Consider the following 72,089-nt stretch of genomic DNA (forward strand, 5'->3'; position numbering starts at 1 on the left):
AATCCTTACAGAGTACCAGTCACGCAGTAGTTGCCCCATAAATGGAGATGCTGTTATTACACATTTCAATATTCACAGTGGCTAGGCCTAGTTTAGGCACTCATTGAATGTTTGTTAAATGGATTTGGCAGTAAAATATTATTCTCTTTCATGTATTTATCTTTTGTGTTATTCAGAACTGAGATCAGCTGGAAAAGGGATAACTGCATCTTTGAACTCTTGAAGTTAACTGTAGACTCAGTATTTTTCCTATCCATCAAGCTGTCCTTTTTGTTGTGTTAGGCTTAGTAATGTCAATGATGATTAAGAATAAGAGAAGCTACCATTCGTTGATTTCTTACTATGTGCTGTGTATGTGCTACATGCTTTACACATCCCTAGTTTTGTTCCTTCTCATGCTACATTCTCTTCCTGAGTAATCTCATCTATTATCTTGGCTTCAGATAAAATCTATGTGCTGATGACCCCCAAATTCCTGTCTTTACTCCAGACCTCATTTGAGCTTTAAACCCATATATTTAACTACAAACTTGACATTTGCATTTGGATATCACAGGGGCAACTGAAACCAAACATTTTCAGAACTGAACTCTATCTCCTATAGTTTTTCCCACTTGAGTCCCATTTCTGCTTTTCCTTTTGTACATCCCATCACTGTGAATGGCACCACCCCAACTATTTAGTTATACCCCACACTGAGAAGTTTAGCAAGTTCTCATAGATTTTCCTCCAAAATATATATTAAATCTGTCTATTTCTTTCCTTCTTCAATACCACCACCATAGTCAAAGCTACCATCATAGTCTCTGGGGATTATAATAGCCTACTAATTGGTCTCATCTCTTGTTTTTTTTTTTTTTTTTTTGAGACAGAGTTAAATTAAATCGCTCTTGTTGCCAAGGCTGGAGTGCAATGGCGCATACTCGGCTCACCGCAACCTTTGCCTCCTGGGTTCAAGCGATTCTCCTGCCTTAGCCTCCCGAGTAGCTGGGATTACAGGCATGCGCCACCATGCCTGGCTAATTTTGTATTTTTAGTAGAGACAGGGTTTCTCCATGTTGTTTAGGCTGGTCTCGAACTCCCAACCTCAGGTGATCCACCCAGCCTGGTCTCATCTCTTATATACTTGTCTCCTTCCAATCTATTGCATATACTATGGCCAGACTTTTTTTTTTTTACTTTTCAATTGCAGTGTGTCATGCATACAACAATATGTACAAAGTGTGCTAATCTCAAACGTATAGCCTGATAAATTTTTCCATATATATATACTTATGTAACCATTTCCAAGATCAAGGTTTAGAACACTTCCAGCACCTCAAAGGCTTCTTTGAGCCCCCTCTGAGAGGTAACTGCTATTTTTCTGTCAGATTTTTAAAATTGATCATTTGAGGGAAAGAATAAAACATAAATATTGAACTGAAGTTAATGATATGCATGTTGAAGTATTTCGGTCAAAGTGTATTAAGGAAATCAACCTACTTTCAATTTACTTTGAAATGCAAAAGAAAATAAGATAGAATAGATGAATACAAAGGTAGATGCATAGTGATAAAACAAGTCTGATAAATGTAAATTACAGAATCTTGGTGGTGCATATGTGAGGTGTTCACTGTAAAATTCTTTCACATCTTTAAATTTGAAAATTTTCATTATAAAATGTTGCAAAAAAGGATCTTTTGAAAACACAAAATAATCTTGTATTACCTAAAGCTCTTCAATGGCTTTCAAATATACTTGATATAAAATATATAGTCTTTAATATATCCTAAAAGGCCCAATGTTGCCCCTACCAGACTCTCTAATCTCTTTTCCCTCATTCTTCATCTTCTTCACTGTGTTCAAGCCCCATTTGTCTTTTTCCATTTCCATCAATATACAATGCTGAATGAGGGAATAAAAACAGCGATATGCTTATAGGCAAGCTGTTCACAACAATGGGACAATCTGGGGAGAGGACACTTTTTCAGAAATACAGTTTCAGGCAGATAAGGTTGTTTGGGTTAAAAACAGAAAAGAGCCCTAGTCTCTAGTTGCTAAAACACACTCAGTCACCTATTGCTGCAACTGTGCTGTATGCATGAGGTCTATTTGTAGCACAGAGGGGACACTGTTGTCTTCATCTTATAAGTTCTATTAAGTCAGGAACAATGTGTAGCTTTTTATTTGATGTGTCTGTAGCACCTAGCGTAGTCTCAGCTAGCCATAAAGTAGACACTCCATAAACATTTGCTGAATAAATTAGTGAACTCATTAAATCCTTATAACATCTCTATAGGCTAGTTATCAGTTGACTTCCATTTTCAGATGAGGAAACTGAAGCCCATAAAGGTAAAATATCTAGCTTAAGGCCATACAGTTTTAGTAAAAGAGCTAGGATTCATTCCCAGGTTGGTTTGACTCCAAATCCCAGGCTGTTATGTGCTCTTCTGCCTTCCCTAATGCAAATATTTCACCCTTTGTGGAAGTCACCCCTGAGAGTTAAAAGGGCAGAGCATGAGAGGGCATAGGAGAGGAAAGGGTGACTCTTTGGATATAACAGAAGCGCTGGGTGTTTCTACACCAGGGTGATTTCCTCTCCCCCATAAACTCCTTTCTAGTGGTGCTGGAGGCTGCAACTTGGAGCACACACATGGAAGTGAACAGGGATATCCCTGCTGAGCCAACACTCCTCCCCAAATTGGTGATTCATTTTGGCTAATCACCTCAGTTATGCACATTAGTTTCCTTTTCATTAGGTCACATGTAATAACTGCCATTTTAGATGGGCATGGGATTGGGGTGGAATAAAGCACTAGAATGAAAAAATTGCTGGCATCAATGAAAAATAAAAATTCTCTAACAAAACCAGCTTGAGGCACACTTATAAAGTGAAGGGATTCATAGGCAGCCTGATTTTCACTGGACATTGGACCAAAGTACTCTCTGGCCCCATGCCTAGGTGAAGTCAGCAGCTATCTATGTACTGCAAAGTGAGGGAGGTTAAAAATCCTTGATTACTATCAAGTCTGCCCACTCAGATTTGCCACAATAGTTGAAACCTTCACTGAAATCATTGCTTCAGGGTAAGAAACCTAGGCCTGCTATTAAAATGTGTATCTACCACTAGGGACCACTTCATTAAGTCACTATGAGCCATAACCATCTTAACTTGTTAACTCTTGCTCTGTTTCCTTTGTTGTCCTTCCTCCTCAGCTCTTTCCAGATGAACCCACAGATAACTAAAAATACAGATTTAGTCATGCCTCTTGAGCCTGTCCTGAATGAGGTCAGAAAGAATACACATAATTGTTAACATTTAATGAGTGCTTACTATGTTCTGGGTACAATATTAAACATTTTGTATATCCCATATCAACTTAATCTTTTTAACAACCCAATGAGATATTTTTTATCATGCCTATTTTGTAGAAGGGAAAATAGAGGTGCAGAGAGGTCAAACAATTTGCCTGAGATTACAGCATACGGCTGAGTTAGGATTTGAGCCCAGGTGATTTGACTCCAGAGCCCATAATCTTAATTGTCATACAGTACTGCATTTGTTAGCCTCATTCTGACTGTTTGGAATTGTTGTTATAGTGTATCTCCAGGACCTGATGTACTTGCTATGAGTTCTGGATCCCTACATGATATTTAAGTCAGAGCAAGAGAACAAGGGCTGTGGAAGACAAGTGGGCTTCAGATTTGGCCTCATGGAAGACAAATGTAACCAAGCTGTTGTGCTACAGTTTTCTAAGTAATTATTATAATAATTAAACTTACTGAGGACTTTTTCTATGCCAAGCACTGTGCTATGTTTGTTATTTGTATTAACTCATCTGGAGACAGTAGTTTTGGAGATCCAGCCTAGATCCTCATTTTGCCCTATCCTAGATCCCAGGGCTATCTAGGATAGGGTTTTTATCAGGAATATTGACTCAATTAACTAGGTTTCTGATACACAAAACATTCTTGCCCGTACATTCTCGGGTGTAAGATACTATTCCCTGTTTGTTTGGCTGATGTTTTGGGGACCTGTTGTATATTAAAGGATCAATTAGAATCTGAACACTGACATTCTGTCTTGGATTTCTCACTGACTTATTTACTGACCTGATTGAATACTAGACCAATACTGAATGCTTTCAGGTTTAGGATGGAAACCATCATACTCTTTGGGAGACTGAGCTGCCCTCTCCTTAGCTAGCCTTTGAATCCAGCTTCCCATTCTGTATATAGACTAGTTCCATCATCTTCCCAATTTGAAAACCAGCTGTTAAATTTTGAAGTTACCTTGGCTGAGTACTCTTTTTCATTTTAAAATTTATCTCCAAAGTATAGTAACCACACCTTTTCCCCTTTGATTCTCAGTAGGATACTCTAACACACTTACCTAAAGGTTACAAAAGGTGGCTGGCACATAGAACCATTATGTTGGAATTGTCTCAGGTAAAATATATGGTCTCACTTTATAAAAAAGAAGGTAGTGCTCCTAAACTGTTCTTACTAAAACATATGTTCTACATTTTTTACATTATTTCATGTGTAGCTGGTATTTCTTTTTTTTTTTTTGATTTTAAATTGCTCTTAAATCCTGATTCATTTGAAAATCAATCCAAATATCTTCCCACCAGCTCTTCTCCCTTCTGGTAAATTTTATTAAGCAATAAATTCACATCAAACATTAAAAAAATAAAAAATAAAAAAAAATAAAGGGATTTATTGCAAGACACATCTTTAGTAACTCTTGATAACTCTCTTTTACTTATAACATGGTGTTTCCAGATGCGTTGAAAGATAAACAAATTTACTTGTTGCGTGTGTGTGTGTGTGCATGTGTGTGTGTGTGCATGTGTATGTGTGTGTCCCTCAAGTGGAGTTAGTCTGGTAAGTTCAACGGAAGAACATGACTGTTAGTCTCTACCTGGTGAGCAAAGAAGACTGTCAGCCTCTGTGTGTCTAAAGGCAGTGTAATGAGATAGGGGAAACCCAGGTTTAAGTGTCAAATTCCAGCTCAACCATTCTATGGCTGCATGGCCTTAATGTAGGTTCCTAATATTTCTAAAACTCAGGTTTCTATCTCAACATTAAAATAATGATACTCATTTAATGAAATTTAAAAACATGGTAGTTATTTTGAGAAAGTTTCTGATTCAAAACACACTCAATGCATGCAAGTCAGTGAGTGAAATATAATACATGGGAAATAGTTTTTACTCAAAAAAACTGACCATTCAAGAGCAAGCACACAGTTTCAGGCATTTCTGACTTTAGTAGAGACTAATCCAGTCCAAATAAACAGAGTGGAGGAGGTTTCTTAGGTGTCATGTGGGAACCGTACTAATCAAGAAAGCTGCTTTGTCATTTAATTCAACTTCTTCTTTAGGATGGGACATTTACTCCCAATAGTATTGAGAATTGACTAACATCTGCTTTAAAATAAAATTAAGCTGTATGAGTATGTCCACATAAATTGTACAATCTAGATACCTAATATATTGTGATAGACCAATCATATTTCCAAATCCAGGCAATAAACCAGATTATATCAGCATTTACTATGTCATTAGTCATTTGGGTAAGCAGCATGTATAGTCGTATATATGCCTATACTGAAAGTAAATTATGGTATTATAGAGTCTTAGTGTTAGAAAAGTCTTTGTAGTTTATCTAGTCCTGCTGTATATTTTGGTAAGAGACAAATCCTAACCACAGAGATAAAGTACTGTGCCCGAAGTAACAAAGTCAGGAAACAGAGATAAACACTATTCTCGAGTTTTGTCTAATTGCTCATTTAACTTATAGCTAATGTTGAAATCCCTGCACATTCCTTTCTATGTGATCAGACAGTTCAACAAAAACACTTTCTCTATTGGAATTCGGCAATATTCTGTAAAGAAAATGTGGCACATATACACCATGGAACACTATGCAGCCACAAAAAACGATGAGTTCACATCCTTTGCAGGGACATGGACGAAACTGGAAACCATCATTCCCAGCAAACCATCGCAAGGACAAAAAACCAAACACTGCATGCTCTCACCCGTAGGTGGGAACTGAACAATGAGAACACATGGACACAGGAAGGGGAACATCACACACCAGGGACTGCTGTGGGTTGGGGGCAGGGGGGAGGGATAGCTCTAGGAGATACATCCAATGCTAAATGACGAGCCAATGCGTGCAGCACACCAACATGGCACATGCACACACATGCAACAAACCTGCACGTTGTGCACATGTTCCCTAAAACTTAAAGTGTAACAACAATAAAATTAAAAAAAAAATCTAATCTCTCCTAAGGTCTGAAGTTAGTTAAGACCTTTGCAGACCTCATAACCTTTTAAATTCTGCTTTTTCTTTGGCAACTTTAGGTTTTCTTGATTTAAAAATGTGATTAATTAAGATAAAAAAATATTAAAAGGCACTCTCAAGCACCAGTTCCTAAGGACAAATGTGTAAGTTAAGGCACAGGTAGCACAGACTATAGGAAGAGAGGGTGTGAAACAGAGAGTCCGAGGAGAATATCATAAGTTTTCTTCTGTGCATAACTTTGGTGTGTTACTCTTGGGAGGAGGCATATTTATTGTTTGCCTAAATTACAGTAAAATATTATTTTAAAGGAAACAAATTTCAACAGTAACAACATTTTATGTACTTTAAGTTGGGATGGTGGCATTTGTCAGAATGAACGTGTCTTGGTTGATGGGAAAAGAATGCTAGCAAAATAGTACTAAATCCTGTACACAAACAAGGTTCTCCCAAGATTTTGTGGTGTCTCCTTCTTGCATAGAACTAGCCACACCACTTAGTTGTATGTGCTCAATGGTGAGCCAAGGGAATGGCAGAGAACAGGTATCTAGATTATATGTAGCTTAAACTTAGAACTTTGGTGCCGTGAGTGTTATGACTTAATGTAATGAGTTGGCCATCAGGTTTATACACTTGCTTTTATATGCAAATATACTCCTTTCAACTTGTTCTTCCATCTCCAACTTACAAATGCATTTTGGTCATGTATAGGAAACTTTATTTTTACAGGTGCCAAAAGCTCTGAGGCCAAACATTATGGAGTGCAATCTTAAATCATAAGGTGTCATAACATTTAAAAAAATTATGAGTACATAGTAGGTATATATATTTATGAGGCACATGAGATATTTTGATACAGTCATACAATGCATAGTAATCATATCACAGTAAATGGAGTATCCATCACCTCAAGTATTTATCGTTTGTATTATAAACATTCCAATTATACTCTTATAGTTATTATAAAATGAATAGTAAATTATTGTTGACCATAGTCACCCTGTAGTCACCCTGGAGTGCTATCAAATACTAGACCTTAATCATTCTATCTAACTGTATTTTTGTTTTTGAGACAGAGTTTTGCTCTTATTGCCCATGCTGGAGTGCGATAGCGTGATTTTGGCTCACTGCAACCTCCACCTCCTGGGTTCAAGCGATTCTCCTGTCTCAGCCTCCCGAATGGCTGAGATTATAGGCACATACTACCACGCCCAGCTAATTTTTGTGTTTTTAGTAGAGATAGGTTTTCATCATATTGGTCAGGCTGGTCTCGAACTCCTGATCTCAGGGATCTGTCCGACTCAGCCTCCCAAAGTGCTGAGATTACAGGCATGAGCCACCGTGCCCGCCCGGCCCTGTCTAACTGTATTTTTGTACCCATTAACTGTGTCCGCTTCCCCCAACATACCCTTCCCAGCCTCTGGTAACAACCATTCTGTTCTTTATCTCCATGAGTTAAATTGTTAAAATTTTTAGGTCCACAAATGAGTGAGAACATGTTAATTTTGTGTTGATGTGCCTGGCTTATTTTAGTTAATAGAATGATCTCCAGTTCCATCCATGTTGTTGCAAATGATTGGATCTTATTATTTTTATAGCTGTATAGTACTCCATTGTGTATAGGTACCACATTTTCTTTATCTGGTCATCTGCTGATGGTCACTTAAGTTGCTTCCAAATCTTGGCAATTGTAAATAATGTTGCAATAAACATGGGAGTGCAGATATCTCTTTGATATACTGATTTCTTTTCTTTATATGCCAAAGAGTGGGATTGCTGGATCTTATGGTAGGTCTATTTTTAGATGTCCTCCAAATTGTACTCCTTAGTGGTTGTACTAATTTACATTCCTATCAAAAGTGCACGAGGGTTCCCTTTTCTCCACATCCTCACCAGCATTTATTATTGCCTATTGGAAAAAAGCCATTTTAGCTGGGGTGAGATGATATCTCATTGTAGTTTTGATTTTAATTTCTTTGATGATCAGTGGTGTTGAACACCTTTTTATATACCTACTTAAAATTTCTATGTTTTCTTTTGAGAAATGTCTGTTCAGATCTTTTGCCTATTTTTTCAACTTTTTTTTTAAGTTCAGGGGTACATGTGCAGATTTGTTATATAAGTAAACTTGTGTCATGGGGGTTTGTTGTGCAGATTATTTCATTGCCAAAGTATTAAGACTAGTACCAAATTAGTTATTTTTCCTGATTCTCTCCCTTCACCCACCCTCCAGTAGGCCTCAGTGTCTGTTGCTTCCCTCTATGTGTCCATGTGTTCTAATTATTTGGCTCCCACTTACAAGTGAGAACATGTAGGATTTGGTTTTCTGTTTCTGTGTTGGTTTGCTAAGGATAATGGTCTTCAGATCCATCCATGTTCCTGCTAAAAACATGATCTCATTCTTTTTTATAGCTGCATAGTATTCCATGGTGTATATGTACCACATTTATTTATCCAGTTAACCATTGATGGGCATTTAGGTTGATTCCATGTTTTTGCTATTGTGAATAGTGCTGCAGTGAGCATAAGCATGCATGTGTCTTTATGATAGAATTATTTATGTTCCTTTGCGTATATACTTAGTAATGGGATTGCTGAGTCGAATGGTAGTTCTGTTTTTAGCTCTTTAAGGAATCACTATACTGTTTTCCACAATGGTTGAGCTAATTTACACTCCCACTAACAGTGTATAAGCGTGCCTTTTTTCTCCACAGGAATGCCAGCAGCTGTTATTTTTTAATTTTTTAATAATAGCCATTCTGACTGGTGTGAGATGGTATCTCATTGTGGTTTTGATTTGCATTTCTCTCATGATCAGTGATGTTGATCTTTTTTTCATATGCTTGTTGGCCGCATGTATGTCTTCTTCTGGAAAGTGTCTGTTCATGTCCCTTGCCTACTCTAATGAGGTTGTTGGTTTGTTTCTTGTAAATTTGTTTAAGTTTCTTGTAGATGGTAGATATTATCTTTGACAGATGCATAGTATGCAAAAATTTTCCCCCATTTTGCAGGTTGTTTGTTTATTCCATTAATAGTTTCTTTTGCTGTTAAGAAGCTCTTTAGTTTAATTAGATGTCATTTGTCATTTTTTGCTTTTCTTGGAATTGCTTTTGATGTCTTTGTCATGAAATCTTTGGCCATTACTATGTTCAGAATGGTATTGCCTAGGTAGTCTTCCAGGGTTTTAATAGTTTTTTATTTTACATTTATGTCTTTAATCCATCTTGAGTTCATTTCGTATATGGTTTAAAGAAGGGTTCCAGTTTCAGTCTTCTGCATACGGCTAGCCAGTTATCAGAGCACAGAGGACAACAATGGGTTGTCCTTTCCTCATTGCTTGTTTTTGTCAACTTTTTGAAGATCAGATAGTTATAAGTGTATGGCCTTATTTCTGTGCTCTCTTTTCTGTTCCATTGGACTGTGTCTGTTTTTATAACAGTACTATGCTGTTTTGGTTACAGGAGCCCTGTGGTATAGTTTGAAGTCAGGTAGTGTGATGCTTCAAGATTTGTTATTTTTGCTTAGGATTATCTTAGCTATTTGGGCTCTTTTTGGTTCTATATGAATTTTTAAATAGTTTTTCCTGGTTCTGAAAAGCATGTTATTGATAGTTTGATAGGTATATCATTGAATCTATGAATTGCTTTGGGCAGTATAGCCATTTTAACAATATTGATTCTTCCTGTGCATGAGCATGGAATGTTTTTCCATTTGTTTGTGTTATCTCTGATTTCTTTGAGCAGTGTTTTGTAGTTCTTGCAGTCACCTGTCACCTTCCTAGTTAGCTGTATTCCTAGGTATTTTATTCTTTTTTGTGGCAAATGTCAGTGAGTTTGTGCTCCTGATTTGGCTCTAAGCTTGAGTGTTGTTGGTGTTTAAAATTCTAGTGATTTTTGTATATTGATTCTGTATCTTGAGACTTACTGAAGTTGTTGATCAGCTTAAGGAGCTTTTGGGCTGAGATCATGGCGTTTTCTAGATACAGGATCATGTCATCTGCAAACAGGAATAGTTTGACTTCCTTTCTTCCTATTTGGATCCCCTTTATTTCTTTCTCTTGCTTGATTAGTCTGGCCAGGACTTCCAATACTATGTTGAATAAGAGTGATGAGAGAGGGCATCCTTTTCTTGTGCTGGTTTTCAAGAGAAATTCTTCTAGGTTTTGCCCACTAAATATGATGTTGGCTTTGGGTTTTGGTTTTTTTTTTTTTTTTTGATGGAGTCTCACTCTGTCTCCCAGGCTGGAGTGCTATGGGGTAATCTCAGCTCACTGCAACCTCTGCCTCCCGGGTTCAAGTGATTCTTCTGCCTCAGCCTCCCGAGTAGCTGGGACTACAGGCACGCACCACCATGCCCGGCTAATTTTTTGTATTTTTAGTAGAGACAGGGTTTCACTGTGTCAGCCAGGATAGTCTTGATCTCCTGACGTCATGATCCATCCGCCTTGGCCTCCCAAAGTACTAGGATTACAGACATGAGCCACCGCACCCGGCCCTTTGGGTTTGTTGTAAATGGCTCTTATTATTTTGAGGTATGTTTGTTCAATACCTAGTTTATTGAGAGTTTTTAACATGGAAGAGTGTTGAATTTTATTGAAAGCTTTTTCTGCATCTATTAAGATAATCATGTAGTTTTTCTTTTTCTTTACATCTGTTTATATGATGAATACATTTATTGATTCGTGTATGTGGAACAGCCAGCCCTTGCATGTCAGGGATAAAGCCTACTAGATCATGGTGGATAAGCTTTTTGATGTGCTACTGTATTTGGTTTGGCACTATTTTGTTGAGGATTTTTGCATTGATGTTCAAGAATATTGGCCTGAAGTGTTTTTGTTGTTGTTGTGTCTCTGCCAGGTTTTGGTATTAGTAATGAGGGAAAAGAAAAGGAAAAATCAGTTGGGTAGACAACTAAGACTAGCCGTTGGAGAAGCAGCCTGCCTGAAAAATCACAGCTGCCGGCAAAAATAGAGCAGCCTGGAGAAAACTCAGACTGCACCTGCACAGAGATAAGTAGGCAAGGCAGGCAAGGTCCAGCACAGAAGCCTTTTGTTCTTTGTGTGATTAGTGAGCTCCGAGGAAAAAGTTTCCTACCCTTTTCAGACATATACGTGGTGGGCTCCATGGGAACTTGCACAGGGCGAAGGAGGGCTTACCTAAAACAAACCCATAGTTACACAGACAAGAGACACACCGCTTTGTGCTTGCCTAGAGACATGCCCACAACTACATAGTTAATGGGGAGTTGTGCAGACAGCTTTTCAGATAAAAGAAGTTCCTCAAACAGCTACAGAGATGAGAGGAGTTTCTTATAAAAGTTTTTGGATTCGATTGTATAAACGGCAACCCACTCAGGCTCCCCTTTCTGCTGTGGAGAGCTTTCTTCTTTTGCTTATTAAACTTTTACTCCAACCTCACCTTTTGTGTCCACACTCCTTAATTCTCTTGGTCATGAGAGGAAGAGCTCAGATAACACTTTAAACAATGAAACCAGTGACCCTGACCTATTTCATTAGGATGATGCTGGCTTTATAGAATGAGTTAAGGAGGAGTCCCTGTCCTCAGTTTTTTGGAATAGATTCAGTAGGAATGGTACTTGCTCTTCTATGTGCATCTGGCAGAATTTGGCTGTGAATTAACTTAGTCCTGGGCTTTTTTTGTTGGTAGACTATCTACTATTGGTTCAATATTGGAGCTCATAATTAGTCTATTCAGGGACTCAATTTCTTCCTGGCTCAGTATTGGGAGGGTGTATGTGTTCAGGAATTTATCAGTTTCTTCTAAATTTTCTAGTTTATTTGCATAGAGTTGTTCATAATATTCTCTGATGGTTATTTTTATTTCTGTGGGGTCAGTGGTAATATCTTCTTTGTTGTTTCTTTTTTTTTTTTTTTTTTCGAGATGGAGTCTTCCTCTGTCGCCCAGGCCGGAGTGCAGTGGCATGATCTTGGCTCACTGCAACCTCCACCTCCCGGGTTCAAGCGTCTCTCTTGCTTCAACCTCCCGAGTAGCTGGGATTACAAACACATGCCACCACACCTGGGGGTTTCACCATCTTGGCCAGGCTGATCTTGAACTTCTGACCTTGTGATCCACCCACCTCGGCCTCCCAGAGTGCTGGGATTACAGGCTTGAGCCGCCGTGCCCAGCTTCTTTGTCATTTCTAATTGTGTTTATTTTAATTTTCTTTCTTTTCTTTTGTATTAATCTAGCTATTGGTGCATCTATCTTATTAACTTTTTCAAAACACTTAACTACTGGATTTGTTGATCTTTTGAATTTTTTTTTTGTGTCTCAATCTCCTTCACTTCAGCTCAGATTTTGGTTATTGCTTATCTTCTGCTAGATTTTGGTTTAATTTGCTCCTGTTTCTCTAGTTCTTTTAGTTGTAATATTAGGTTGCTAAATTGAGATCATCCTAACTTTTTGATATAGGTATTTAGTGCTATAAATTTCCCTTTTAACACTGCCTTAGCTGTGTCCCAGAGATTCTGGTATGTTGTATCTTTGTTCTCATTAGTTTCAACAAACTTCTGACTTAATTTTATTATTTGCCCAGAAGTCATTCAGGAGCAGATTACACAATTTCCATGTTATTGTATGGTTTTGAGCAAATTTCTTAGTATTGATTTTTAATTTGGTAGCTCTGTGGTCCGAAAGAGTGTTTTTTTTTTTATGAGTTCAGTTCTTTTGCATTTTTCAAGGAGTGTTTTGTGTCTCATTGTGTGATTAATTTTAGAGTATGTGCCATGTTGCAGTTAGAAGAATGTATATTCTCTTGTTTTTGGTTGGAGGGTTCTGTAGATGTCTATCAGGTCCATTTGATCCAGTGCTGAGTTCAGGTCCTGAATATCTTTGTTAATTTTCTGCCTTGCTGATCAGTCTAATACTGCCAGTGGGGTGTTGAAGTCTCCCACTATTATTGTGTGGGAGTCTATGTCTCTATGAAGGTCTTTAAGAACTTGCTTTGTGAATCTGGGTGCTCCTGTGTTGGGTGCATATATATTTAGGGTAGTTAGGTCTTCTTGTTGAATTGAACCCTTTATCATTATGTAATGCCTTTCTTTGTCTTTTTTGACCTTTGTTGGTTTAGTGCCCATTTTGTGTGAAGTTAGAATTGCAACCCTTTCTTTTATCTGTTTTCAATTTTCTTCATAGATTTTTCTCCATCCCTTTATTTTGAGCCTATAGGTGTAATCGTATGTGAGATGGGTCTGTTGAAGACAGCACACCAGTGGATGTTGGTTCTTCCTCCAGCTTTCCACTCTTGCCTTTTATTTGGAGCATTTATCCCATTACATTCAAAGTTAATATAAATAAGTGTGGATTTGATCTTGTCATCATGATATTAGGTGGTTATTATGCAGACTGGTTTGTGTGGTTGCTTTATAGTGTCACTGCTCTGTGCACTGAAGTATGTTTTCATGGTGGCTGGTAATGGTATTTGCTTTCCATATTTAGTACTTCCTTCAGGAGCTCTTGTAAGGCAGGTCTGGTGTAAAGAACTCTCTTAACATTTGCTTGTCTGGAAAGGATCTTATTCCTCCTACACTTATGAAGCTTAGTTTGACTGGATATGAAATCCTGTGTTCCCATTCACAATTGCTTCAAAGAGAATAAAATACCTAGGAATCCAACTTACAAGGGATGTGAAAGACCTCTTCAAGGAGAACTACAAACCACTGCTCAAGGAAATAAAAGAGGATACAAACAAATGGAAGAACATTCCATGCTCATGGGTAGGAAGAATCAATATCATGAAAATGGCCATCCTTCCCAAGGTAATTTACAGATTCAATGCCATCCCCATCAAGCTACCAATGACTTTCTTCACAGAATTGGAAAAAACTACTTTAAAGTTCATATGGAACCAAAAAAGAGCCCGCATCGCCAAGTCAATCCTAAGCCAAAAGAACAAAGCTGGAGGCATCACACTACCTGACTTCAAACTATACTACAAGGCTACAGTAACCAAAACAGCATGGTACTGGTACCAAAACAGAGATATAGATCAATGGAACAGAACAGAGCCGTCAGAAATAATGCCACATATCTACAACTATCTGATCTTTGACAAACCTGACAAAAACAAGAAATGGGGAAAGGATTCCCTATTTAATAAATGGTGCTGGGAAAACTGGCTAGCCATATGTAGGAAGCTGAAACTGGATCCCTTCCTTACACCGTATACAAAAATCAATTCAAGATGGATTAAAGACTTAAATGTTAGACCTAAAACCATAAAAACCCTAGAAGAAAACCTAGGCATTACCATTCAGGACATAGGCATGGGCAAGGACTTCATGTCTAAAACACCAAAAGCAATGGCAACAAAAGCCAAAATTGACAAATGGGATCTAATTAAACTCAAGAGCTTCTGCACAGCAAAAGAAACTACCATCAGAGTGAACAGGCAACCTACAAAATGGGAGAAAATTTTCACAACCTACTCATCTGGCAAAGGGCTAATATCCAGAATCTACAATGAACTCCAACAAATTTACAAGAAAAAAACAAACAACCCCATCAAAAAGTGGGCAAAGGACATGAACAGACACTTCTCAAAAGAAGACATTTATGCAGCCAAAAGACACATGAAAAAATGCTCACCATCACTGGCCATCAGAGAAATGCAAATCAAAACCACAATGAGATACCATCTCACACCAGTTAGAATGGCAATCATTAAAAAGTCAGGAAACAACAGGTGCTGGAGAGGATGTGGAGAAATAGGAACACTTTTACACTGTTGGTGGGACTGTAAACTAGTTCAACCCTTGTGGAAGTCAGTGTGGCGATTCCTCAGGGATCTAGAACTAGAAATTCCATTCGACCCAGCCATCCCATTACTGGGTATATACCCAAAGGACTATAAATCATGCTGCTATAAAGACACATGCACACGTATGTTTATTGCGGCATTATTCACAATAGCAAAGACTTAGAACCAACCCAAATGTCCAACAATGATAGACTGGATTAAGAAAATGTGGCACATATACACCATGGAATACTATGCAGCCATAAAAAATGATGAGTTCATGTCCTTTGTAGGGACATGGATGCAATTGGAAATCATCATTCTCAGTAAACTATCGCAAGAACAAAAAACCAAACACCGCATATTCTCACTCATAGGTGGGAATTGAACAATGAGAACACATGGACACAGGAAGGGGAACATCACACTTCGGGGACTGTTGTGGGGTGGGGGGAGGGGGGAGGGATAGCATTGGGAGATATACCTAATGCTAGATGACGAGTTGGTGGGTGCAGCGCACCAGCATGGCACATGTATACATATGTAAGTTACCTGCACATTGCGCACATGTACCATAAAACCTAAAGTATAATAATAATAATAATAATAATAATAATAATAAAAGAAAAAAAAAGAAAAAAAAATCCTTTGTTAGAATTTTTTTCTTTAGGAATGTTGAATATTGGCCCCCAGACTTTCTGGCTTGTAGAGTTTCTGCTGAGAGGTCCACTGTTAGTCTGATGGGCTTCCCTTGTAGGTGAACTGACCTTTCTCTACAGCTGCCTTTGATATTTTTTTCTTTAATTTTGACCTTAGAGAATCTGATGATTATGCATTTTGGGGATGATCTTCTTTGAAGTTTCTTATTGTGGTTCTCTGCATTTCTTGAATTTTAATATTGGCCTCTCTAGCTAAGTTGCGGAAGTTCTCATGGATGATATCTTGAAATATGATTTTCAAGTTGCTTACAGTCTCCTCATCTTTTTCAGGGACACCAATGATTCATAGATTTGATCTCTTTAAATAATCCCATATTTCTTGGAGATTTTGTTCGTTCCTTTTCATTCTTTTTAAAAAAATTCTTGTCTGATTGTCTTTTTTCAGAAAGCCCATCTTCTAGATCTGAGATTGTTTCCTCGGCTTGGTCTATTCTGGTATTAATACTTGTGATGACATTATGACATTTTCATAGTGTGTTTTCAGCTCTACCAGGTTGGTTACTTTCTTTTCTATACTAGGTATTTTGTCTGTCAGCTTTTGTATCCTTTTATTGTGATTCTTAACTTCCCTGGATTGGGTTTCAACATACTCTGGCATGATCTATGTTCCTGTCCATAATCTGAATTCTATTTCTGTCATTTCAGTCATGTCAGCCCAGTTCAGAACCCTTGCTGGAGAGGTGCTGTAGTCGTTTGGAGAAAAAAAACCCGACTTTTTGAGTTGTCAGGGTTCTTGCATTGTTTCTGTCTCATCTTTGTGGGCTGATGTTTCTTCAGTCTTTGAAGTTCCTTACCTTTGGATGAGATTTTTTTTCTTTTATCCTATTTGATAACCTTGAGGTTTTGATTGTGGTATAAGGTGGATTTAGCCAACTAGCTTGTTTCTGGAAGATTTTAGAGGGGGGCAATGCTCAGTTTCTGACTCTGGATTGTATGCTTTAACTCTGGGGACTTGTACTGGGCCCTGACTTTGTTCTCTGGCTCCTTGAAATTGGGAACCCACTGGGCTAGTGGGGTCAAGGTGCTCCCAGACTGCTGGTCACTACGCATTGATGGGTGGTGTCAGCCAAAGCGTTTCATAGTGTGGTTGCAGTGGGATCTATTCGCATTTGCATGTGCCAGCAGCAGCGGCAGCGGCATGCCTGTCAGCTACAGCACGGTGCTAGCAGATGCCTGCCTCTGTGTGGGTGTTTACCACAGGGCTGGAGGCAGCACAGCTTGCGGGGAGTAGCCCCTGCTTATGACCGTGCCTGTGGTCACACTGGTGGTGGTGTTAGCATGAGGACTGGGCACTGGTGGACACAGGTCTGTGCATATTCTCTGTGTGCTACAGGCAGGGGAGGTCTCTCAGGGTTTGGGGGGGTTTGCTGTTCTCTGTGCCTATTTTCACTCCCAAGGCAGTGTTGGTGCAAGGATTGGGTGCTGGTGTAGGTGAGGCTGTCTGGCTCTGTGCTTGGCTAACCTCCAACTGCAATGGCAATCTGGCGGGGTCACAAGGGTGGAGTGCACTCCCACCACAGCAGTGGTAGAGCAGGGTGCATGTGCACAGGCTTGCAGGTGGGGCAAAGAAGGCAAAACACACACACACACACACACACACACACACACACAAGCAAAGCAATGTTGAGGGGTTGCTGTGGGCCTGGGGGAAGCTGCAGTGTGAGGAGGGAGTGGGTGGGCTTGTGCATGGCTGCAGGGGCCACCCTGCTGGAGTTTTCTACCAGTCAGGCATGGTCTGCCAGTGCAAGAGCTAGACATGGGCAGTTCTTTCTGCCAACTCTAGTGTCCCTGGTGGTTGAGGAGTCACCTCCTGCTGGGACTCCAGAGGCCCATGGCAAGAGCAAGTTGCTCCTTTCCAGTTCAACTCACCCCCTTCACAGGAGCCACTGGGGTCAGGAACAAGTCCTGGTGCAGGGTAGCCCTGTGCAGGGTTGCCAGCTTCCTTTCCCTTCAGCCCAGCTGCTGTGTCTTTCCTCCTTCCATCCTTGGTGTCTTCCCTCTGAAGATCGGTTAGGAGTATTCCAGTCATCTCAGCCCCTCAGTGGCAGCTCTTCCACCTGGCTGCGTCTAGTTCGCCATGTTGCACTCTCTCCTTTTGTCTATTTTTAAAAATTGAATTATTAGATATTTTTTCCTACAGAGTTATTAGAGCTCCTTATATATTCTGGTTATTAATCCCTTGTCAGATGGATGGTTTGTAAATATTTTTTTCTATTCTATTGCATGTCTCTTCACTTTGTTGATTGTTTCCTTTGTTGTGCAGAAAATTTTGAATTTAATGTGATTTCATTTGTTCATTTTTGCTTTGGTTGCCTGTTCTTGTGGGGTATTGCTCAAGAACTCTTTGCAAAAACCAGTGACTTGGAGTGTTTCTCTAGTGTTTTCTTGCAGTAGTTTCATGGTTTGAGGTCTTAGAATTAAGTTTTCAATTCACTTTAATTTGATTTTTGTATGTAGTGAGAGATAGGGTCTAGTTTTATTCTTCTGAATATGGATATCCAGTTTGCCAGTACCATTTATTGAAGAGATTATCTCTTTCCCAATGTAAGCTCTTGGCAGCTTTGTGGAGAATGAGTTCCCTCTAGATGTCTACATTTATTTCTGTGTTCTCTATTCTCTTCCATTGGTCTCTGTGTTTGTTTTTATGCCACTACCATGGCATTATGGTTATTATTGCTCTGTAGTATAATTTGAAATCAAGTAATTTGATTCCTCCAGTTTTGTTCTTTTTGTTCAGGATGGCTACGGCTATTCTGGGTGTTTTGTGTTTCCTTATAATGTTATGATATTTTTATTTCTGTGAAGAATATTATTGTTATTTAGATAAGGATTGCATTGAATCTGTAGAGTGCTTTGGGGAGTATGGACATTTTAGCAATATTGATTCTTCCAGTCAATGAACATGGAATATATTTCAATTTTAATGTGTCTTCTTTAGTTTCATTCCTCAGTGTTTTATAGTTTTTATTATAGAGACCTGTCACTTCTCGGTTAAGTTTATTGCTAGGTATCTTTTTTTTAATTTTATTTTAGGTATCGTAAGCGGAATTATTTCCTTGATTGTTTTTTAAGATGGTTTACTGTTGGCATATAGAAATGATTGTTGTTTTTATGTGTTGATTTTGTATACTGCAACTTTACTAAATTTGTTTATCTGTTCTAGTAGTTGTTTTTGGTGGTCTTTAGGCTTTTCTAAATATAAGATCATTGTATTAGTCCGTTCTCACACTGTTAAAAAGAATACTAAGACTGCATAATTATAAAGGAAGGAAGTTTGATTGACTCACAGTTCTGCAGGCTTAATGGGAAGCATGGCTAGGAGGCCTCAGAAAACTTACTATTATGGCGGAAGGTGAAGGGGAAACAGACATCCTTTTCACAAGGCGGCAGGAGAGAGTGTGTGTGAGAACGAGAAAATGCCACACTTCAAAACCATCAGCTATTGTGAGAACTCACTATCGTGAGAACTCACTATCGTGAGAACTCACTATCATGAGAACAGCATGGGGGAACCACCCCCCTGATCCAGTCACCTCCTACCTGGTCCCTCCCCTGACTTGAATTACAATTCGAGATGAGACTTCGGTGGGCACACAGAGCCAAACCATATCAAGCATATCATCTTCAAACAAGGATAACTTGATTTCTTCTTTTCCAGTTTGGATGTCCTTTATTTATTGCTCTTGTCTGATTGCTCTAGCTAGAACTTCCAGCACTATATTGAATAACAGTGTTGAAAGTGGGCAAACTTGTCGTGTTCCAGATATTACATAAAAAACTTTCCGTTTTTCTCTGTTCAGTATGATACTAGCTGTAGGTGTGACGTATATGGCTTTTATTGTGTTGAGATATGTTCCTTCTATACCTACTTATTTGAGGTTTTTTATTATGACAGAATGTTGAATTTTATCAATGTTTCTTCAGCATCAATTGAAATGATTATATGGTTTTTGTTCTTTATTCTGTTGATATGGTATATCACATTGATTTGCAAATATGGAATCATCCTTGCACCCCTGGGCTTAATCCCACTTGGTCATGATTAATGATATTTTCAATGCATGATTGAATTCAGTTAGACAGTATTTTGTTGAGGATTTTTGCATCAATATTCATCAGGTATGTTGGGCTATAATTTTTTTGTTTTGGTGTGTTTTGTGTGGCCTTAGTATTGGGTAATACTGGTCTCATAGAATGAGTTTGAAAACATTCTCTTCTTCTCTATTTTTCAGAATAATTTGATTAAGATTATTATTATTCTTTCTTTAAATGTTTATAGTATTCAGCAGTACAGCCATCGGGTCCTGGCCTTTTCTTTACAGGGAGGCTTTTTGTTACAGCTTTAATCTTGTTACTTGTTATTGGTCTGTTCAGGTTTTGGATTTCTTCATGGTTCAATCTTGGTAGGTTGTATGTGTCTTAGAATTTATGCATTTTTTTCTGAAATTTCTGATTTATTGGAATATACTTTCTTATAATAGCCTTTAATGATCCTTTGAATGTCTTTAGTATCTGTTGTAATGTCTTCTTTTCCATCTCTGATTTTATTTATCTCAGTATTCTCTCCCTCTCTGTTTTTTTTTTCAATCTGACTAAAAGTTAGTCAGTTTTGTTTACCTTTTTTAAAAAAACTTTTCATTTCATTGATATTCGTATCTTTTTTTGTTTCAATTTCATTTATTTTTGCTCTGATCTTTATTTTTTTTTCTACTAATTTTGGGTTTGATTTGCTCTTTTCTAGTTCTTCAAGATACATTATTAAGTTATTCATTTGAAGTTTTTTTTTTGATGTAGGCACTTATAGCTGTAAACTTCGCTCTTAGTGTTGCTTTTGCTGTATCTCATAGGTTTTGGTGTGTTGTGTTTTCATTATCACTTGTTTCAATAAATTTATCAATTTCATTCTTAATTTCTTCATTGAGCCACTGGTTATTCAACAGCATATTGTTTAATTTCCTTATGCTTTATAGTTTCCAGAATTCCTCTGGTTATTGATGTCGAGTTTTATTCCATTGTGGTCAGAGACAATCCTTGATATTATTTTCATTATTATTATTTTTTTCAGACTTGCTTTGTGACCTAATATATGGTGTATCCTTGAGCATGATTCATGAGCTGAAGAGAAGAATGTGTATTCTGTAGCCATTGGATGAAATGTTCTGTAGATATCTATTGGATTTATTTGCTCTACAGTGCAGATGAAGTCTGAAGTTTCTTTGTTGATTTTCTGCTAGATGATCTTTCCGGTGCTGAAAGCAGCGTGTAGAATTATGCAGCTATTATTGTATTGGGGCCAATCTTTCTCGTTAGCTCTAATAATGTTTGCTTTATATATGTTGGTATTCTTTTGTTTGGTGCATATATATTTATAATTGTTATATCCTCTTACTGAAATGACTCCTTTATCATTATATAATGAGCTTTCTTGTCTCTTATAGTTTTTGTCTTGAAATCTATTTTGTCTGGTATAAGTATACCTACCCTTGCTCTCTTTTGGTTTCCACTGGCATGACATAGCTATCTTTTTCTATCCCTTTATTTTCAGGCTATGTGTGTCTTTATAGGTAAAGTGTGTTTTTGTAGCAAACAGATCATTGGGTCTTGTTTATTTATCCATTCTGCCACTGTTTGTCTTGATTGGAGTGTATAGTGCATTTACATTTATTGTTATTATTAATAAGTAAGTACTTTGTCATGCTATTTTGTTATTTGTTTTCTGGTTGTTTTGCGATTTTCTCTTCCTTCCTTCCTGTCTTTCTTTTTGTGAATATGATTTTCTCCAGTGGTGTGTTTTTATTTCTTGTTTTCTATTTTTTTGTGTATCTGTTGTATGGTTTTTGATTTGAGGTTGCTATGAGCCTTCAAATAACATCTTTTAACCCATTATTTTGAATTAATGACAACACCAATTGCAATAAAAAACAAGTAAAGAGAAAACTACTAAAAACTGTGCATTTCAACTTCATCTTCCCATGTTTTAGCAATTTGTTTTCTTTATTTATATCTTATTATACTGTCTATGATTTGAACAGTTGTTGTTATTATTTTTGGTAGGTTCATCTTTTAGTCTTTCTACTCATTTTATGAGTGGTTTATACACCACAATTACAGTGTCATAATATTCTTTTTTTGTGTGTGTACCTACTAGTACCAGTGAGTGAGTTGTGTGCCTTCAGATGACTTTATTTTTATTTTTATTTTTTATTTATTTTTTTTGGACAGAGTCTCGCTCTGTCACCCAGGCTGGAGTACAGTGGTGCTATCTCGGCTCACGGCAAGCTCCGCCTCCCGGGTTCACACCATTCTCCTACCTCAGCCTCCCGTGTAGCTGGGATTACAGGCGCCTGCCACCCCGCCCAGCCAATTTTTTGTATTTTTAGTAGAGACAGGGTTTCACTGTGTTAGCCAGGATGGTCTCCATCTCCTGACCTCGTGATCCGCCCTCCTTGGCCTCCCAAAGTGCTGGGATTACAGGCATGAGCCACCGCGCCTGGCCTTTTTTTTTTTTTTTGAGATGGAATCTCACTCTGTCACCCAGGCTGGAGCGCAGTGGCGTGATCTCCGCTCACTGCAAGCTCCACCTCCTGGGTTCATGCCATTCTCCTGCCTCAGCCTCCTGAGTAGCTGGGACTACAGGTGCCCACCACCATGTCTGGCTAATTTTTTGTATTTTTAGTAGAGACAGGGTTTCACTGTGTTAGCCAGGATGGTCTCGATCTTCTGACCTTGGGATCTGCCCACCTCGGCCTCCCAAAGTGCTGGGATTACAGGCGTGAGCCACCGCACCCGGCCTAGATGACTTCTTATTACTTGTTACCATCTTTTTCTTTCAGAAATAACTCCCTTTAGCATTTCTTGTAGGACAATTCTGGTGTTGAAATCCTTCAGCTTTTGTTTGTCTTGGGATATCTTTATTTATATTTTTATGTTTGAAATATACTTTTGCTAGATATACTATTCTAGGATAAAAGTTTTTTTTTTTCCTTCAGCACTTTAAACATGCCGTGCCACTCTCTCCTGGCCTGTAAGGTTTCCACTATGATGTCTGTTGGCAGACATATCCTTCCTTGATATGATGTTAAAAGCAGGTACTGTGACCACTCACCTGATTTTTTGTTCTTATGGAAGTGCTTTCTTGTGCAGATAGTTGTTAAATTTTTTGTCCCTATGGGAGAGACAATGACTGGAGGTTTCTGTTTATCCATCTTGCTCTTTCTATACTCTTTGTCCTAACATTTTGATATAAGGATGTTTAAGTATTGTTCCATGAAAGGGCCATATATATGTAAAGCAACCACCAAATGAAGAAGAATCTGATAAATTAAAGGAGGAGACAGACAAGTCAAACTTAGTATTATAGGGTGGTTTTATTGGGAAACTTATGGACAGAAGTGTGGTCTTGGGTGGCCACAAAACAGGTAGATTTCCACACCATCACTCCCCAGACTCATAGAGACTATATACCATAGGGGAGGGTAATATATGCTTTAGATAGAATTGGTAGGAATTTGTCCTAAAGTAGAGTTTACAGTAAGTATAAGTTTATCAAGTTTGATTTGCTCTAATGGCAGGATTTACCATAAGTACCATGGTCTTACACAAGGAACAATAAATGAACTGGAAGTCTCAGAGGCATTCCTCGAACCTGGTTTAATTAGAAGTCAACATGGTAGATTAGCTTCCAAGATGGAGCTACTTTGGCTTCCACAGGTACACAAAATAAATATCTTCTGTCTTGTGATTTGCAAGACAAAGTAATAGTGCATATTATGTACTTAGAAAATTTGGCTTTTATGAAGTTAGAAAGACATATAAAGGAAGAACTAGTTTTTTTTTAGACAGAATTTGTCCAGCGTGCCATTACTCAGCAATACCAAGGGATCAGGATTGTATCTCAGTGTATTGATGGGCCACGTTTTTTTAGATTAGCCCCAACTGTCATCCTAGACCATCAACAGGATTTCTCTGTGCATTTCTACAAATTAACTCGTTGTATCTGACACATTAAGGCTGTTTCCAGATCCTGTTTTCTAGTGTTCTTCAAAGTATGATCTGTAAACCACCAGTATAAGAATAGCATGGGGTATTTGTTGAGTATGTAGATTTCTGGGTCTTACCCCAAACTTATTGGGCCAAAAATATCTGGGGGTAGGGTCCAGAAATATGCATGTTTTAACACATGCTTCTATTCCAGTAACCACTGCTCAGCACTTTATGTAGCATTGCCTCTTTTTAGAATATTGTTTTTCTTATCCTTGCCTATGGAACTCCTGTCTTTTCCTCACGGCCCAGTTTAAAGGGTATCTCCTCAATGAAGCCACCCTAATACACTTCCCTCATGCCCAACAGATAAAGCCCGTTTTGGGGGCTATGGAAGGGGGAACACGAAGGCCTCACTACTGGGGTGCAGGAAGAGTTGAGGCAACTGAAATGGAATAGTGTGGACTGAGTTAGAGAGAGGACTCTGAGTTTTACAGGAAAATTTTGCCCCTAGGTTTTGCATTTGACTTTTATGCAAAGAAGAGAAACTAGATAAACCAACAACAAAGTAACAATAGATCTGATTGATCAGAACAGTGAATTCCAGCCCCATATCAACCATGTTTGAGAAGGAGGCTTAGTGGCCATATCAGGACAGGGAAGTAGGAGGAAAAAAGATACAAAATATTCACTTGGCAACAGCCTCAAGGGTAAAGTAAGGAGGGATAACATTATTTTAAAGTGTTCCCAAAACACAGGAAACTGATTAAATACGCTACTTTTATATTTATATAGAATTTTCAAATTTACATATCCTGGGAATCGCTTACTATTTGTCACTGTGTTTTCTCAGTTATCAGGTAGAGAAGAAAAGCAGTTGTCATGTGAAGATCTGAGAAAATGTGTGGTGAGGAGAAGTTCTCACATTTTCTGAAAACAGCCGGAAACTATTAAACTAGCTATGAGATACCATAATGCAAAAGCAGTTTGAAATAGTCCGTAGAAGAGGCAGTTTGAAGTCAATCATTGCTGGTTAGGTAGCAGTTGATAGCTGAAGTTGTCTTTAGGTGAAAGGTGGTTACCAGCAGCACTAGGTTCAGCCATAATAAGAGTAAGAGAAACCAGTTTTCCCCTCCAAGATCACTGCTCTGGAAACATTTCTCTTCTGTTTGTTCTTGCCTTCCCACACACCTCATTATTCCGGCACCCAGTAGTGGCCCCTGGCACCACAGGTGGGACACTGTGATCTCTGTTGTTACCATGGGACATGACTCTACCAGAGAAATTTGATTAACAGATAAGTAATTTTAATTTGAGGTTTTGCTCCTTTCCTACCAATTTTCTGTCATGCTAAATGAGATGCTTGATGTCCCTAAACAGTAGACTCATCTCCCAATGGTTATAAGAATATAGAAAATAAATGACAAAAGATCACACGTCGGTAAATATAATGTTGGGTGTCAAAGGGCACATTACTTTGAATACCAGAGGCTTTATATATTTTTTTAATTTTTTTGTTTTTATTTTTTAGACGGAGTCTTGCTCTGTCACCAGGCTGGAGTGCAGTGGCGTGATCTCAGCTCACTGCATCCTCTGCCTCCCAGGTTCAAGTGATTCTCCTGCCTCAGCCTCCCAAGTAACCGGGATTACAAGCACGCGCCACCACGCCCAACTAATTTTTGTATTTTCAGTAGAGACGGGGTTTCACCTTGTTGGCCAGGATGGTCTCGATCTCCTGACCTTGTGATCTGCCCACCTTGGCCTCCCAAAGTGCTGGTATTACAGGCATGAGCCACTGCGCCTGGCCTGCCTCATTTTAAGAAGCAAAAACATCTAATTAGGACTTGTCAGAGCTATTCATCTACAGATAAACTGCTTTGTGACATGGATTGATCTGGTTGCCTTGAGTTTTCATTAATCTGTGTTATTCAAACTCACTGTATATGGATACAATAAATAGTGTTAGTTAGGGGGAAGCACAGAGCTGCATAATTCCTGAAGCTCGTACTCACCACCAGAGTTCTCATGCAATCATGCATTGACAGAGCTTATTATTTTCCAAAGCTATCATTTTATATTTGGAGATACTGAGGCCCAGAAAGGCATCAGATCACAAAATGTCAATGTTAGAAAGCTGTCTAGTCAAGGAATGAGGTCAAGATCACTTCGCTAGTTAGCAGATAAAGCAGAACCAGATTCCTGAGAGAATGTATCATCATGGTTACTTTGATAATATGGTACTTACTATGTTCCAAACACCGTTAGCAGCTCTTTACAAATATTAAATCATTTAATATTTATAACACTCTTATGAGGCAGGTATTATTCTTTTCAGCCCAATTTTACAGATAAGAAAACTGAGTCACAGAGAATAAGTAATTTTCCCATTGACACATAACTACTAAATGGGGTTTTAACTTAGGTCATAGTTTCTTAGAAATTTTTGGAAGGAATAAAATTATTCATGTGAAGTTCTTAGCACAGGCTTCAGATAAGTGTAAGATATAATTGTGGTTACTTTGACTACATGTTGTAGTGGAAAGAAAATAGATTTTGAAGTCAGACACCTGAGTTCCAATTCAGGCTCTGCCACTAATTGGTTATAGTCTCTCAGAGTCTCAGTTTCCTCATTTGCGAAATGACTATGATAATATTTTATAGAGCATTGTGGAGATGAAATGAGATAATCTGTGTAAAGTATCTAATGTGTAAAGTGTCTAATGCAATGTCTTGTACACAGCAGATGCTGTGTTAGTTTCCTATTGCAGTTATAACAAATTACCACAAAGTTAGTGGCCAAAACAATACAAATTAATTATTTTATAGTTCTGGAAGTCAGAAGTCCGAAGCGAGTCTTACGGGGCCAAAAACAGAGTGTCAGCATGCCTGGTTCCTTCTGGAAGCTGAAGAAAAGAAACCATTCCTTGTCTCTTCCAACTTCTTGTGGCTGTTTATATTCCTTTCCTTGTCTCCTTATCATTCCAATCAATGCTTCCATCATCATATTGCTTCCTTCTCGTCTTTCTAGTAATACCTTCTTTTGCCTCCTTCTAATAGGGATATTTGTGATTGCATTTGGGTTCAATTGAATAATCCAGCCCAATTTTTACATTTCAAGATCTTTAACTTAATTACATCTGCAAAGTCCCTTTTGCCATATAAGGCAACATATTCCCAGGTTTCACAGGACTTGGAGATGATTGGGAGACCATTATTCAGCCTACCACAGATGCTGATTTGGTTTGGCTCTGTGTCCTCGCCCAAGTCTCATCTTGAATTGTATTCTCATAATTCCCATGTGTTCTGGGAGGGACCCAATGGGAAATAATTGAATCATGCAGGTGGTTTCCACTATACAGTTCTAGTGGTAGTCAATAAGTCTCTTGAGATCTGATGGTTTTATAAGGGATTTCCACTTTCACTTTAGCCTCATTCTCTCTTACACCACCATGTAAGAAGTGACTTTCACCTTCTGCCACGACTGTGAGGCCTTCTCAGGCACATGCAACTGTGAGTCCATTAAACCTATTTTTCTTCCCAGTCTTGAGAATGTCTTTATCAGCAACATGAAAACGGACCAATACAGTAAATTGGTACCAAAAAAGTGGGGTGCTGCTGAAAAGATGTCCAAAAATGTGGGAGCAACTTTGGAACTGGGTAACAGGCAGAAGTTGGAACAGTTTGGAGGGCACAGAAGAAGTCAGGAAAATGTTGGAAAGTTTGGAACTCCCTAGAGATTTGTTGAATGGCTTTGACCAAAATGCTGATAATGACATGGACAATGAAATCCAGGCTGAGCTGGTCTCAGATGGAGAAGAGGAACTTGTTGGGAACTGGAGCAAAAGTGACTCTTGTTACTTTTTAGCAGAGAAACTGGTGGCATTTTGCCCCTGCCATAGAGATTTGTGGAACTTCAAACTTGAGAGAGATGATTTAGGGTATTTTGGCGGAAAAAATTTCTAAGCAGCAAAGCATTCAAGATGTGGCTTGGGTTCTGTTAAAGGCATTCAGTTTCATAAGGGAAGCAGAGCATAAAAATTTGGAAAATTTGCAGCTTGACAATGCAATAGAAAAGAAAATCCCATTTTCTGAGGAGAAATTCAAGCCAGCTGGAGAAATTTGCGTAAGTAACGAGGTGCCGAATATTAATCACCAAGACAATGGGGAAAATGTCTCCAGGGCATGTCAGAAAGCTTTGTGGTATCGCCTCCCATCATAGGTCTGGAGGCGTAGGAGAAAAAATGGTTTCATGGGCTGGGCCCAGGGTCCCTCTGCTGTTTGCCGTCTAGGGACTTGGTACCCTCCATCCCAGCCACTCCAGGCATGACTAAAAGGGGCCAAGGTACAGCTTGGGTGATTGTTTCAGAGGGTGCAAACCCCAAGGCTTGGCAGCTTCCATGTGGTGTTGAGCCTGCATAGAAGTCAAGAATTGAGGTTTGGGAACCTCTGCCTAGATTTCAGATAATGTATGGAAACACCTGGATGTCTAGTCAGAAGTTTGCTATAGGGGTGGGGTGCTCATGGAGAGCCTCTGCTAAGGCAGTATGGAAGGGAAATGTGGGGTCGATGCCCCCACAAAGAGTCTTCACTGTGGTGCTGCCTAGTGGAGGGAGCTATGAGAAGAGGGCCACTGTCCTCCAGACCCCAGAATGGTAGATCCACTGACAGCTTGCACCATGCGTGTGGAAAAGCTGCAATCACTCAATGCCAGCTTGTGAAAGCAGCCAGGAGGGAGGCTGTACCCTGCAAAACCACAGGGGTGAAGCTTCCCAAGATGATGGGAACACACCTCTTACATCAGCATGACCTGGATGTGAGACATGGAGTCAAAGGAGATCACTTTGGAGCTTTAAGATTTGACTGCCCTGCTGAATTTTGGACTTCCATGGGGCCTGTAGCCCCTTTGTTTTAGCCAATTTCACCCATTTGGAATGGCTGTATTTACCCAATGCCTGTATCCCCATTGTATCTAGGAAGTAACTAACTTGCTTTTGATTTTACAGGCTCATAGGTAGAAGGGACTTGCCTTGTCTCAGGTTAAGAGTTCAGATTGTGGACTTTTGAGTTAATGCTGAAATGAATTAAGACTTTGGGGGACTGTTGGGAAGGCATGATGGGTTTTGAAATGTGAAGACATGAGATTTGGGAGGTGCCAGGGGTGGAATGATATGGTTTGGCTCTGTGTCCCCACCCAAATCCCATCTTGAATTGTACTCCCATATTTCCCATGTGTTGTAGGAGGGACCCAGTGGGAGATAACTGAATCGTAGAGGTGGTTTCCCTTATACTGTTCCCATGGTGGTGAATAAGTCTCTTGAGATCTGATGGTTTTATAAGGGGTTTCTGCTTTTGTTTCTGCCTCATTCTCTCTTACTGCCACCATGTAAGAAGTGCCTTTTTTCTTCTACCGTGATTGTGAGGCCTCTCCAGCCACATGCAACTGTGAGTCCACTAAACCTATCTTTCTTTACAGTCTCATGTGTGTCTTTATCAGAAGTGTGAAAATGGACTAATACAGATGCTTAATCTTCGTACTGTTGGAACCCAGTTCTTCTCAATACAGGGATACGTTCTTTACATTTCACTTCCTCATATCAACTTTGCATGGGCACTATTTATAAAGAATTTAAAAACAATAATGAAATGAAAAGTCAGTCTGCATCTTATTATCCCTGTACACCAAAAATTATAAACAACATTAATGATGAAATATTCCTCCCTGCCAGGCAGACCTCTCTCACTGCATTCCCTACCTGCCTCCCACTCCCATTTGTACATCACTATTTAGGAACGACTGTGAAGTCATGGGATTCAGAGTTATTTGGGTATAGTGCTATCTTCTCTCCTCTACTTACTCCACCATCATTAATTCCTGGACTCAAGTTTCCTTTTATAACTTAATAACACTTATCCAAGGGCCCTGAAGGCTACTTTGAGGCTAACAGGCGTGTGTTATGGATATTTTCTTCTACTACATTAGAAAGCAATCTCCTATTTTCTTTAGAAATGTTCTCACAAGTAAGAGGTTTGTTTGGTGGATGTATTCATAGCTTCCCATAGCCTTTAATTTAGAATAAAAGAAATTATTCTTTATTGCCAGGAAATCAGGCAGAGATTACCTGTTGAGAGGGTACATAAATTACTGTTAGGACAAACAGAAAATGAAGATATAATTAGAAGATGAAGGAAAGATGCAAAGAAAGGCTTATGTGATCCATCTGTGATCTGTGCACCTACAGCTGAAATTCAGGTTATATAGGGAGATATAGAACTAGAGCTTGAGAGCTGGGAGAGATCTCACAGACCATTCATAATAAAGCTATCATTTTTACATCAGAGAACTTGAGGCCCAGAAGGAGAAAGATCTGTCCAAGCTCCTGCAATAAGCCAGGGATAGAAATGTCTTTTCTTATGTTGTAAGAGGCAGATATTCTTGGTGTGAGACTGCTCCCCTCCTCCATCTATTTTTCTCTCTTTCTTACCCTTGTCCTTTAATTGATTTTAAAATGTTATTCTCTGGGTATATAAATGCCATATTACGTTATTTGGCTATCCATTGGCATTCTCTCTACTGAGTCAGAGACTACATAATAGAAGGAGTCACATTGTTATTCATAACATAATTTGTAGCAACTTGTCTCAGTTGATTGGAACAAATCATTATCTATATGCAAATAGACTTTGGGGGCCAGAATTGTGGCTCAACGCTCACTGAGGGCTAGGTAGTTTGAACCTGTTACAGGGTCTCAGACCGTATCCCTATCTTAGACATTCCTTTGAAGAAAGCCTTTAATTGACTTAATTAGACAGGGTAAATATGTATAAATCCATTCCTGCACTTGGTAGGACAATTGGGTGTTTACTTTAGGTTGCTGATGGCCTCTTAGTTCTAGCTATGGAGATGAAGGAAGATTGTCAGTATCCTGGGGGCATATTAATATTAGCATCTGACATACTGCTGGATGTTTTCATTGCTTAACCACCTAATCCTTGTAGATAATCCAGGTTCCTGAGTATATGGTTATACCATAGCAAAATAGTTACCATTGTGCTCATTGTGCTCAACAAGGCTGGTCTGAGGTATGTGGTCTGGGAGGTAGCAGTATGAGTAGGTTGCTGGCAGCTCCAGATTCACAGTCTGGCTCTGGATCTATATCTTCTCCCGCATTGTTCATTCCACGTCTATCTTACAAGATCCAATCGATGCCTAATTCTTAACCCTTGTTGACCTACTTTTTTTTGCCTGATTTCTTGGCCCTTTATTGTCTTGCCTCTAGGCCCAGTGTTTTGGTGGCTGAGGCCTGACTTTGCAAGCTTTCAAGCCTGTGGGTCTCCTGGTCTTCCACACTTGAATGAGAGCCACTCTGCTGATATGTTTTCTGCTTATATATTTTATAGACTGAGCTGCTATGTAAGATTGTTTTTTCAGACTGGGGAGGAGGGAGAGTGCATGTTTCACTGCCAAAGACCATTTTGAATATCACTGGCCTATATGGTGTGTAAGGGATCTTATCTGATTCTGTTTTAGATATGTAGTAGGGCCCCAAATGTTAGCATATTTAATATTTTTGGGGTGGTACTTTTGCTAAGATCCTCCATATCAGACTTAGGGGATCAATTTCTGGCAGCATTTGGGAATAATAAAGGTATTGTTCCTTGAGGGCCTGTAGAGACACATTTCAAGCATTTTCACATTATGTTGTTGCAGAGCTTTTAACAGTATCCTGAGTTAGGATGGGACAGAATGTTTACATTGGGCAAAAACCAGTAGTAAGATTAGGTGCATTTGTGAAAGCCAAGCCATTCAACATGCTGGCTGTTTTTATTTACAAGTCACAAAATGGCATTAATACACAGAAAGTTGATAATAGTGGCGTCAGAAATGATCACAGAACCTAACAATCAAATGACAATAAGAACATTAAAGTTCATGAGCTAGTGGAGGTTGAATACATTGAAAGCTTACTCTGTTTAAAGAGGCATATTAGGTATAATCATTTTGCTCTTTAAAAATCAATAGTCTAAATACCACAAGTTTCACAGTCTGTTTGCTTGGGTGGAGTCAGTGGAAATTGAACACAATTCTCAGAAATGCTTTTAGTAGGTGATAGTTGGTGTAGGAGGGAAAATTGTGGTGGGAAAATGTCAGAGGGAAAAAAAGATGTTTTTAAAGGCTTTATAAGTAATTCACTCTTAAAAGAAATTTGCATTTTATAAAACATCTTCACCAATACATGACATGATATGCTACATCTACTTTATAGATCAACTCTGTATTATTTTGGTCAATGAGCTAGTTGGAGCGGGTGAAATGCAGTCAAAGCAAGGAAATTAAATTATTTAGGTGTCTGACTTTATATTGCAATTTCAAAAGTGATTTCACCCATAAATCTTTGTAGAAGTCAGAGATGTTCTCTAAAAATTTGTATTGCTGATTTTCAAAATGACAAACTTTGGAGGCAAAGGTACTAAGTGGCACTGATTGAAACATCTTGGAGACTATTGTATTCATTTTAAAGTTTGAATAATAGAGTATTTTTAATTGAAATTCTACCACTTTTAAGTACACTTAATGGTACTGTTTATTCTTTCACTTATTTAACAAATTTTTGCATCTACATGCCAGACACTTTTCTAAATGCTAGGAATACAGCAGTGAACAAAACAGAAAATCTTCTATCAGGCTTATATTCTAGTGGAGGGAGACAGACAAAAACAAATAACTGAAATATGAAATACAATGTAAAATTATAAATATTAAACAAATTTAGCTTAATAGGGATCCCTAGAGGAGCTGCCTTAGTAAGTAGCTAATGATCTATAATTTTCATATCCATTTGCATATATGTTATTGGTGAACAACGGACTGCTTCTAATAGTTGGTGGTTAAGAAATATAAATATGCATTTTGAAATTTTGTCTATGTTAATTTGCATACCAAACTACTTTTTCAAATGATGAGATTTTCACATTATTATGGTTTGAATTAATGAGGTTCTCTTACAGACCAGTCTATAGAATTTATATTTGTCTTTTGTTTCACAGTATATTAAGGAGAAATTTTAACTCTCAATCTTGGCATTAGATCAAAGGTGAAATCTTTAAAACATGTAAATAGTTTCTTCAGTTTGCTAAACAAATAAAAAACAAAAGCAAATGTAATTTAGAGAAGGCTTTAGAAGATACATATTAGTACTGTGATTAGAAGAGACAAAAATTAATTGCTTCTGTTGACTTTTAATCAAAGGCCAGAAGAGAATACTCTTCTTTATGTACAAATAAACCTTTCAAGTCTTTCTTCTGAAGTCTCTTTGTTTATCCCATAGCTATTGACTGAGCCTGCACTATCTGCAAAGCACTGTGCTAGAGAAGTGTGTGTGTGTGTGTGTGTGTGTGTGTGAGAGAGACAGAGATTAAGAGGGCAAGAGAAGGGATTGAATGAAGGAGGGAAGGAATAAATTGTGTGTGAGTTGAAACAGTTTTCAGTATAGAAGAATGCATAGGTAAATAGGGTAAAAACATTGAAATGGGTTCCCTGTAAAAAAAATTTAAAATAAAGTTTTATGTGAGTTCAAGGAAGAGAGTTGTTATTTCTGCCTGGAAGGACTGGAGAAAGTTTCATACAGGAAGATGTCTGGATTTGCTTATCTTTTCTTTGATATCATATTAAGTTGAGACTAGGGACTTGTTTATGATAATTTGATAAATACTAAAATGTCCACCTGCAAAAAAATTTATCCCTTCTTGACCCTGCTATAGGGCTCTAAATTCCCATTGTTACTTGATTCTTTGGAAGCTAGTTATAGCCCAATTGTGGTTAGATCAGTGGGAATAACATTTAAAACTATTTGGCCCCCATTAATGTCTTAGTTGGGATTTGTTTCTCAAATAAACCATGAAGAAAAGTTTTTTGAGAGAATAGGAGACAGAACTTGGAGGTTCTACTTGGCAGGGTGGTAGAAAAAGGGGATCAGGAATGGTCTAGAATGGTAGGCTAGAAGAAGGGTCTTGGCCCGGGTAGGCAGATGGCTGCATGCATTTTCTGGGTACTTGTTGCTGAGGAATACAGAAAGACAAAAGGCAAACTTAGAACTTTACCTGAACACCTAATCGCCTTCCAGTGTTCTCTATCTCAGTGAATGGCAACTTAATCCATCCACTCATGCAACTGAACAGCTGGTGGTAGCTACAGGCTGGAACCTGACGTGCCCTTTTCTTTCTTTCTCTACTCAGCCATGAAGTAGACACTGGTTAGAAGCTTAAGACATGGCTGAAAACAGCTGAAGTCTCTTTTTTAATATATTGTTATGGCAGCTAAAAGTCAATATTGCATGCAAGAAAATTGTAGAATGAAGATTCTTCATGAGTGTCGTTCTACAGCTCCATATTACTGTGGTAAACCTCAGAAACACTCATGGCTCCAGAAAGTTTTTGATTCTAAGAGAGATTCAGGGTATCCTAAGCATCACTTTTTACTTCTCTCTCGAAGGGAATCAAGACTATTTTAAGAAATGATGATAGTCATTTATGTTTTATGAAGCAAAATATTTTTATTATTATTTTTATGCTAAATTTTTGTGAGTACATAGTAGTTATATATATTTATGGGGTGCATGAGATATTTTGATATAAGCATGCAGTGTGAAATAAGCACATCATGGAGAATGGGCTATCTCATCAAGTGTTTATCCTTTGAGTTACAAACAATGCAAATGCATTCTTTATTTTAAAATACACAATTAAGTTATTATTGACTATATTCACCCTACTGTGCTATCAATAGTAGGTCTTATTCATTCTTTCTAACTATTATTTTGTACCCACTAACTATCCCCATCTCCCTCCCCAGCCTTCCACTACCCTTCCCAGCCTCCGGTAACCATCCTTCTACTCTCTATGTCCATAAGTTCAACTCTTTCAATTTTTATTAGAACTGATAAACAAATTTAGTAAAATTGCAGGATACAAAAAGCATCATACAAAAATTAGTAGAATTTCTATGTACCAACAGCGAACAGTGTGATAAATAAAAATATAATTCCATTTATAGTAGCCACATATGAAATTAAATACCTAAGAAATAACCAAATAAGTGAAAGATCTCTGCAATGAAAACTATAAAACATTGATGAAGGAGTTGGAAGAGGACACTAAAAACATTTTCTCTATTCTGTTCCACTGATCTATGTACCTGGTTTTATGCCAGTATCATGCTGTTTTAGTTACAATAGAACTGTGGTATATTGTGAAGTCAGGTATTGTAAAAAGTCAGTTTTGTTCTTTTTGCTTAGGGTAGCTTTGGCTGTTCTGAGGTTTTGTGGTTCCATACAAATTTTAGAATTGTTTTTTCCATTTTTGTGAATGTCATTGGTATTTTGATAAGGATTGCATTGAATCTGTAGATCGCTTTGTGTAGTATGAACATTTTAACAGTATTGATTTTTCTAATCCATGAACATGGAATATTTTTCCATTTTTGGTGTCCTCTTCAATTTCCTTTATCAGTGTTTTATAGTTTTTATTATAGATAGCTTTCACTTCCTTGGTTAAGTTAATTGCTAGGTATTTATTTTATGTGTGGCTATTGTAAATGGGATTGCTGCTTTTGATTTATTTTTCAGATTGTTCACTGTTGGCATATAGAAATGCTACTGAATTTTGTATGTTCATTTTGTATCCTACGACTTTATTGAATTTGTTTATTAGTTCTAATAGTTGTCATGTGTAGTCTTTAGGTTTTTCCAAATATAAGATTATATCATTAGCAAACAAGGATAATTTGACTTCTTCCTTTTCAGTTCGGATGCCCTTTATATCTTTCTCTTGTCTGACTGCTGAGGCTAGGACTTCCAGTACTATGTTGAATATCAATGGTGAAAGTGGGTATTGTTGTAGATCTTAGAGGAAAGGCTTTCAGTTTTTCCCCATTTAGTATGATACTGGCTGTGGGTCTGTCATATATGGCTTTTATTTTGTTGAGGTATGTTCCTTCTTTCCCCAGGTTTTTGAGTGTGTTTACTATGAAGTCATGTTGAACTTTATCACATGCTTTTTCAGCATCAATTGGAATGATCATTTTTTTTTTTTTTTTTTTTTTTGGAGACAGACTCTCGCTGTGTCGCCCAGGCTGCAGTGCAATGGCGCGATCTCAGCTCACTGTGACCTCCACCTGCTGGGTTCAAGCAATTCTCCTGCCTCAGCCTCCTGAGTAGCTGAGACTACAGGCACGTGCCACCATGCCCAGCTAATTTTTTGTATTTTTAGTAGAGACAGGGTTTCACAATGCTGGCCAGGCTGGTCTCAAACTCCTGACCTCATGATCTGCCCACCGCGGTCTCCCAGAGTGTTGAGATTACAGGCGTGAGCCACCGCACCCGGCTGATCATATGGTTTTAATCCTTCATTCTGTTGATATGATGTATCATTTTGATTGATTCTTCTAAGTTGAACTACCATTGCATCCCAGGAATAAATCCCACTTGGTCGTGATGAATGATCTTTCTAATGTATTGTTGAAATCGGTTTGCTAGTATTTTGTTGATGATTTTTGCATCAATATTCATCAGATATATTGTCCTATAGTTTTATTTTATTGATGTGTTTAGGTCTGGTTTTGATATCAGGGTAATAACTGGCCTTGTTGAATGATTTCGGAAGTATTCTCCCCTCCTCTATTTTTTGGAATAATTTGAGTAGGATTGGTGTTAGTTCTTCTTTAAATGTGTGGTAGAATTCAGCCATGAAGCTGTTGGGTCCTGGGCTTTTCTTTACTGGGAGACTTTTTATTATGGCTTTGATCTCCTTACTTGTTATTGGTCTATTCAGGTTTTGGATTTCTTTTTGGTCCACTCTTGATAGGTTATATCGATCTAGGAATTTGTCTGTTGCTTCTAGATTTTCCAATTTATTGACATATAGTTGCTCATAGTAGCCACTAATGATCCCTTGAATTTCTGCAGTATCAGTTGTAGTGTCTCCCTTTTCATTTTTGATTTTATTTATTTGGATCTTTTTTCTTTTTTTCTTAGTCTGGCTAAAGGTCTGTCAATTTTGTTTAACTTTTCAAAAAACCAACTTTTTGTTTCATTGATCTTTTGCATTTTTTAATTTCAATTTCACTTATTTCTGCTCTGATCTTTAATATTTCTTCTGCTAATTTTGAGTTTGGTTTGCTCTTGCTTTTCTAATTCTTTAAGATGCACTGTTTGTTTATTTGAAGTTTTCCCTTTTTTGATGTAGGCACTTATACACTTCCCTCTGATTATTGCTTTTGCTGTATCCCATAGATTTTTTTTTTTTTTTTTGAGATGGAGTCTTGCTCTGTCGCCCAGGCTGGAGTGCAGCAGCATGATCTCGGCCCACTGCAACCTCCATCTCCCAGGTTCAAGCGATTCTCCTGCCTCAGCATCCCAAGTAACTGGGATTACAGGCACATGCCACCATGCCCGGCTAATTTTTGTATTTTTAGTAGAGACAGGGTTTCACCATGTTGGTCAGGCTGGTCTCGAACTCCTGACCTCATGATCCACCCACCTTGGCCTCCCAAAGTGCTGGGATTACAGGTGTGAGCCACCACACCTGGTGCCCATAGATTTTTATGTGTTGTCTTTCCATTATCATTTGTTTCAAGAGATTTTTCAATTATCTTCTTAATTTCTTCATTGACCCAGTGGTCATTCAGAAGCATGTTGTTTAATTTCTGTGTATTTGTATAGTTTTCAAAATTCCTCTTATTACTAATTTCTAGTTCTATTCCATTGTGGTCAGAGGAGACACTTGATATCATTTCAATTTTTTGAATATCTTAAGACTCATTTTGTTACCTAACATAGGGTGTATCCTTGAGCATGATCCATGTGCTGAGGAAAAAAATGTGTATTTGGAGCTCTTAAATAAAACATTCTGGAAATATCTACTGGATTCATTTGGTCTATACTGCAGATTAAATCTAATGTTTCCTTGTTGATTTTGTGTCTGGAAAATCTGTCCGGTGCTGAAAGTGACGTGTTGAAGTCTCCAGTTATTATTTATTGGGGCCTATCTCTCTCTTTAGGTCTAATAATTTTTTTATATATCTGGGTGATCCAGTGTTGGGTACATATATATTTAAAATTGTTATATCCTCTTGCTGAATTGACAACTTTATCATAAAATAATAACCTTCTTTGTCTCTTCTTACAGTTTTTGTCTTGAAATCTACTTTGTTTGATATAAGTATAGTGACTCTTGCTCTTTTTTGGTTTCCGTTGCCATGGAATATTGTTCTCCATCACTTTATTTTCATTCTATGTGTGTCTTTATAGTTGAAGTGCGTTTCTTATAGGGAACAGTTCAATGGATCTGGTTTATTTTTATCCATTCAGCCAGTCTTTGTTGTTTGATTGGAGAGTTTAGTCCATTTACATTCAATGTTATTATTGGTAAGTAAGCACTTACTCCTGTCATTTTGTTGTTTTCTGGTTCTTTTGTGGTCTTCCCTTCCTTTTTTTTTCTTTCCTTTCCTTTCTTCCTCCAGTGAAGATGATTTCCTCTGCTGATGTGATTTATTTTCTTGCTTTTTATTTTTTTTGTTTGTGTGTATTCATTGTATGTTTTCTTGGTTTGAGATAACCATGAGGCTTGCCAATACTATTTTTTTTTTTTTTTTTTTTTTTTTGGAGATGGAGTCTCACTCTGTCACCCAGGCTGGAGTGCAGTGGCGTGATCTCGGCTCACTGCAACCTCCACCTCCCGGGTTCAAGCAATTCTCCTGCCTCAGCCTCCTGAGAAGCTGGGACTACAGGTGCACACCACCACGCCAGCTAATTTTTTTGTATTTCAGTAGAGACGGGGTTTCACCGTGTTGCCCAGGCTGGTCTCGAACTCCTGAGCTCAGGCAATCCACCTTCCTCAGCCTCCCAAAGTGCTGGGATTACAGGCGTGAGCCACTGCGCCTGGCCACCAATACTATCTTAGGACTCATTTTAACCTGATAACAACAACACTATTTGTATATACAAACACAAAGCAAAACAAAAACTAATAATAATTCTATGCTTTAACTTCATCCCCCCGCTTCCTAACTTTTTGTTGTTTCTATTTATATCTTATTGTATTGGCTATGTCTTGAAAAATTGTTGTAGTTATTATTTTGGGTATGTTCACCGTTTAGTCTTTCTACTTAGGATAAGAGTAATTTACACATCACAGTTACAGTATTATAATGTTCTGTTTTTCTGTATACTTCCTATTACCAGTGAGTTTTGTACCTTCATATAACTATTTATTGCTCATGAATGTTCATTTCTTCCTGATCAAAGTACTCGCTTTAACATTTCTTGTAGGACAGGTCTGGTATTTATGAAATCCCTTAGCTTTCGTTTATCTGGGACAGTCTTTGTTTTGTCTTCATATTTGAAGAATATTTTTCACTGGATATACTATTCTAAGGTAGAAGTGTTTTTTTTTCCCCCTTCAGCACATTAAATGTGACAAGCAACTCTCTCCTGGCCTGTAGGATTTCCACTGAAAAGTCTGCTGCCAAATGTATTGGAGCACCATTGTATGTTATTTGTTTTCCCTTGTTGCTTTTAGGATCCTTTCTTTATCCTTGACCTCTGGGAGTTTGATTATTAAATGCCTTGAGGTAGTCTTTCTTGGGTTAAATCTGCTTGTTGTTCCATAACCTTCTTGTATTTGAATATTGATACCTTTCTCTGGGTTTGGGACTTTCCCTGTTATTGTTCATGTGGATAAACTTTCTATCCTTATCTCTTTTTCTGCTGCCTCTTTAAGGCCAATAACTCTTAGATTTGCATTTTTGAGGCTATTTTCTAGATCATGTAAATGTGCTTTTTTTAAAAAAACTTTTGTCTCCTTTGACTGTGTATTTTCAAGTAACCTGTCTTCAAGCTCACTAATTCTTTCTTCTGCCTGATTAATTCTGCTATTAAAGGACTCTGATGCATTCTTCAGTATGCCATTTGCATTTTTCACCTCCAGAAATTCTTCTTGATTCTTTTAAACTATTTCAATCTCTTTGTTAAATTTATCTTTCAGAATTCTGAATACATTTTCTGCATTATCATGAATTTCTCTGATTTTCCTCCCTATAGCTATTTTGAGTTCTCTGAAAGGTCACATGTCTCTGTTCTTCCAAAATTGGTCTCTTGTGCCTTATTTAGTACATTTTGTGATGTCATGTTTTCCTGGATGGTGTTTATGCTAGTAGATATTTTTCAGTGTCTGGGCATTAAAAGATTAGGTATCTATTGTAGTCTTAATATTGGTAACCATTCTTCTTACGAAGGCTTTTCAGATATTTGAAAGGACTTGGTTGTTGTGATCTAAGCTGTATCTGCTTTAGTGGGCACCCCAAGCCCAATAACAATGTGCTTCTTGCAGACTTGTAGAGGTACTGCCTTAATGGTCTTGGACAAGATCTGGTAGAATTCTTTGGATTACCAGGAAAAGACTCTTGTTCCCTTCCTTTACATTTTCCCAAAGATACAGAGTCTCTCTCTCTTTTTTGAGCCACCTAAAACTGGTGGTAGACACAAGCAGCCCTGTGGCCACCACCACTATGACTACACTGAGTCAGACCTGAAGCCATCATAGCACAGGGTCTCATCCAAGCCCTGCTGTAATCAATCCTTGGCTACTGCTTATGTTAGCTCAAGGCCCTTGGGGTCTACAATCAGGAGGTGGCAAACCAGCCAAGACTGCATTCTTCCCTTTAGTGGGGCAATGTTCCCCAATCCCTGGGTGAGTCCAGAAGTGCTGTCTGGGAGTCAGCGACTTAAGTAAAAATCCTCTGCTATCTACCTGGTGTTCTGTTGCACTGCGGCTGAGCTGGCACTCAAACCACACGAGGCAGTACTTTCCACTCTTCCCGCCCCTTTCCAAAGGCAGAGGAGCCTCACTCCATAGCCACCACTACCCTAGGCCATGAGGAGTACTGCCAGGCTACTGCTGATGTTCTCTTAATGCCCAAAGGCTCTTAAGTCAGCTTGTCATGAATGCTACCTGGCCTTGGACTCACTCTCCAGGGCAGCGGGCTTCCCACTGGCCCAGGGCAGGTCCAGAAATGCTGTCCAAGAGTCAAGTACTAGAATCAAGGGCCCCAAGAGCACGCTTGGTGCTTTATCCCCTCGTGGCCTTGCTGGTACCTGAGGTACAAGACAAAGTCTCCTTTTCTTTCTGTTTTTTGCAAGCAGGAGTAGTGCCCTATAGCCACCACAGATGCTTATGTGGTGAGTCTCAGCTGAAGCCAGCAAGTCTCAGAGGTGCACCCAAGGCCCTCACTGTAGTACCTGGGTATCACTAGTTATTCAGGGCCCAAGGGCTCTTCAGTTAGCAAGTGATTAATGCTGCCAGGACTGGGTCCTTTCCTTCAAGGCTGCAGGTTTTCTTCTTGCCTGGGGTGTGTCTAGAAATGTGTTCTGGAAGCTAGGAGCTGGAATGGGGGCCTCATGACTCTGACAGGTGCCCTTTCCTGCTGTGGCTGTGCCGGTATCCTAGATGGAAGATGCAGTTCTCCTAACTCTTTCTCTCCTCTCCTCAAGTGAAAGGAAGGGGTCTGTTATGGAGCTGTGAGCTATACAGCCTGGGATTAGAGGAGGTGTGATTGCAGCACTCCCTTGGCTTCCCCATCTGGTGTCTCAGTATGTCATGTGCCCCCGCAGTTCACTGTCTCTGGGCCTAATTTAGCACTAGGACTCACCTAAGATTTGCAGTCCTTATGGCCTAGACTGCCTTTCAAGTTTACTTGGAGACAGAGAGTGCTGTAGCCTTTGGTAGTGAGGTTTGCAGGCACTCAAGTTTGGATTGCTGGGATCTGCGATTCCCCTCTGGCTAGGGTTGGTTTAAAAGCTCCCCCTATAGGCGAGCATCAGCTGAGTCTTTTGAGGGTTTTCTTTCTGCTCCACCAAGAGAGTAATGAGTTCATTTCCTCACAATTGCTGTGCGCTCTCCTCCCCAGCACCCAGAGATGCTCTCCACACCATGCTGGTGATGCTGGGGTGGGGGATGCGTGGTATTGACAATTCAGGACTGTTTTTTCTATCTCTTCAAGTGCCTCTTTCAGTAATATATAGTTAAAACCAGGTACTGTGAGTGCTCACCTGATTTTGCATTCTTTTGTAGATGTTTTTTTCTTTGTAGATAGTTGTTAACCTGGTGTCCTTGTGGGGGGACAACAGTAGAGGTTTCTATTGTCCTCCAAAGCCTGAAAATGTTTTTATTTTTAAAGTCTTGCTGTGAGATATAACTTTTCTTTTGTATATATGTATCATTACTTTAATATAGTTGTGTTTTTGAAAAAAATGCTAGAGGATACATGTACTAAATTAGTTTCCATGTGTGTCTAGGTTGAGATTAGCTAATATTCCAAGTCGACATAAACTAGGCACCAATGTATACTTGATGTCAGTTTCCCAAATTGCAAGCACAGGGCAAAAGCGTAGATAAATAACTGATAAAGAACTAAAACAATTTTGCACTCATGTCAAAAGATTGCTGTGACAGTTAAATGGGATAATATATGTAAAACATTTAGAATAGCATCTGGCACATAGTAAGCACTATGTGTCTTTGTTGATGCTGTTACTGTTGTTAAGAAATTATACTACAGTATATTTGCGTGTGTGTGTATGCATGCGTGTGTGTGTATCAAGGGCTTGACTTTAGTTTTAAAATTTCTACAGTTTGTTCTGTCAAGTACTTAGATTTAATCAACAATTCTAAATTATCTTCAAAAATCCAAGAGAAACACATAGGTATGTAAATATGAATAGAACAATGGTATAATATTCATTATTTATTTTTAATTCTATTAACATGGTTTATTTGCATCTTATAGCTATTTTCCTTTAAAATCAAGTAAATGCCATTATAGGTGTCATGATTTTACTAATACTCTATGTGTGTGGATTAAAAAGTTAGCTCTTTATCATTTATTCTTTAGCACTATGCTTACAATTTGGGAAACTGTTGTCAGGTATACATTGATGCCTAGTTTATATTGACTTGGAAAATTAGCTAATCTCCCTCTAGGCATGGAAATCTGATTTAATACATGTTTTTTTTTTTTTTTTTTTGAGATGGACTTTCGCTCTGTCACCCAGGCTGGAGTGCAGTGGCGTGATCTCGGTCACTGCAAGCTCTGCCTCCTGGGTTCACGCCATTCTCCTGCCTCAGCCTCCTGAGTAGCTGGGACTACAGGCGCCCGTCACCACGCCCGGCTAATTATTTTGTATTTTTAGTAGAGATGGGGTTTCACTGTGTTAGCCAGGATGGTCTCGATCTCCTGACCTTGTGATCCACCCGCCTCGGCCTCCCAAAGTGCTGGAATTACAGGTGTGAGCCACCGAGCCCAGCCTGCATTCTCTGTAATTAACCCCAGTGTACAGATGAGGAAACTGAAGAACGTTAACAATAGCAACTCAAATTTCTCTGACTCTTGACTCTACTGACTTATATAAGGCCTCTAGCTCCTTGCAGATCTTCTAATTTCACTCTTCCCTATCCTCTATTATTTCTGAGTGTCCAGATACAGCTTGTGAATCTACACAGTTTGTGTTGTGTGCTTCTGTTGGATACTTAACGCTTCTGTGTGTCCCTTACCTAGCACTAGTTTCCAACTAGGTACTGTTGCCACTCTGTTAGGCAGTATAGTCTATTGTGCGTTTTGGGGAGAGTGGAGGTACTTTTTATTTGTACTCTATTGACTCTCAGAAGGTGGCATCATTGCTTCATTATCCCTCAGGGGAAAAAGCAGTCTTCTGCTGGGTGCCACCACACTTTCCTTGGACACTATTGCTGCTTTTCTAGACCACCCTCTAGAACACTGATGGTAGCAAAGGTGAACTGTCCTTTGTGATAAAGAGACCCCTCTTTTGCTTTGTTCTACATGATTAGTGGAGTTGAGAACAGTCTGCTTATCTCCGAATGTACTAGAATTTTTTTATTGAAACTGCAGTTTGCAACTTTTACACAAAATACTCTCTCTTTTCAGAGCTTAGATATGTTTCCATGAGGCTGGGCCAAGGACAGATTTGAGTCACATGTTATATGTGGAATTACTACTCCCTTCAGATGACTAAGATTTGTTGCTGGGTCGAGTTTTTGTCTTTTCCCATCTCTCTCTCTCACTTCCTGTAGGATGAATTTCCTCTTAGTAGCCTCTTTGTCCCCCAGTTTATCCTTCCAGATTTGTTCAAGGATTTCTTAACCAATAGTTTAGACTCAAGCTTGACTCATTTTCATAGAGAAGAGACCATTTGGTTTTGCAGTACCCAGTGTGCCCTCTTCAAGGTGTGAGTCATCAACAAAGATAGAATTCTGCTGCAATTTGATTTTTGTAAAAATAAAGTGGTTTCAGCTGATGAAGCAGAACCAATAGGAGCTATCAAGTTGTGCTGCTTAAATGCATTTTTACATTTCAACCTTTTCAAAGATCTTAATTAAAAAGAATGCCCATTAGTACCCAATACTCCAACTAGTACTCCTTTCCCTTTTTGAGTTTATGCAGCATATCATTTTTTTTCATGAATTCTGTCAGCACGTAAGAGAATATTATGAAAGTAAATAGCTTTTTATCAAAATTAAGCAGCTTTGCAAGGATACAGTTCCATCTGGATATATTTTCAAAATGCATGGCTGCAAAGAAAACTCACCCTGTTGCTGAGATACAAATATTTTATTTTCTAGTGATCGAGTGTTGGTAATGCTTGAATTTAAAGAAAAGCATGCATTAGAGAATTGCTAATGGTTTCATGGGGATAATTTCAGTAATATTCCAACCCTTGAAGTTTTTTATGAGAAGGTTTGAGAGCTTAGGGTCAGATTTGTGTTATTTAGACTAATGCCCATGGATCAATCCTTCAACAATATTGCTAAACCAAACTAATGTAATCAAATAGAGGATTCCTCTATTGTGGCGCAGTCAAGTTTTCAAAGTTGACAAGTAAGGTGAATTTAGAAGAGAGAGAGTTTATTAGACAATATAAAAATAAAAGTCAATCTTAAAGCTTACCAATGAAAAATAGGCATTTCAGCTGTGCAAACTGAATACAGCTGAAATGCTAAGGTCATGTCTTGTGTAGAAAGGGAGACACAATTTCATTCTGATTCTACTGACATTTTGCTTTCTAGGTGTTAGGCACTGAGCTAAGTGCTTAAGATAGCTTAATAAAATATGATTTACAAATCTCTAAAATTCTTTAAAAAACCTCTTCCTTTAAGTATTCCTTAGTGCTCATATACATCTTATTTTTCAAATTGAAATTAGTTAAATAATTACAATGTGTGTTTACTGTAGAAAGATTAGGAAGTATAGTCAAGGAAAACATTTCTAAAAATCCCTTATAATTTTATTATCCAGAAATACCATTGTGTCATCTGGGTGAACATTTTTCCAGGACCATTTCTGTGCATGTACTTCATTTTATAGGGATATATTTCTAAAACAGCTTACACTCCTTCCAATTTGCCTTCTTCTTGACTGTAGCATGCTAATTATTGTTTAACTTCATAGTGATCACTCAAAGTCAGGATTATAAACATCAGTTTTTAGTCTGTTTTTGCTATATGAAGTCTTCATTCTAGAGTTCTAAGAGAGGCAACCAAGAGGCTACTTTTAATCTAAAGGAGGATTTAGGACTCAGCGCAATAGCACAATAGAGCAAGAGTGCAAATTTCAGACATTATTCTGAATTATCTATGGATTCTCACTTGCAGAGAATCTATGGATTCTCTGCTTGATTGGTAGGATGTTTTGAAATAATGCTTTAGTCTCAAAGGAGGGAATATGCATAATTATTTAAATAGTTGAAGCAAAACTGGACCATGGGTTTAACGGTGGTTACTAGTAGGCAGACTAGTTGATGGGTTATATAAGCTTATAGTATGAGAGATACTAGAAAACATATCAAAGACATTTCTCCAAAGATCTCTCTCACCTCTTACTTCAGTGATGTACAGCATTCACCATTAGAGCTACTTCCTTGGTACAGGGCATTAAAATCTCTGTGAAAATGCAAATATGTTATATGGGAGGGAAAGTACCATCATCTAGAAACATCTGAGTTTGAATGAGTAATGGAACTCAGCAAATAGCACAGTGCCTGGCATATAGTTTGTATGACAACTAATTTATTAATTGGATGTTGAAAAAAGGGCACAGAGGATTTGATATAAGCTTGAACAAAATGGCCCAGAAAAGCATCAAACACAAAAACAGCTTCTCTGCTGTTCTCAGTTTATGGAATGTGTAGTGTTCACAGCTTTTGGAGTGGTGAACATCCCAAATGGAATAGATGAGGAAAATGTGTTGTGCCTTTTGCTACTCTGCAAATGGTATTTGGACAGAAGATCAAATTCCCTAATCCGATTTTAGTTGGATATTGTTCTGGAGATGACCAGAGAAAAACTGAGTATCTTTAAGGGTAAAGAAAGTTACCCAGTTTTCTAAATTGGGCTGAAGTTATTGCCACATTTCAGCAAGGACATTCTCACCTAAGGGTATGAGGCAATTATTTGAGTGGTGAAAACAAGTCTCATTCTCAATTGATTTATGGTTAATGCTTCAGATCAAGAGTTTGCTCCTCTCCTTCCAGAGCACTCTACTTACAGGAAAGCTACTTGAGAGTAAAGAGTATAATGCTGAGTTGAGTAGTAAAGTTAGACTGCTTGGCTTGGGAGTCAGGATCTACTTACGCTATCTGATGAACAGATATCACCCAGAGAAACATGGCAGAGTATGGGATTCTGAAAAGACAAGAAGCAACTTGACCAACATTTGATAAAGAGCAAAGAAATTGGGCACCTGGGGTGCTCTCTTAGCTAGGAGTCAGGGTAGCATTCTGAGTATCTCTACATCCAGAAAGGAGGAAATTTAGGGAAGCTTGAAAAGAAGGAGAAAAAAATGCACCAAAAATAAGACTGCTTCTGTTTCACTTTACCATGGCCAGCACAGTATTCTTAGGCCCATGAGGTCCAGGAGAGGTAGGAGTTTCAGGATATTCCGTTGGTTTTGCTTCTATTTTCTCTTCTCATTGCTTGGATTTTATATTTTTTTCTATGTCCATTTGTATAGGCGAGAACATTTTGTAATAGCTTTGGATGAAGAAAATAGCTGTAAGTGTTAAAAAACACCAGGAAGTAAAAATTCAGTTAAAAATTTATTTACTTTTCTGTCATCAGCTTTTCTTTTTATGGGCAGATATTTTAGTTATGAAAATTCCATTTATGGTATGAATATCAGGAGAAACCCAATAAATATAAAGTAATGCACTTTAATAGATGCTCATATTTAATTTTTGTATTTTTTATTTTAGAAATGCTCTTAAAAATATGTGGCTCTTGTCTTTGGTGAGAGAGATATGAAGAAAAATCCATGCATTCCAGGAAGGAGACCAGTTTTAATTAAAAATGTCAGTCTAATTTGTCTTCCTCCCAGAGCTACCGGTATTTTGCCTTTGGGCTGTTGTGTAGACTTGTGTATCATTTGTCTGAATATAAATAACTCTCATTTTCACACTTGCCTTTTCTTGCCTAAATCCTGTGTAGGATTTAGACAACCTAAAGTTTGTCAAAATGGTTGGTTATAGTGGCAAATTAATTTCATATCTGGTGTGTGTATGTATATATATATACATACACACACTTAAACTTATGAATAGAAGATGATTTTATCTTTTGTGTGAATGAAACAATAAAACATGGTCATGTTGCGGGGTCCCCATGATCACCCTTCAATGGGATGATTCACTAGAAGGACTGACAGAACTTACAAAAGCTGTTACAGTCATCATCATCATACATTACAATAAAGGGATACAGATAAAAACCAATAAAGGGTAAACATGCATAGGGTAGAGTCCACAAGAAATGGGTGTAGTCTTCCAGTTGTCCTCTCCCACTGGAGGGACACAGACAGTACTTAATTTTCCCAGCAACCATGTGTGACAACATGGGGAAAGTGTTGTTAAACAGGATTGCTCATCCAAGACTTGGTTGCCAGGGTTTTATTGGGTATCAGCCATATAAGCATGCAAAGCATGACTGACCTTAGCTACTCGGTCTCCAGCATCTCTCTCTCCTCATCAAACTGATTCAGTGTGGCCCAGGGCCCCAGATGTTCATGATAAATCACACTGTTAGCATATTCTATCTGGTGTGTCCCAAGGCTCTGGGTATGCAAAGGCTTTTAATCAGGCAGCATATTCCAAGGGCTTAGAAGTTATTTCACAGGACCCTAACAAAGATCAGTCCTAAGAACCTTTGGAATGTGTAGGATTTAGACAACGCAGGCCTGCTGAGATTACCCTTTACTACAGGTGCCAAATACAAAGACTTTTCATATTAACCAGAGTGCTGGATTAATTCTTTGGGAAAATGGTAAAGGCATTACTTTGCTTTTAAAATGTTGAAGCCAAGTAGACAAACATTGCCTTACCTCAAGGGTGCCTTTTCTGTTGTGTATATGTTCTAAGGGTAGACTAAGTAGCATTGTGGAGGCCAACAGAGGCCTGATTTGTGGAACAGCCACTATCGCTGGTAGTATGTGCATTGTCTCTAGAGGGCCGTGTGTCAATGTTAAAATATTATATGGAAGAGGAAACACTACTTGGTTAACTATTTCTTTATCTGTGTAAATTTCTTTATCCTGTTGTACAGCATAAAATCTGACAGAGAAGAAAACACCAGGGAATCATGAATGAACATTTTTATTGGGAAAACTGAGAACAAAAGTCTGGAGTAAAGAGTGATAAAAATGGTTAAGCTTGTGACCACACATGGGTATTCCTGAGAATCAACAGCAAATTCTGAGGGCAGGGTGTATGAAGGATATTCAGTAAATATTAATTCAATATGAAGATACATTTCTCCAACTTCCCAGTTTTCTTGGAGGGCAGACTGTGAGGATATGATATGTTTTTGGTCTTGTGTTTACTTGTCAATCTCACTTGGTTTCAAACATTTAGAAGAATATAATGAATATATAGGATATTTGGGTATCTGTGACTTATATTTAAGATTTCTTACTTTTAGTAACAAGATTAATTTCAGACCCCACCTGTGGGGGTAGAGCAGCGGCATACAGTGGTGGGAATTTAAAGGAAAGCCATGGCACTGATTGTTAAAATGTGAACTGTAGTATCAGGTAACAAACTGGATCTTATTCCACATAGAGCAAGGTTTAGTATATAGACCAGTTTACTCTTATGGTATCCATGTAAACTTTTACATCTAGAAATTTGAAGTATCCAGCAAATATAAATTTTTTATTCAAATGTTATTTTAAAATTATACTGAGTCCTCTGTGATTTGGATTCTAAATTTATAAAAAGGTAAATTTAAGGAGCATTTAGCAAACATAGATCTGAATAAACTTGGTCCTTTAATATTAGTAGTGATGGCTAAACATGTTTAATGAGCAGACAACTTCATAGGAATAATTAGTCAAAACAGTAAGGTCTAATAAAAAAATTTGAAGCTGAACTAGAAACTCAGTTTTATGTTTGTCTTTTTAAATTTATGGATTATAGAACTGTATTTCGGGTTCTGCCAAATTGGTTGCATAAAAGAACATCCTGTATTTTTCAGTAATTAATTTATAAGACGGTTTCAGATTTTGTTAAATAGAAATTGATTTGATAATTATTCTGTCTTCCAAATGTGTTTTAATTTTATACTGTAACTTTTACTTAAGGAGCCACCTAATTTTAATTATTCTTCTCTCTGTTTTTCCTCTCTTCTTTTCTGCTGCTCTGATTTTTGCTCTCTGACTCTCTCCCCTGCCACCTTTTCTCCCTATGTTCATCCATCCATCTATCCATTGAATAATTATTTTGCATCCTCCTATTTACAAGTATAATACTAATTACTAGGGGCACAGAGATGAGTAAAGCTCACATCTTTTCCTTAAGAATTGCTACATCTGCACCTATTCAGTGTTGTCAGTCTTCTTGTGATTGTAAAATATTTACTAATTGTGGCTTCAATTTGTATTTCTCTGATAATTAATGAGGTTGAGCACCTTTTCAAGTACTCATTGGCCATTCATATACTTTCTTTTGTGAAATGTCTAGTTCTTTGGCTAATTTTTATTGGATTGTGTGTCTTTTTATTATGGCATTGTAGGAGTTCTTTCAAAGTTCTGGATACAAATGTTTTCTCAAATAATATACATTGAAAAAATATTTTCCATTCTGTGGCTTTACTCTTTTTTTCTAGATTTATTGAGGTATCATTGATTGATAAATAAAAATTGTATATGTTTAAGGTATGCAACATAATGCTTTGATATATGCATTGTGAAATAATTACCACAATCAAGCTAATTAACATATCCATCACCTTGCATAGTTACCTTTTTTGGTGAGAATATTTAAGATGTAATTTGTTAGCAAATTTCAAATATATAATACATTATTAACTAATGTCACCATGCTATACATTAGATATCCAGAACTTATTCATCATATAACTGAGAATTTATGCCCTTGGATGAATATCTTCCTATTTTCCCACAATCCCCAGTCCCTGGTAACCACCATTCTACTCTCTGTTTGGTATCTTCCTATTTTCCCACAATCCCCAGTCCCTGATAACCACCATTCTACTCTCTGTTTTGGTAAGTTTGACTTTTACAGATTCCACATATAAGTGAGATCATGAAGTGTTTGTCTTTTTGTGTCTGGCTTATTTCACTTAGCATAATGCCCTCCAGATTATTCATGTTGTCTCAAATAGCAGGATTTCATTTTTGTTAAGCCTAAATAATATTACACAGACACACACACACACACACACACACACACACACACACAGGTTTAGTATCCCTTATCTGGAATGGGAGTGCTTGGGAGCAGAAGTGTTTTGAATTTTGAATATTTTCAAGTTTTGGAATATTCACATATATATAATGAAATATCTTGAGGATGGGTCCCAAGTCCAAACACAAAGTTCATTTATGTTTTATATATACCCTGTACACATAACCTGAAGGTAATTTTATAGAATATTTTAAATAATTTTGTGCATAAAACAAAGTTTTGACTGGAAGCTATCACAGGACAGGTGTGGAATTTTCCACTTGTGGTGTCATGTCAGCGCCCAAAATTTTTTAATTTTGGAGTATTTCAGAGTTTGGATTATTGCTTTAGGGATGCTTAACCTGTGCCACATTCTTTATCCATTCATTTGTTGACAGGCACTTGAGTAGTTTCTATATCTTGGCTATGGTGAATGATGCTACAATTTACAAAGTAGAGCAGTTATCTCTTTAAAATAGTGATTTAATTTTTTATATATACCCAGAAATGGAAGTGTTAGATCACATAGTAGTTCTATTTTTAATTTTTTGAGGAGCCCCTATACTGTTTTCTATATCATCTGTACCAATTTGTATTCCCATCAAAGTGTACAAGGTTCCTCTTTATCCACATCTTCATCAATACTTATCTTTTGACTTTTCGATAATAACCATCCTAACAGGTGTGAGGCGATGTCTCATTGTGGTTTTGATTTGCATTTCTCTGATGATTAGTGATGTTGAGCATCCTTTCATATACCTGGTGGCAATTTTTATGTCTTCTTTGGAAAAATGTCTATTCAAGTTGTTTGTCCATTTTTTAATTGGAATATTATTTTTGTTATTGAGTTATATCAGTTCTTCATATATTTTGGATATCAAATCCTTATCAGATATATGGCTTGCAAATATTTTCTCCAATTCCATAGGTTGCCTTTTCTTTCTGTTGAATTATTTTTTTTTGCCGTATGGAAACTTTTTAGTTTCATGTAGTCTCACTTATGTATTTTTGCTTTAGTTGCCTGTGCTTTTGGTGTCATACCTAAAAATTCATTGCCCAGCCTGATGTCAAGGAGATTTTCCCCTGTGTTTTATTCTAAGAGTTTTAAACTTTCAAGTCTCACATTTAAAAATCTTTAATCCATCTTGAGTTGATTTTGTCTGTGTTGCAAGGTTAGAGTCCAATTTCATTCTTTTGCATGTGGATGCCCAGTTTTCCCAGCACCATTTATTGAAGAGACTATTTTTTTCTCCATTGTGTATTATTGGTACCTTTGTTAAAGATTAGTTAGCTGTATATTTGTGGCTTAATTTTGTTGCTTTCTATTCATTGGTCTATGTGCTTGTTTTTATGCCAGTACTATATTGCTTTGATTATTACAGTTTTGTTATATGACTTAAAATCAGAAAGTGTGATAATTCTAGCTTTGTTTCTCTTATTCAAGGTTGCTTTAGCTATTTAGGGTCTCGTGTTTCCATACAAATTTCAGGAGTTTATTTATGTGAAAAATACTATGGGAATTTTGATAGGGATTGCATTGAGTCTGTAGATTTCTTTGAGTAGTATAAAGTATGCACGTTCTAACCCAATGCAAAGTAGCTAAGAACAATGATAAAAGGTTACAGGAGCTGCTAACTAGAATAACCAATTTAGCGACAGACATAAATGACCTTATGGAGCTGAAAAACACAGCACAGGAACTTTGTGATGCAAACACAAGTATCAACAGCTGAATCAATTAAGTGGAAGAAAGAATATCAGAACTTAAAGACTATCTTGCTAAAATAAGGCGGGCAGGCAAGATTAGAGGAAAAAGAATGAAAAGGAATGAGCAAAACCTCTGAGAAATATGAGACTGTGTAAAAAGACCAAAGCTATGACTGATTGGAGTACCGAAAGAGATGGGGAGAATGAAACCAAGTGGAAAACAACTTCAGGATATCATCCAGGAGAACTTCCCCAACCTAGAAAGACAGGCCAACATTCAAATTCAGGAAATACAGAGAGCCCCAGTAAGATACTCCATGAGAGGATCAACTCCAAGAGACATAATCATCAGATTCAATGCTATTCCCATCAAACTACCATTGACATTCTTCTTCATAGAGTTAGTAAAAACTACTTTAAAATCCATGTGGAACCAAAAAAGAGCCCTTATAGCCAAGACAATCCTAAGCAAAAAGCACAAAACTGGCATTATCACACTACATGACTTATACTACAAGGCTACAGTAACCAAAACAGCATGGCATTGGTAGCAAAACAGACATTTAGACCAATGGAACAGAATAGAGATCTCAGAAATAAGACCACACATCTATATCCATCTGATTTTCAACAAACCTGACAGAAAAACAATGGGGAAATGATTCCCTGTTTAATAAATGGTGCTGGGAAAACTGGCTAGACATATGCAGAAAACTGAAACTGGACCTTTTCCTTACATTTTTTTTTTATTATTATTATACTTTAGGTTTTAGGGTACATAGGCGCAATGTGCAGGCTAGTTACATATGTATACATGTGCCATGCTGGTGTGCTGCACCCACTAACTCGTCATCTAGCATTAGGTATATCTCCCAATGCTATCCCTCCCCCCTCCCCCCACCCCACAACAGTCCCCAGAGTGTGATGTTCCCCTTCCTGTGTCCACGTGTTCTCATTGTTCAATTCCCACCTATGAGTGAGAATATGCGGTGTTTGGTTTTTTGTTCTTGTGATAGTTTACTGAGAATGATGATTTCCAATTTCATCCATGTCCCTACAAAGGACATGAACTCATCATTTTTTATGGCTGCATAGTATTCCATGGTGTATATGTGCCACATGTTCTTAATCCAGTCTATCATTGTTGGACATTTGGGTTGGTTCCAAGTCTTTGCTATTGTGAATAATGCCGCAGTAAACATACGTGTGCATGTGTCTTTATAGCAGCATGATTTATAGTCCTTTGGGTATATACCCAGTAATGGGATGGCTGGGTCAAATGGAATTTCTAGTTCTAGATCCCTGAGGAATCGCCACACTGACTTCCACAATGGTTGAACTAGTTTACAGTCCCACCAACAGTGTCAAAGTGTTCCTATTTCTCCACATCCTCTCCAGCACCTGGTGTTTCCTGACTTTTTAATGATTGCCATTCTAACTGGTGTGAGATGGTATCTCATTGTGGTTTTGATTTGCATTTCTCTGATGGCCAGTGATGGTGAGCATTTTTTCATGTGTTTTTTGGCTGTATAAATGTCTTCTTTTGAGAAGTGTCTGTTCATGTCCTTCGCCCACTTTTTGATGGGGTTATTTGTTTTTTTCTTGTAAATTTGTTTGAGTTCATTGTAGATTCTGGATATGAGCCCTTTGTCAGATGAGTAGGTTGCGAAAATTTTCTCCCATTTTGTAGGTTGCCTGTTCACTCTGATGGTAGTTTCTTTTGCTGTGCAGAAGCTCTTTAGTTTAATGAGATCCCATTTGTCAATTTTGGCTTTTGTTGCCATTGCTTTTGGTGTTTTAGACATGAAGTTCTTGCCCATGCCTATGTCCTGAATGGTACTGCCTAGGTTTTCTTCTAGGGTTTTTATGGTTTTAGGTCTAACGTTTAAGTCTTTAATCCATCTTGAATTGATTTTTGTATAAAGTGTAAGGAAGGGATCCAGTTTCAGCTTTCTACATATGGCTAGCCAGTTTTCCCAGCACCATTTATTAAATAGGGAATCCTTTCCCCATTGCTTGTTTTTCTCAGGTTTGTCAAAGATCAGATAGTTGTAGATATGCGGCGTTATTCCTGAGGGCTCTGTTCTGTTCCATTGATCTATATCTCTGTTTTGGTACCGGTACCATGCTGTTTTGGTTACTGTAGCCTTGTAGTATAGTTTGAAGTCAGGTAGTGTGATGCCTCCAGCTTTGTTCTTTTGGCTTAGGATTGACTTGGCGAAGCGGGCTCTTTTTTGGTTCCATATGAACTTTAAAGTCATTTTTTCCAATTCTGTGAAGAAAGTCATTGGTAGCTTGATGGGGATGGCATTGAATCCGTAAATTACCTTGGGCAGTATGGCCATTTTCACGGTATTGATTCTTCCTACCCATGAGCATGGAATGTTCTTCCATTTGTTTGTATCCTCTTTTATTTCGTTGAGCAGTGGCTTGTAGTTCTCCTTGAAGAGGTCCTTCACGTCCCTTGTAAGTTGGATTCCTAGGTATTTTATTCTCTTTGAAGCAATTGTGAATGGGGGTTCACTCATGATTTGGCTCTCTGTTTGTCTGTTGTTGGTGTATAAGAATGCTTGTGATTTTTGTACATTGATTTTGTATCCTGAGACTTTGCTGAAGTTGCTTATCAGCTTAAGGAGATTTTGGGCTGAGACAATGGGGTTTTCTAGATATACAATCATGTCATCTGCAAACAGGGACAATTTGACTTCCTCTTTTCCTAATTGAATACCCATTATTTCCTTCTCCTGCCTAATTGCCCTGGCCAGAACTTCCAACACTACATTGAATAGGAGTGGTGAGAGAAGGCATCCCTGTCTTGTGCCAGTTTTCAAAGGGAATGCTTCCAGTTTTTGCCCATTCAGTATGATATTGGCTGTGGGTTTGTCATAGATAGCTTTTATTATTTTGAGATATGTCCCATAAATACCTAATTTATTGCGAGTTTTTAGCATGAAGCGTTGTTGAATTTTGTCAAAGGCCTTTTCTGCATCTATTGAGATAATCATGTGGTTTTTGTCTTTGGTTCTGTTTATATGCTGGATTACATTTATTAATTTGCATATATTGAACCAGCCTTGCATCCCAGGGATGAAGCCCACTTGATCATGGTGGATAAGCTTTTGGATGTGCTGCTGGATTTGGTTTGCCAGTGTTTTATTGAGGATTTTTGCATCAATGTTCATCAAGGATATTGGTCTAAAATTCTCTTTTTTTGTTGTGTCTCTGCCCAGCTTTGGTATCACGATGATGCTGGCCTCATAAAATGAGTTAGGGAGGATTCCCTCTTTTTCTATTGATTGGAATAGTTTCAGAAGGAATGGTACCAGTTCCTCCTTGTACCTCTGGTAGAATTCGGCTGTGAATCCATCTGGTCCTGGACTCTTTTTGGTTGGTAAGCTATTGATTATTGCCACAATTTCAGCTCCTGTTATTGGTCTATTCAGAGATTCAGCTTCTTCCTGGTTTAGTCTTGGGAGAGTGCATGTTTCGAGGAATTTATCCATTTCTTCTAGATTTTCTAGTTTATTTGCGTAGAGGTGTTTGTAATATTCTCTGATGGTAGTTTGTATTTCTGTGGGATTGGTGGTGATATCCCCTTTATCATTTTTTATTGCATCTATTTGATTCTTCTCTCTTTTGTTCTTTATTAGTTTTGCTAGCGGTCTATCATTTTTGTCGATCCTTTCAAAAAACCAGCTCCTGGATTCATTAATTTTTTGAAGGGTTTTTTGTGTCTCTATTTCCTTCAGTTCTGCTCTGATTTTAGTTATTTCTTGCCTTCTGCTAGCTTTTGAATGTGTTTGCTCTTGCCTTTCTAGTTCTTTTAATTGTGATGTTAGGGTGTCAATTTTGGATCTTTCCTGCTTTCTCTTGTGAGCATTTAGTGCTATAAATTTCCCTCTACACACTGCTTTGAATGCATCCCAGAGATTCTGATATGTTGTGTCTTGGTTCTCGTTGGTTTCAAAGAACATCTTTATTTCTGCCTTCATTTCCTTATGTACCCAGTAGTCATTCAGGAGCAGGTTGTTCAGTTTCCATGTAGTTGAGCAGTTTTGAGTGAGATCCTTAATCCTGAGTTCTAGCTTGATTGCACTGTGGTCTGAGAGATAGTTTGTTATAATTTCTGTTCTTTTACATTTGCTGAGGAGAGCTTTACTTCCAAGTATGTGGTCAATTTTGGAATAGGTGTGGTGTGGTGCTGAAAAAAATGTATATTCTGTTGATTTGGGGTGGAGAGTTCTGTAGATGTCTATTAGGTCCGCTTGGTGCAGAGCTGAGTTCAATTCCTGGGTATCCTTGTTGACTTTCTGTCTCGTTGATCTGTCTAATGTTGACAGTGGGGTGTTAACGTCTCCCATTATTAATTTCCTTACGTCTTATACAAAAATTAAATGATGATGGATTAAAGACTTAAATGTGAAACTCAAAACCATAAAAACCCTAGAAGGTAATCTATGCAATAGCATTCAAGACATAGGCATGGGCAAAGATTTTATGATAAAATCCTCGAAAGCAATTGCAACAAAAGCCAAAATTGACAAATGGTATCTAATTAAACTAAAGAGCTTCTGCACAGCAAAAGAAACGATCATGAGAGCAAACAGGCAGCCTACAGAATGGGAGAAAATATTTGCAATCTACCCATCTGACAAAGGTCTAATATCCAGAATCTACAAGAAACTTAAAGAAATTTACAAGTAAAAACAACCCCATCAAAAAGCGGGGAAAGGACATGAACAGACACTTCTCAAAAGAAGACATTTATGTGGCCACAAACGTATTTTAAAAAGCTCAACATCATTGATCATTAGAGAAATGCAAATCAAAACCACAACGAGATGCTACCTCACACCAGTGAGAGTGATGATTATTAAAAAGTGAAGAAACAACAGATGCTGGCAAGGCTGTGGAGAAATAGGCATGTTTTTACACTGTTGGTGGGAATGTAAATTACTTCAACCATTGTGGAAGAGAGTATGGCAATTCCTCAAGGATCTAGAACAAGAAATACCATTTGATCTAGCCATCCCATTACTGGGTATATACCCACAGGAATGCACATTATTCTGTTATAAAGATACATGCACATGTATTTCATTGCAGCACTAGTCACAATAGCAAAGACATGGAATCAACGCAAATGCCCATAAATGATAGACTGGATAAAGAAAATGTGGTACACATACACCATGGAATACTATGCAGCCATAAAAAGGAATGAGATCATGTCCTTCGCAGGAACATGGATGAAGCTGGAAGCCATCATCCTCAGCAGACTAACACAGGAACAGAAAACCAAACACTGCGTGTTCTCACTCATAAGTAGGGGCGGAGCAGTGAGAACACATAGACACAGGGAGGGTAACAACACACACTGGGGCCTGTCAGGGAGACAGGGGGAGGGAGAGCATCAGGATACATAGCTAATGCATGCAGGGCTTAATACCTAGGTGATGAGTTGATAGGTGCAGCAAATCATCACGACACACGTATACCTATGTAACAAACCTGCACGTTCTGCACATGTATCCCAGAACATAAAATAAAATAAAGAAAAATGCCATTGGAATTTTGATAGAGATTGCGTTGAATCTGTAGATATCTCTGAGTAGTATAGAGGATGCATATTTTAACAATTTTTTTTCATTCGTGAACGTGAGATGTCTTTCCGTTTATTTGTGTCTTTGAATGCTTTCATCAATTTTTATAGTTTTTAGTGCACGATCTTTCACATCATTGGTTAAATTTAATTCTAAGTATTTTATTCTTTTTGATGCTCCTGTAAATGGAATGGTTTTCTCAGTTTCTTTTTCAGATAATTCATTGTTAGTGTATAGAAATGTTACTGGCTTTATTATTGGTTTTGTGTCTTAAAACTTTACTGAATTTATAGTTCTAACAGTATTTTCATTAAGTCTTTTGGGTTTTTTATACATCAGATCATGTAATCTGCAAACAGAGACAATGTTATCTTCTTCCTTTTCAATTTGGATGTCTTTTATTTTTTTCTTTCCTGATTGTTCTGGCTAGGTCTTTCTGTGCTATGTTGAATACAAATGGCAAGAATGGACATCCTTAATTTGTTCTTCATACTAGAAAAAAAGCTTTCAGCTTTTCATTCTTGAGTATGATGTTTGCTGTTGGATTGTCATATCTGGCCTTTATTATGTTGAGGTGCTTTCTCTATTTAATATGTTGATAGTCTTTATTATGAAAAGGGTGTTGAATAGTGTGAAATGCTTTTTCTGCATTTATTGAAATGATCACATGATTTTTATTCTTAAATTTTTAATGTGGTATATATCATATTTATTGATCTGCATTTCTCAAACCATCATTGCATTCGAGGAATAAATTCCACTTCATAATGGTGTGTAATCCTTTAAATCTGCTACTAAATTCAGCTTGCTAGTATCTTCTTGAGGACTTTTTATATTTATGTTCATTGGAGATATTGGCCTACCTGTTTTGTAGAATTATTGTCTCTTTTTCATATCAACCTAAAGCTGGCCTCATAAAATAAGTTCGTATGTGTTATTTTTAATCGTTTGGAAGCCATTAAGAAGCATTGGTATTAATGCATCTTTAAATGTTTGGAAGAATTCACCAGCGAAGCCATCTGGTCCTGAGATTTTCATTATTTGGAGATTTTTGATTGCTGATTAAATCTCCTTATTCATTATTGATCTATTCAGATTTTTCTATTTCTTAGTGATTTAGTATGGTTATATTTATATTTGTCTAGTAATTTATTTCTACTAGGTTTTCCGATATGTCAGTGTATATTATCTATATTTCTATGGAATCAATTATAATTTCCCCTGTTTTATTTCTTATTTCCCTTATTTGAGTCTTCTTTTTTCTTGATCTAGCTCAAGGCTTACCAATTTTGTTTATCTTTTCAATGAAACCAACTCTTAGTTTCATTGGTATTTCCTATTGTTTTTCTAGTCACTAATTAATTTATTTCCGTTCTTGTCTTTATTCTCTTCATACTACTAACTTTGGACTCAGTTTGGTCTTTTTGTAGTTTCTTGAGTTACAAAGTTAAGTTTATTTGAGACATTTCTTTTCTCTTCACATCCGCCTATATCATAATAAATGTCCCTTTAGAACTGTTTTTGCTGCATTCCATAGGTTTTATATGTTGTATTTTCATTTTTGTTTTTCCCCCTTTTTTTTTTTTGAGACAGAGTTTCGCTCTGTCATTTGGGCTGGAGTGCAGTGGTGTCATCTCGGCTCACTGCAACCCATAACTCCCTGGTTCAAGTAATTCTCATGCCTCAGCCTCCTGGTTAGCTGGGACTACGGGTGTATGCCACCATGCCCAGCTAATTTTTGTATTTTTAGTAGAGACAGGTTTTCGCCATGTTGGTCAGGCTGGTCTCAAGATCCTGGCCTCAAGTGATCTGCCCGCCTTGGCCTCCCAAAGTGCTAGGATTACATCAAAATATTTTTTTATTTCCATTTTGATTTCTTCCTTGACCCATTGGTTGTTCAGGAGTGTGTTGTTTAAATTCCACGTTTGTAAATTTTCAAGCTTTCATCTTGGTATTGATATCTAGTTTTACATCATTGTGGTTGGAATAAGGTATTTGATGTAATTTCAATCATCTTAAGTTTGTTTTGACTTGTTTTGTGTCCTAACATATAATATGTCCTGGATAATGTTCAATGTGTACTTGAGAAGAATGTGTACTCTGCTGCTGTTGCATGAAATGATCTGTATATATCTCTTAGGTTACATTTGTTCTAAAGGGTAGTGTAAGTCCAAAATAATTTCTGATTTTTTTATTGGAGTCTTTTGTCTTCTTTTCTTCATTAGTCTAGTTAGTGTTTTATCAATTTTATTTATCCTTTCAAAGAAAAAAACTTACCATTTTGTTGATTGTTTGTATTGTTTTGTTCATCTATTTCATTTAGTTCTTCTCTGATCATTCTTTTCTTTTTTTTTTTTTTTTTGCTAATTTTGAGTTTGGTTTGTTCTTGGTATGTTGTGTTTTCATTTTTGGTTTGTTCTTGCTGTTCTAATTCCTTGAAGTGCATTATCAGATTGTCAATTTGTAACTTTCTACTTTTTTGATGTAAGTATTTATCATTATAAACTTCTCTATTAGCCTTGATATTGCTGTATTCCACAGATTTGGTATATTTCCATTTTTATTACTTTCAATAATTTTTTAAATTTCTAGCTTAATTTTTTATTGACCCAGTGGTCATTCAGGAACATGTTTTTTAATATCTGTGTTTTTGTATAGTTTCTGAATTTCCTCTTGGTATTGATTTCTAGTTTTATTCCATTGAAAAGAAACTTGAAATAATTTTTATTTTAAAAATATTTGTTGAGACTTTTTTTCTGGATTAACATATTGTCTATCCTGGAATATGTTCCATGTGCTGGTGAAAAGAATGTATACACTGCAACACTGGTATTAAATGCAATGTTTCCTTACTAATTTTCTGTCTAGATGATCTGTCTCATGCTGAGAGTGGGGTGTGGAAGTCCCCCACTATTATTGTATTGGAACCTATCTCTCTCTTTATATTTAGTAGTATTTGCCTTATGAATCTGGGTGCTCCAGAGTTGGGTGCATATATATTTAAATTGTTTCATCCTCTTGCTAAATTGATCCATCTATTATTATATAATGATCCTCTTTGTCTTATTTTTTTTACTATACTTGACTTAAAGTCTATTTCATCTGATATAAGTATACCTATTCCTGTTTCCCTGTGGTTTCCATTTGCATATAATTTTTGTTATCTTTTTACTTTCAGTTTATGAATATATCTTTGCAGATAAAGTGCATTTCTTGTAGTCAGAGTATCATTGGATCATGTTTTCTTATCCATTCAACCAATATATATCTTTTAAGTGGAGAACTTAATCCATTCACATTCAGGGTTTATTATTTATTTATTTATTTTTTTTAAGTTCTGAACATTTTATTTAATACTTTATTTTAAAATGGACATATGGAGCATTTTAACCGGTTTATTATTGATGTATTTGGTTTATTATTGATATAGTTTGGATTTGTGTCTTGCCCAAATCGCATGTCAAATTGTAATAACTAATGTTGGAGGGAGGAGCCTGGAGGGAGGTGATTGGATCATGAGGGCAGATTTTCTTCTTGCTCTTCTTATGATAGTGAGGAGACTTGTGTCTTTTAAAGTATGTAGCAACTCCTGCTTTTCTTCCTTCCCTTCTGCTACAGCCATGTAGGATGTGCCCGCTTCCCCTTTTCCATCCACCATGATTGTAAATTTCCTGAGTTCTCCCTAGTCATGCTTCCTGTAGAGCCTGTTTAATTGTGAGCCAATTTTATAATATATTTTATAACTATCCCAAATAGTTCTCTATAAGCAGTGCAAGAACAGCCTAAAACAGAAAGTTGGTAGTGGGAGTGGGGTGTTCTTATAAAGATACCTGAAAAAGTGGAAGCAACTTTGGAACTGGGTAACAGGCAAAGGTAGGAAGAGTGTGAGGGGCTCGGAAGAAGACAGGAAGATGAAGGAGAATTTGGAACTTCCTAGAGACTTGTTAAATTGTTGTGACCAAAATGCTGATACTGCTATGGACAATGAAGTCTAGGCTGAGGAGGTCTCAGATGGAGATGAGGAACTTATTGACAACTGGAGTAAAGTCATTCTTGCTGTGCTTTAGCAAAGAGACTGGAAGTATTGTGCACCTGCTCTAGAGATCTGTGGAAGTTTGAACCTGAGAGTAATGATTTAGAGTATCTGGACTTTCCCAGACAAATGAAAGCTGAGGGATTTCATCAACATCAGATATGTCTTACAAGAAATGCTAAAAGGAGTATTTTAATTATTATACAAAGGACGTTTATGAGCAATAAGTAATCATCTGAAGGTGTAAAAGTGACTTATAATAATAAGTACACAGAACAACACAGAATATTATAATGCTCTGTGGTGTGTAAGTATCTTAAGTAGAAAGACTAAACTATAAGCCAATAAAAAAAATAACTACAACAACTCTTCAATACATAGTATAATTAGATATAAATAGTCACAAGAAAATTTTTAAAATATGGGGGTGAAGTTAAGGCTTAAAAGTCTTTATTAGTCTTTTTTTTTGCTTGTTTGTCTATGAAAACAATGCTAAGTTGTTATCAGCTTAAAATAATTGTTTGTAAGATACTACTTAAAGCCTCATGGTAATTTCAAATTAAAAAACAGACAATGGTGACACAGAAAATAAATAGCAAGAAACTAAATCATATCACCAGAAAAAATCACCTTCACTAAAAGGAAGACAGGAAGGAAAGAATATGGAAGAGAATACAACAAAACAGCCAGAAAATGAATGATAAAGTGGCAGGAGTAAATACTTACATATTAATAATAACATTGAATGTAAAAGGACTAAACTCTCCAAAAGATGTATGGTGGTAGAATTTTATTTTATTTTATTTTATTTTTGTGATCTCGGCTCACTGCAAGCTCCGCCTCCCGGGTTCATGCCATTCTCCTGCCTCAGCCTCCCAAGTGGCTAGGACTACAGGTGCCCGCCACCATGCCCGGCTAATTTTTTGTATTTTTAGTAGAGATGGGGTTTCACTGTGTTAGCCAGGATGGTCTCAAATTCCTGACCTCGTGATCCGCCCGCCTTGGCCTCCCAAAGTACTGGAATTACAGGTGTGAGCCACTGCGCCGGGCCCCAGAATTTTTTTTAAAAAAGAAGACCTATTAATCTATTGCCTACAAGATACTCACTTCACCTATAAAGACATACATAGACTGAAAATAAAGGGATCAAGATGGATCTTTCATCCCAATGGAAACCAGATAAAAAAAAGAGTTTCTATACTTTTATCAGACAAAATCGATTTCAAGACAAAAACTATAAGAGACAAAAAAGATTAACGTAAGATCAGAAAAGGTCAATTCAGCAAGAAGATAAGACAATTTTAAATATATGTGTACCCAACACTGGAGTACCCAGACATATAGAGCAAATATTATTACAGCTAAGAGAGAGATAGACTCCAGTGTAACAAATAGCTGGAAACGTCAACACCCTACTTTCAGTGTTAGACAAATATTGTGAATGGTAAATTAAAAAGAAATATCACACTTAATTTGAACTGTAGACCAAGTGGACCTAATAGATATTTACAGAATAGTTCATTTAAAAGTTGCTGCATAGACATTCTTTTTCTCAGAACATGGATTATTCTCAAGGATAGAACCTAGGTTTGGCCACAAAACGATTCTTAAAATATTCTAAAATATGGAAATAACATCAAGCATTTTCTATGACCACAATGGAACAAAACAAGGAATCCAAATCAAGAAGTTTAGAAACTGTACAAATACATGGAAATTAAACAATATGCTCTTGAATGACCAGTGCGTCAATGAAGAAATAAAGAAGAAAATTGAAAAAATTTATTGAAACAAATTATAATGGAATCACAGCATACAAAAACCTGTTGTATTCAGCTGAAACAGTACACAGAGGGAAGCTTTTAGGTATAGAAACCTACATCAAAAAAGAATAACATAAAATAAACAACCTAGGAATGCATCTTAAAGAACAAGAAAAGGAAAAGCAAAGCAAACCCAAAATTATTAGCAGAAAAAGAAGTAAGATCAGAGCAGACATAAATGTAATTAAAAAAAATACAAATAATCAATGAAACAAAAAGCTTTTTTTTTTTTTGAAAAGTTAAATCAACAAACCTTTAGCCACACTAAGGGAAAAAAAGACCTAAATAAATAAAATCAGAGATGAAAAATGAAACATTACAACAGATATTGCTGAAATTCAAAGCACAATTAGTGGCTAACTACAAGCAACTATGTGCCAATAAATTGGAAAATCTAGAAGAAATGGACAAATTTCTAAACACTTACAAATACCAAGGCTAAACTATGAAGAAATCCAAAACCCAAACAGACAAGTAATGAGATAAAAGCCATAATAAAGGTCTCCAAGTAAAGGAAAGCCCAGGAACCAATGGCTTCACTTCTGAATTGTACTGAACATTTAAAGAAGAACTATTACTAATCCTACTTAAAGTATTCTGAAAAATAGAGGAGGGAATCCTTCCAAACTCATTCTACGAGGCCAATATTACCCTGATACCAAAACCCGTTAAAGAGAAAGAAAAGAAAGCTAGAGTACAATATCAATGATGAACTCTGATTCAAAAATTTTCAGAAAACTATTCTCAAACCAAATTCAACAAGTGGTATTTATCCCTGGGATGCAAAGATGGTCGGTGTACACAAATTAATCAATGTGATATATCATATCAACAAAATGAAGGAAAAATCTGCATGATCATTTCAATTGATTCTAAAAAGCATTTTATAAATTCAACATCCCTTCATGATAAAACCCTAAAAAACAGGGTATAGAAGGAACATACCTGAACATAATAAGAACAGCGTATGACAGACCCACAGCTAATATCATTTTGAGTAGGGAAGAACTGAAAACCTTTTCTCTAACATCTGGAAAATGACAAGGATGCTCATTTTCACCACTGCTATTCAACATTATACCAGAAGTCCTATCTAGAGCAATAAGAGAAGAGAAATATATAGTAGGCATTCAAATTGGAAAGGAAGAAATCAAATTATCCTTGTTTGCAAATAATATGATCTTATATGTGGAAAAACCTAAAGACCTCACCAAAAAACGATTGGAAGTCATAAACAAATTCTGTAAAGTTGCAGGACACAAAACGAACATACAAAACTTAGTAGTATTTCTATATGCTAACAATAAACAAACAAATGGAAATGAAAAAATGTAGTCCTACTTATAATGGCAACAAATACAATTAAATACCTAGGAATTGACTTCATTAAAGAAGTGAAATATCTCTGTAATGAAAACTATAAAACACTGATGAAATTAAAGTGGATACCAAAAATTGGAAAGATATTTCATGTTCATGGATTGAAAGAATCAATATTGTTAAAATGTCCATATTACCCAAAGAAATCTACAGATTCAGCTCAATCCCTATTAAAATACCAATGACATTCTTGACAGAAATAGAAAAGAACAGTCCTAAAATTAATATGGAACCGAGAATAGCCAAAGCTATTCTAAGCAAAAAGAACAAAACTGGAGGAATTACATTACATGGCTTTAAATTATGCTACAGAGCTATAGTAACCAAAAGAGCATGGTACTGGATAAAACAGATACATAGACCAATGGAACAGAATAGAGAACCCAGAAAGAAACCTACACACCTACAGTAAACCCAGTTTTGACAAAGGTGTAAAGAACATTTATCGCAGAAAGGACAGTCTCTTCATTAAATGATGCTGAGAAAACTGGATGTTCATATGCAGAAGAATGAAACTAGACCCCTGTCTCTCACCATGTACAAAAATCAAAATGAATTAAAGACTTAAATCTAAGGCCACAAACTATGAAACTACTACAAGAAGACATTATGGAAACTCTCCAGGACATTGGTCTAAACAATGATTTTTTGAGTAATATTCCACAAGCACAGGAAAGAAAAGCAAAAATGGACAAATGGGATTTTATTAAGTTAAAAAGCATCTGTACATCAAATGAAACAATCAGCAAAGGGAAGAGATAACCCACAGAATGAGATAAAACATTTGCAAACTACCCATCCGACAAGGGATTAATAACCAGAATATATAAGGAGCTCAAACAACTCTATAGAAATAAATCAGATAATTCAAATAATGGGCAAGAGATTTGAATAGACATTTCTCAAAAGAAGACATACAGATGGCCAACAGGCATATGAAAAGGTGCTCAATATCACTGGTTATCAGAGAAATGCAAATAAGAACTACAATGAGGTATCATCTCACTCCAGTTAAAATGGCTTATAGCCAAAATACAGACAATAATCAGTGCTGACGATATGTGGAGAAAAGGGAACTCTCATACACTGTTAGGGGTAATGTCAGGTAGTACAACCACTATGGAGAAAGGTTTGGAGGTTCCTCAAAAAACTAGGAATAGACCTACTATATGATGCAGCAATTCCGCTGCTGGGTATGCACTCAAAGGAAAGGAACTCAATATATCTAAGAGATATCTGCACTCCCATGTTTGTTGCTGCACTGTTCACAATAGATATGACTTAGAAGCAACCTAAGTGTCCATCAGCAGATGAATGGATACATAAAATGTGGTACTTATACACAATGGAGTACTATTTAACTAGAAAAATGAATGAGGTTCAGTCATTTGCAACAGCATGGATGGAACTGGAGTTCATTATGTTAAGTGAAATCAGCCAAGCATAGAAAACAAACATTGCATGTTCTCATTTATTTGTGGTATCTAAAAATTATAACAACTGAAGCCATGGAGATAGAGAGTAGAAGGATGGTTACCAGATGCTGGGAAGAGTTGTGGGAGTGGGTTGGTGGGAGCTGGGGATGGTTAATTGGTACAAAAAAATAGCCTGAACAAAAAAGGCCTAATTTTAGATAGCATTACAGGGCAACTATAGTCAATACTAATTTAATTTTACATTTAAAAATAACTAAAACAGTATAATTGGATTGTTTATAACACAAAGGATAAATGCTTGAGGGGATGGATACCCCATATTTCATGATGTGATTATTACACATTACATATCTGTAAATATTTATAAATATTTACACCTCCTATGTACCTACCAAAATTAAAATTAAAAAAATAAAATGAAATCAGTATTTTGACTTCTTTATCTGAGATTTTTTAAAATTTATTTTTGATTTTGATCCATTGCTAGAAAATTATTGTGTTCCATTGGAGGTGTAATATTTTCCTTGCTTGTTCACATTTCCTCTTGCCTTACCTTTGTATCTGAGAATCTGGTGTGACAGTTGCTTCTTCTAATTTTTTGAATTTATTTTCATAAGAGAGGACTTTTTCCTGAAGATACATATGTGTGTATATATATACACATATACATATATATACACACATATATGCATATATATATATACACACACATATAAATATAGGTAGATATAAATATAGGTATAGAAATATATATAGATAGATAGGGTGCTTTGGCTTTTATTTGGGCTATATGTAGTAGTATAATATCTGTATGGTTTTTTTGGCTATAAATAGCATCAGTGTTATTTTTTATTTCCTCGGTGTCTTAGGGTGCAGTTATTAGTAAAGACTATGATGAAGTTTAGGATTCCAGGTAGGGCAGTCTTTGGGCCCCAGTGGTTGCAAGGGTAGGCTGAATATGCCTGTTCTTAGATGAGAGGGTGGCTTATGACACTCATGTTAGTGGGTCCTGGCAGGATGAGTCTTGGTCTTCCATATGACTTTCTTGGGTGCCAGTAGTTACAGTGATGGTCTTGGCATGTCGGTGGTTTCTGGGGTTTCTCCACAGCAGGTGTGATGTGGATGATTGCAGTAGTGGTCATGGAGCAACCCATTAGAATCCAAGGATTGTGTACTGGTTTTGGTGGTGGCCTTAGCAGGTTGGGTATGCTAGTTCCCCTGTGTGCTGGTGATAGGTTTGGGTGGATTCCAACTGTGGTGGTACCAGCATGTTGTCTCAACCCAAACTCAGACCTTAGCAAGAATGTTCAGTCGCCAACTGTGGTGGACTGGGCTGGGGAATCCCCAGGCCCCTGGAGAGTTTGCCCAAGTAGTGGGGAAAGGGGACTGGGATGGCAGATCTGTCCTCAGGCCCCTTGGTAGTACATTCAGGCACTGGCTGTGATAGGCAGTGGCAGGGTGGTTTCTAGGTTGTTGATGGGATGCTCAGGTGTATGTAGTAGTGGGTGTAGTGTGAGCTTGCCATTTGGGAGGGCAGGGCCACTCTGTGTGTGTGCAGGGTAGGCAGGTAGTTGTGGCAAGTATGGTTTTCTTGCACCTTGGTCTTATGGCAGCACACAGCAGTGCCAGTGGGATTTGTCCTCAAGGTGCACGAAAGTGCTCAGCCTCTCCTCTTTCTCCTTTATTTGTTGGTAGCAGCAGCCGTGTTAGTCTCAGCCCTATGGCAGGATGTAGATCTTTGGAAGCTGGGCTCTCAGAATGTTACCAACTGTATGAGTATCACTGGGGAAGGAAGGGTCACTCTTAGTGGGAATACTGTATATATGTAGTTGTGAGGAGTGCTGTTTGCTTTTGCTTCAGTCCCATATTGGAGTGGTGATGGGATTTGTCCTTGGGATGCATGAAGATGCCTGGCCTTCTCTGTCCCCCACTGGCCTGGTTGCAGCAGTGGCAGCATCAGCTCTGGGGCAGAATGCAGTCCTTTGGGTGCTTGGCTCTCAGAATGGTGCCAAGCTGTAGTTTCTCAGGGCTCAGAAGCCTGTTGGCCTCAGTGTGAGTTCCCTCTCTACAGCAGTGCCTCTATATAATCCTTAGGCAGCTTTCTATGTTAGTCTTGTGGCCTCCTTAGGTCAAGGGGCTCTCTCATACCTTTGACTATACAAGTCTGTGATGGGAATGTGCAGCCCTGGGCAGCTGTCACTTAACTCTTACGCCGCATCTAGGAGCTTCACTTGGCTCCAGCCATTCCCAGCCAAATAGAGTGCTTCACTTTTGTCTACTTCTTAGCCTTCAGTACTTCCTATCACTTCCCTGTTGAATCCCAGTTTTCTCTCTTAGATGATATATTCAAAGTGTGAGTATCTCCTTTTGCTCCTTTCCATGAAAGAAGTGAATACTAGCTGCATATAGTCAGCCATTTTGTATTTGCTTTCATGGGAAACTTATTACAGTTTCAGTCTCATTACTCATTATGAGGTTGTTGAGGTTTTCTATGTCTTTATTGTTCAATTTTGATAGGTTGTATGTGTCCAGGAATGTATCCATTTCTCCTAGGGTTTTCAATTTGTTGACATATAGTGGTTCATAATAGTCTCTAATATTTCTTTGTATTTCTGTGGTCTCAGCTGTTTTTGTTTCTGATTTTATATATTAGGGTCTTTTCTCTTTTTTATTCATTAATCTACCTAAAGATCTGTCAATTTTATCTTTTCCAAAACAACTTTTTATTTCATTGATATTCTGTTTTTTTGGTCTCAATTTTATTTATTTCTGCTCCGATATTTACTATGTATTTCTTTCTACTAATTTTGGATTTGGTCTGTTGTCAGTTAACTAGTTCCCTGAGGTGCATTATTGGGTTCTTTGTTTGATATAAATGTTTATTGCTGTGTATTTCTCTCTTAGTACTACTTTTGCTGTATCTCATAGTTTTTGATATGTTGCATTTCCATTTTTATTTGTTACAATAAATTTTAAAATTATCTTCTTAATTTCTCCATTGAATAATTAGTCATTCAAGAGCATGTTGTTTATTTTCTAAGTGTTTGTGTATTCTCTGTGGTTTCTTTTATTATTGATTTCTAGTTTTATTCCATTGTGGTCTAAAAAGATACTTGATATGATTTCTATTCATTTGAATCTGTTGAGACTTGTTTTGTGACCTAACATATGGTCTATTCTGGAGAATGTTTTATGTGCTGATGAAAAGAATATATATTTTGGAGCAGTAGGGTAGAATGTTCTGTAAATGTCAGTTAAGACTATTTGGTCTAGTGTGTAGTTTAGCTCCGTGTTTCTTTGTTGATTTTCTGTCTCAACGATTGGTCTATTACTGAGAGTGAGATGTTTCAGTTCCCTATTATTGTTTTAGAATACTCTCTCTCCTTCTTGTTCTATTAATATTTGCTTTATATACTTGGTAGCTCTGGTGTTGATGCATAAATATTTATAATTGTTAAATTCTCCCTGAATTGACCCATTTATCATTATGTAGTGACATTCTTTGTCTTTTTTATACTCTTAAGCATATAGTCTATTTTATCTGCCATAAGTATATCTACTCCTGCTTTTGATTGGTTTCCAATTGCATGGAATAACTTTCCACCTCTTCACTTTCAGCCTATGTGTGGCCTTACAGGGAAAGGATTCTTGTAGGCAGCATATAGTTGTATATATTTTCTTTATCCATTCAGCCACTCTGTGACTTTTAATTAGAGAGTTGAGTCTATTGACATACAGTGTTATTGTTGATAAGTAAAGACTTACTACTACCATGTTGTTTCTTGTTTTTTGGTTGTTTGAGCCTCCCTCCCTCCCTCCTTCCCTCGTTTCCTTCCTTCCTTCCTTCCTTTCTTCCTTCCTTCCTTCCTTCCCTTTTTCCTTCCTTCCTTCCCTTTTTCCTTCCTTCCTTCCTTTTTTCCTTCCTTCCTTCCTTCCTTCTTTCCTTCCTCCTTCTTTTCTTTTCTTACTGTTTTATTTTGTGTTAAGTAATTTTCTGTTAGTAAGTTTTAATTCATTGCTTTTCAGATTTTTACTGAATATATTATAGGTTTTTGCATTGTGGTTAAAAAAGCATCTTATCGATATAAGAAGTTATATTAAGGAGATGGGAACTTATCTTAGGTCACAAAGAAATGAATAGCAACAACAAAAAAAATGAAAATAAAACTCTACAGTTTAGCTCCACCCCCCTCACATTTTGACTTTAATGTTGTTTCAGTTTCTATCATTTTGTAATACCTATCTCTAATAGGTTGCTTTACAAAATATAGTTTTTGATACATTTTTCTTTGGGATTTTGTATGAGTTATGAGTATATTGCATACCACAGTTACAGCATTAGTGTATTTTGCATTTGTCTGTGTACTTAATTTATTTGTGTTTTATACCTTCAAATGTTTTCTAATTGCACAGGATTTTTTTTTCTTTTAGATTGAAGAACTTCCTTTAGCATCTATTGTAAGATGGGTCTGGTGGTGGTGAATTGTTTCAGCCTTTGTTAGTCTGGGAAAGACTTTATCTCTTCTTCATATTCAAATAATAGTTTTGCTGGATACAATATTTTTGGATGACAGTTTTTTTTTTGGTCCTTCAACACTTGGAAAAATGTCATCCCACTCCTTCCTGGCTTGTATGGTTTCCATTAGGATATATGCTTCCAGATGAATTGGAGTACCTTCAGATCTTATTTTCTTCTTTTCTATTGCTGCTTATAGAATCCTCTCTTTGTCCTTGACCTTTGAGAGTTTGAATATTAAATGCCTTGGCATAATTTAATTTGGGTGGCTTGTGTTTGGTGTTTTCTGACCTTCCTGCGCCTGGATACTTATCTTTTTCTCAAGTTTTAGATTTTTTTCTGTTATTATTTCTTTAAATGAGCTTTTCCCCTCTTGTTCTTGCTCAACTCCCTCATGAATACTAATAATTCTTAGATGTGGGGTTTTAACATAATTTTCTATATCTTCCAGGTGATCTTCGTATTCTTTATGTCCTCTGACAGTGTATTTTCAAATAGCCTATCTTTAAGCTTACTGATTTTTTCCTCTGCTTTATCCATTCTTCTGTTGGGAGCCTCTGTTGAATTTTCCAGCTCAGCAAATGTAGTACTCATTTCCAAGATTACTGTTTTTAAAAAAATTATTTCAATCTCTTTGTTAAATTTCTGTGATAAATTTCTACTTTGGTTTTCTGTATTATCTTGGAGATCACTGAGTTTCCTTAAAACTGCTATTCTGAACTCTTGATTGGAGAGTTCACATTTTGCTAACTTATGAGTGTCAGTCACTGGTTTCTTGCTTTGTCTGTTTGTGGATGCCATGTTTCCCTGTTTGCAGTTGTTTCTTGTGAATATACATCTATGCCTTTGCATTGAAGGATTAGTTATTTATTCCAGTTTTCTTTATCTGGCTTGTTTTGGTTTCTATTCTATATTTGCTTAGATATTCTTTGTAATATAGCTGTTGATTTTCTGTCTTTTGTTTCCTTTTCACTATGTTTCTCCCTCCTTTTTGGCACTAGATAGTGCCTTAAGCCCAGGTTACTCTTAGTTCTAGTAAA

The sequence above is a fragment of the Pongo pygmaeus genome, chromosome X (assembly GCF_028885625.2).
Source record: "Pongo pygmaeus isolate AG05252 chromosome X, NHGRI_mPonPyg2-v2.0_pri, whole genome shotgun sequence".
Classification (NCBI taxonomy): Eukaryota; Metazoa; Chordata; class Mammalia; order Primates; family Hominidae; genus Pongo; species Pongo pygmaeus.